Raw genomic sequence first — 60,742 nt, forward strand, 5'->3', positions numbered from 1 at the left:
CTGGGGTGTCCCTTAAATTGTTAGTATGGTCATGTACTTTAAATATAAGGAAAATTTTATTTATTAAAATAAGAAAGAAAAAATACTGTATTAGTAATATAGTATTTACCTGTATAAAACATAATTTTACAGAGTTTTAATTATCATTTTAAATAATGGTAAACCACTGTAAAAAATGTAGAGTATTTTGTCGTAAAAATAGGATATTTTTTAACATTGAAACTGATGCATATTCTTAATGAGTGTTCTGCATATGAAAGGGAGAGTTTCTAATTAATACAAGAATTAGGATGGATGGGAGTTGACAATATTTCTTTAAAAGTACTCTTAGCAAACGAGTGTAGGCAACCAAGATTACAATAATTATTATTATTTAAATACATGAAAAACAATAGATATAATCTAGGTTTTAATTTTATTATTATTATTTTATGTATTTCTTTCAAATCTGTTCATCCACACTCCAGACCAGTAGGTGGCGGTAATGCACCTTTCCGTTGGTTTGCCAAACCGCCATAAAATACCAGAAGAAGAAGAAGAAGAAGATACGCGTGCTCGCGCGCAAGAGGGTCTGGCTGCAGACCATGGGCGAGTGGAGCTACACTCTCAAACAGGAAACACGTGACCTCCACTAGCGGGCAAGCGGAAATACGTCACCTCCACTAGCGGGCAAGCGGAAATACGTCACCTCCACTTGAATTTATGAGATGAAGATGGCGTCACCGGGAGCTCTTATTTCGAACTTTAATTCAGGTAATTTACCTTTATACACTGAGAAACTGACGTTATTGTAACCTGCAATGTAAGCAGAACACAAACGAATGAATAAACAATTTATATATTTATTTTTTTCTGACGAACAATTTATGTCTCGCGAATGTTAACGTTTACTGATCATGACAACATATTCGTAACCTATGTTTGGTGGCTTATTGTGTTAAAACAAAGTAGTAATTGAAGTACATGATTGTTTTGTATATGTGTGTGTTGCGTTTGTTGTTTAACGTAAAAAGTAATACGAGGAGTCTGTTTTCACATTTAATTTCTCACTCCTTTATAGGTAACGTTATGTGGAAAGCATGATGCAGATATTTGACAGTTTTTGATGGTACCTACACTCCCAGCAAACGATGTTGCAGTGGCTACTGACATTTTGCAGGCATGTGTTTATAATCACTTTAATGTTGATGAAAATTGCTTGTAATGTCTCTATAATAAATCATGTTTTATATCTGCAGTTGCCAGATGATATTCTCCAGAGGATCCTTGTCTTTGTTGTTCTAGAAGACGGCTGCTCTGCAATCCGGCTGGCTTTAACAAGACAGAGATTCAGCAAACATTGACAGCCAGGAGCATTTTCAGCAGGAGGAACACTTCAGCTGGCCTTATAGTGAGTTCAATAAGTGTGGTTGCTCCATCTTGTTTTTTGTGGGTATAACAATTAGGTTATGTTAATCACACTTCCTTTCATTTCCATAACATGACATTTTTGACTGTTAAAGATGTGTTAATTCATTGTCTGAATTGTGTGACTTAATGTGCTGTTATGATTGTGTTTTGATACTAAACAGGTGTAGTGAATTGAAATAGACTGTCAAAGAGACACCGGAGAATGTACAGAAAACCGTAAATCATCTCTAGGTGCAGCCGCCTACAGTGCAGCAAGTTTTCAAAGACTATGGGGCTGGCTTCTGGGGAAATGAACAACGTGGAGTGCTTTTGGGGTTTTACTCCTCAGATGACCACCCTGGCTACTGGGATTGCTTCATAGACAGAATAGTTTGTGCAGGCACGATGTGTCTTTACTCTAACACTTGTGGTCACTTAAAGTTCATGTATGTTGTTAAAATAGCATAAGATGGTTTTTGTATTTACTCAAAAACAATTAAAATTGGTAAAATTGTGGAAATTGTGGATTCTTCATTATTTCACTTTAGCTGATTTGTATATGAGCAATTCCTTGCAAATGTTAAACTTATCACGAAAAGTAAAGTTTTTAATCACACTGGTTACTCATATGTCAATATATACATGGTTTAAATACCCATGCAATGTCTGTTAAAAGTTTTAAGCATTTTCCCCCATACTTTGATATTTTCAAAGAAAATGTCATAATTGTCACGTCTGTAAATCTTTTTATTCCTCATAAATGTGCATACAAAAATTTAAATAAATATAGTTTGTTCTTTGAAGATCCATCCCTTCTCCATTTTTGGGGTATTATTCCTCCTGAGTTATGCCTTATAATTTATAGAATTCCTACAGCGTATTGTCTCCCAAAACCAGTGTTCTTTTTTGTCACAACCAAAACGCATACATGTTTCCCTCATCTAAAATAGAAAATTTGAGTATAGACTGATAGCGGTTGTCTGGACTCTTAACATTTAGATGTTTAGAAAACTTTTAAAAAGGTTGTTAAATGTATTGATAATGACTGCATTCTATTGAGTTTTCACTGCAAATGTCACATCCATAACTCTGGGATGACTCATGTTGTTATTTAGCTTTAAATGCAAAATTCTGATTAAGTTCTAAATTATATTTGTTTATAGTTTTCATTTTAATATAAATTTATTTAATGTTTCATTTGATGTTCACATCTGAATATCACAACATAATGTTTACTTTATAAAATTTATGGAGTGTTACATTGGTAGTTGAACTGTATAGTTAAAAACATACATGAACAAAAGGCAGAGGCACTCAAAATATGGGTTTTAATTCCACTGCTATGTTTAAATGTCTAGTGCAAATTGCTGGGGGAAAAGCATTCAGCTCATTCGTGTCATAAAACCATAAAAGCTTAGTATACCGCTTCGGTATGATTATTTTAACTATCAAACACTGACATTTTGGTGTGACTTTGTGACTATATTAAATGTTATGTTTATCATAAATTTAAATGTACATACATAATACATAACATACATCATTTTTGGTTTTCATGAATGTGAAAGGAAAAATTTTATTTTGTAAACCTTATGTTTCTGTTAGCCAAATATCACATTCATAAATCTACATTTTCTAAGTGCAAACCCTTTTTTTAAAGATTTAAACATTAGATGTATTTTGACACTATTGAACTTTCTAAAACCCTGAAAGATATTAGAACAATGGCTGTATTTTAGGACTTGGCACTTAATCTGGACTTAAAGACTGTTGGCATATTGTTTTATTGTTATATGACAATGATGACAATTTGTGTTTGTTTCTTTTTCTGTTCTATCAAGCATTTAATAAAAAACCCGATTATTTTAACTACTTTTATTATGCGTTAAGATTAGGTGACGCATTTCCGCTCGCCCGCTAGTGGAGGTCACGTGTTTCCTGTGGAGCTCCACTCGCCCGTAGTCTGCAGCCAGACCCTTCTCCTCGCGCGTGCTTCATAATCCAGTCCAGTTGGTGGCGGTAAATGCCGCCATAAAAAGTCATTAGAAGAAGAAAAGAAAGTTATTCCTACATGTGCTCTATTAGTAGAAGCTGAAGAAACTCCACTTAAAATGAGATATGATCAATTGTCTTTAACATACTGGGTGAGACTTAAAGGGAGCATAAATAACCCCGCCATATCAGTTCTAAATGAATGTTGGGAATACCTATCAAAGGGGTCTGGTTTTGGATGGCATGTTAAAAATACAGCAGAAAAATATGGAATTCGACATTTTAATTTTAGTCCTGCACTTGTGATGAGTCCAGTTCCTCCATGGATGCTACCATCCATTGATATAGAATTGTTGAATGAAAAAGCAGATCAGCCTAATGTAAAAAGCCTTGTAGAATGCAGCCAAAGACATCTTATATCTAAATATTATGGTTTTGTTAAAATATTTACAGATGGGTCAAAAGATCTGAAAAATGGTCATTGTGGAATTGGGATATATATTCCTATGTTTAATAAAAAATATGGCTATAGATTGAACAATTTTTTATCAATTTATTCTATAGAATTAGTTGGAATAATAACTGCTTTGAGATGGATTGAAGAGATCAAACCTATTCGATCTGTCATTTGTACTGATTCCTTAGCAGTATTGATCAGTTTAGAAACTGCAAATTCAATTAGAGAGGATTTGATATTAGAGGCAAGACATATTTTACTGAGTATAAAGAACCTTGGAATTTTAGTTCAGTTTTGTTGGGTTCCAGCACATGTTGGGTTAAAAGGAAATGACATGGCTGACAAAATTGCGAAGAAAATGTTAGATAAAGAACATATAGGAATAAATATTTCAATTGGGAAAGGTGAAGCCAAAGCTAAAATAAAATCAGAAATGCTTCTGAAATGGCAAAATGAATGGAAGGTAGAATACAATGCAAGGCATTACCATACAATTCAGGAAAATGTGTGGAAGAAAAGAATAACATTAGGTCTTAACAGAAGGGAAGAAGTGGTTTATAGTAGACTAAGATTGGGTCATACAGGTCTTAATGGCACACTCAGGATAATAGGGAAGAATAACGGTCTATGTACTGAATGTCAAGTTATGGAAAATGTAGATCATGTTTTGTTTAATTGCAGGAAGTACACAGAATATAGACAACAATGGAAAGAGAGAGAGGCTGAAAGTGGCATAGAAAACACCCTTAAGGAAGAAGGAATGAAGAGTGATAAGATCAAATCCCTATTTATCTTTTTGAGTGAGTCAGGTTTAAATAAGAGGATCTAGGATCCCTAATTGGTTTTTTTTTTTTTTTTTTTTTTTTTTTGATAGTCTGATTATAGTCTGTTAAGTCCCTTTGCACACTCCTGTACAGTAGGTGGCGGTATGCACCAATGAGATGTGATTCGCCAATAAAGTAAAGAAGAAGAAGAAGAAGAAAAGAAAGTTATATAGTGATAGTCCGACCGCGTCTTTATCTTCTGCGTGATTTATGGAGTGTAGTCTTGTATCGTTGATAATGAGAGATAAGATGGATGTGCTGTGCTGTAAATCAGTAGGAACTGATCTGTCCATGCTGGATATTGATGATTTCATCACAGAAATCTCTCAGCTGAAGAAAGAGGTGGCGTTACTGGAGGCAAAGCTGAGGCCAAGAGGAGATTTAGGACTGAAACGAGAGGTTTGTACAGCTTAAACATACTTTACATGAATCACTCTGTCTGTTTGACGACTTCAAATCCTTTATAATCTTACACTGAGTGTATGTGTTGTGTTGTCAGGATGTGCATTGTTGTGAATCTTCATGGTGTGTGTCTGATGGATGTCTGGATTCAGTGTGGATGAGCAGAGATCAGAGCCGCACACCACAGCCACTGCTGGACTCACAGGACACCAAGCTCAGTCTGACTTTACTCGGTTATACTGAGTCAAAGCCCACAGACACTCAGGACACTACAGTGTGTGACAGTAAACAGAGCTTACAGGAGGATCAAACCTCCACAGAGTCTCTGGATTCTGTCTGTAATTCTGGAGAACCGCAGCAGATCCAGAAGATGTGTTCAGTTAAACTCATTGATTGCAGGAACCTCATGATGAAGTTTAAAACTGAACCCACAGTAGAGGAAGATCACACTGAGGAAGATGATGGTGTTATTACGTCTTATAATAATAATAGGTATGTCTTCTCAATTATTGTTGTATTTTGGCCATTTTTAACTGTCATGTGAGCACCTGTTTAGATTTCAGTCTAAACTATTAGGATATCTTGTTGAACAACAGAGAGTTAGAAGTATCACTATATAACACGTTGAAATAAATCTTGACGTGACATGAGGATAAACACTATATAATGCAACAAGGATTGTGAAGATCTCTGTACAAATAAAACATATTGGTTTGTTTGACTCCTTCTACAACCGGGGTCTTCAACTACTCCTCTTCGAGGGCCAGATTTTAAAATCTTATATGATGCGGGCCAAACTTTTACCCATATTTTTCTTTTTTATATTTTTTACTTTGACGTATTTTATATATACAAAATGTAAAAAAACAACATAAGTTATTTTTATTATAACTAGTGCTGGGCATAGATTAATCTAGATTAATCTCATACAAAATAAAAGTATTTTTACATAACATATGAGTTTGTGCTGTGTGTAATAATTATGTATATATAAATACACACACACACACATTCATGTATGTATTTAAGAAACATTAACATGTGTGTATATATTTTTTTATATTTTTATATATTCTAAATGATATATAAATAAAACATTTCTTAAATGTGTGTATATATTTATGTGTGTGTGGTTAAATATACATAATATTTACACACAACACAAACTCATATATTTAGCAAAAAATTACTTTTATTTTGTATGAGATTAATCTAGATTAATCTATGCCCAGACTTAATTATAGTTGTTTTTTGTTTCTTTTTGTTATAGGTCATAAATAAAAATTGCCTGACTACGTCCGACTTTGTACTTCCGCTAAATTTCATTACGGAGCATAGCAAATTAGCAGAGGATGGTATTACCAGGCTAAAATAAAAAACATCTTTTTAAAAAAAGATGCACACTTCTTGTATCTAGTATTTTGCCTTAAAAAACTCATTTTCTTTTTTACTATTTTAAAAAAATTGCAGTTTAATATTTCAAGTAGGGCTGTCACGGTTATTAAATTTGTCTGACGGTTAATTGACTAAGAAATTGTGAAGATAAATTGCCTGTTTTAGGGCTTTGACAATTATGACAGTTAATTGTCTGTTTTATTGCTTTGACTTTTAATTCTCATTACATTTTTTTTCTTTGTTTATTAAATAATTTTCACACATTGTTGTGATTATTTAAAATAAATATTTTGCAAGGTTTACCTGGCAGTAAATATTAATACATATAACACACATTTAAAAGTAATCTGATACTGTCTCGTTTTTCCTATTTAAACCGCCTTTCAATTGTCCATACATCCAGACACAACGGTCGTAGTTCACCCTCTAGTGGCACTTAATTAAATTTCAGTTTAATTGTAGATCCGTGTCAAAGCATGAGCATTTAATCTATGTACTGTATGTATTTATACTTATTAATTTATCAAATTAAAAACAAATAAAGGAAACCAGCTTATCCAGCAGTTTTTTTTTCAGCCCAGTATTCAATAATGTATGAAAGAAAACCAAATTATATTCGTCCACTTGTTCTGCTTATAAAACCTCATCTGGAAAATCTCAAAGTAGATTTAAACATCTTGGAACCCACTTTTGCTAGATTTCTCCATGGGATATCAAAAACCTTTCATTTTTTTGGATTTATCAAAGAATAAAAAATCGGAAACACATCCAAATGATTATCAGCAACTTTTTTAAATAAGACCTATTTATCCCCTGCTTAGTACAATATACACAGATGGATCCAAATCTGGTAACCAGGTAACGGCAGACTTTGCAATGAATTAATTTCATCAAGGAATACGTATTCCAGATCAAAGTTCAATATTTACAGCAGAAGCAAATGCTTTATTGACATAAATTTTTTTTTAAACGTCTTCACAGAAGAAATTCTTAATAATGACTGACTTAAAATCATGCCTGGATTCACTGGAAAGTATGAAAATTGATCTTCCAGCAATAGTCAAGATCTTTAAATTGTCAACTATCCTTAGAATGAGTAAAATGTCTTATAACTTTTACAGATTTAAAACAAACAATAAATGAATATGTTAGAAATAAATGGCAATCAGAATGGGATCAATAAAGAAAAGAAAGAAAATGGAATAAAATTAATTTTTATTGCCCATCCTCCCAAGATACCTGGGATTAGTGTAACAAGTACCCAAGGCACATAGTTTTACCATTTTGGTAGCATAAACACAATAAATTGATGTAAACTTCGGACCTTACAATGCTTTTCTATGGCGCTGAAACCTGCAATTGTCAGAGCTCCGGTCCTAGTGCAACTGATACTCAACTGCCATTGGCTCTTCTGCGTTCAATGAGCGGGGCTTAGCAATAGGTCAGTTCTTTATCCTTCATTGTGTAAATAAGAGTGTTTGATGTTTCTTTCAGGTGTAAATAGTGAATCATGTTTGGATGAAGAAATGACGTCCTCAACATCAAAAGAGTGTCAGACAGCACAAACTATTTCCTGCATCACCTTTGGAAAGACATTCAGGTCACAGAGACATTTAGAGAGACATGGGAGAAAACACACAGAACAGAAACTCTTCACCCGCACCAGGTCTGAGATCAGCTTTACTTCAGAAGAGCACATAGAGAAGAAGAAGAAGAAGCAGCAGCAGCAGCAGTTTCAACGTGAGCAGTGTGGGAGGACTTCCTCAAATCTAGATGTTCACATGAGGACACACAGTGGTGAAAAGCCTTTCTACTGCACTGAATGTGGAAAATACTTCAGCACCAAATACAGTCTTGATGGTCATAAGAGAATTCACACAGGAGAAAAACCATTCGAGTGTCCTCACTGCGAGAAGAAATTTAGTCGTAAACGTGTCCTGAAGAACCATGTGCTTTTACACACCAATGAGAGACCCCGTTACCTTAGGGATTCAGATTCAAAAAAATCACACCAGAATATTCACTCTAAAGAGAAACTCTTTAAATGTTTACACTGTGAAAACGTTTCCGTACAAAAACGGAGCAGAAAATCCATGAGAGAGTCCATACTGGAGAGAAACCTTATCACTGTAGCTTTTGTGGAAAGAGTTTTAGGCAACTGTCAAACCTTCTAATCCACCAGAGAATTCATACAGGTGAAAAACCTTACAAATGCTCTCAGTGTGACAAGACGTTTGCTCAGTCAACTCAATTAAAAACCCACCAAAGAGTTCATACTGGAGAGAAACCTTTTCACTGTACTGTCTGTGGAAAGAGCTTTAATCAATTGGCAAACTTTACATTGCACCAGAGAACTCATACAGGTGAAAAACCTTTCAAATGCTCTCAGTGTGTCAAGACGTTTGCTCATTCAGGTCACTTAAAAATCCATCAGAGAATTCATACTGGAGAGAAACCTTACCAATGTACTGTCTGTGGAAAGAGTTTTAGTCAACAGGCAAACTTTGTAAGGCATCAGACAACTCATACAGATGAAAAACCTTTCAAATGCTCTCAGTGTGACAAGAGGTTTGCTCATTCAGGTCACTTAAAATCCCATCAGAGAGTTCATACGAGAAAGTAACCTTATGTCCGCTTTATCCGTGGAGAGAGATTCTCTTATCCTGGAAATCTTCAGAGACATCAGAAAAAAAACACCCAAGTAGCCAAAATGCGTAAATGTTACTTAATGTCAATGTTACGTGATGACCAAACTTACGTCGCCACATTGAGTTACCAGAAAAGTAAAATATTCTGGATTTGTAACTTTATCCAAGCAAACACGGAACGTTCGCCTAAAGTTATCTTTTTGATTATCCTTTTGGCAACCAAATAGTAATATTCTGGGAATGTTTTTTTAAGGTTTTATTTTTGCAACCATAAAATAATTAAAGTGTTTTAATGAGTTATTTAAAAATTATACAGAACTTTCTCTAATTGTTATTTTTTTTGGTATTTTTTTTAGAACCATAAAATAAAGCACTTGTTGCAGGGTGGTTATTTTTAAAATAAACTAACAATAACTTATACAGAACATTCTCTAATGGTTGTTTTTTGGTAATTTTTGGAACCATAAAATAAAGTTCTGATAATTGCAGGGTGTTTTTTTTATGAAGTTCTTAAAGGGATAGTTCGGCCAAAAATTATATTAAACCCATGATTTACTCACCCCCAAGCTGTCAGAGTTGCATTTGTCCATCGTTTTTCAGACAAACACATTTTCGGATATTTTATAAAATGTTTTCGATCTTTCAGTTGATTAAATGTAATGTTACGGGGTCCACCCATAGTCCACGACCTTCAAGTCCAAAAAAAGTGCGTCCATCCATCACAAATTAAATCCAAACGGCTCCAGGATGATAAACAAAGGTCTTCTGAGGGTAATCCGTGCGGTGTTGTTGTAGAAATATCCATATTTAAAACTTTATTAACGAAAATAAATACCTTCCGGTAGCGCCGCCATGTTAGTCGCGTCCGCATTCAGGATGAGAGCTTACGCAGCCTACGGAGGCTACTCTGCTGCTCTGTGCCCCCACCCTCCGAATTTGTCATACGTCACTAAGATAAGTGCGTACACTACGCTAATACTCTCTCCTGAATGCGGACGCGACTAACATGGCGGCGCTACTGGAAGGTATTTATTTTCGTTAATAAAGTTTTAAATATGGATATTTCCAGTGGTGTAGTCTACGTGATACGCAGGTATACGCCGTATACCCACTAGAAATTGTCAAGGATTTCCGTATACCCACTAAAAATAGCGCGAGGATGCGTAACAGGATGGTTTTGTGACATTTTTAAAGTTTAGTCATAATATAGATGTGAAGCATTGACCATTAGCATGCTACACTTGCTACTTTAGCGGGTTGAAATACATATTAGGCTATATACTTCATGCCAAATTGCGCGATCCGATCGGCGTATGAATTTCTATGAAATCAGATTACTATAGTGACGCGAAAGTAACTGGGGAGCAGACTGGCGAGTGACAGCAAAGTACCGCGAGAGAGACTCCAGTTATCACATGGAGAAATCTGCTTTGACTCGCTCTCGCGGTACTTTGACATCACCAAGAGGTCTGCTTAGCGCCAAATGAAGTCGAACCTACAGTGTAGCTGCTCACGCGACACTGTAAACAAACAGTCCAGAGAAGTGAACGAGTGCTGCAACATAAAATCCATAGAGTTTACAACGCACATGTGAGTAAACAACATTTAAATCATCAGTCCAGTTTATTACTTTATCTAGAGGTAAGGCTCCAAATGCAATAAAATAAGCCCGTGATAATAGGTTTTTAGCTGCCTTCAGTTCCTCTGCATGTTTGCTTGTGCTTCACAGTGTTAAACTTCCCTTCTCTTTGTTCATATATCTACGTTCAAGATGTATATGATCTTAATCTTCTGTTTGGTTTGGGTGTCTAATATTAGGCTACATGATGGTCTTGTAATAATAATTATGTATAAGCCTATTTTCATTTTTAGACAATGCTTATATTATATGCAAAAATAAGCTATTATATCAATGACTATGCAAATTAGAGTTAATTCATGGTCCTCTTAAATGTGTATTAATTAAAAACATTTACACCATTAAATTACACATGGTAATGTTATCAATAGTTGTCATATAATAGCTATTGAAAGAATTTAATATTTTTTTTCCTTTAATGCATGTATTAGCCACAGATTGAAGATTTATTTAATTTTAATTAACAGTTAAATAACTTTTGTCCCTGAGTTAGATGTTGATTAACACTAAACCAGTCTAAAAATCAGTCCAGTTTCCCCAGCTGTAAACCCATTGGCTGTTTAAGTCTTTTTTTCTTATAATAAACTGACATGTTGATAACACGTTCAGTTTATGTGTTATGAGTACACTTTCAGAATGCTCTTAGTTACATGAATATCTATACTGTATGCATCTGTGAGTGTGGTGGTGCTTATGAGGTGTCGCGCTAGGACGAGTAAGCATAAGGGTGAGAGGGAAAAATCACAGTATACTCACTACAAAAATCTAGACTACACCACTGGATATTTCTACAACAACACCGGGCGGATTACCCTCAGAAGACCTTTGTTTATCATCCTGGAACCGTTTGGATTTAATTTGTGAAGGATGGACGCACTTTTTTGGACTTGAAGGTTGTGGACTATGGGTGGACCCCGTAACATTACATTTAATCAACTGAAAGTTGATTAAAACATTTGATTAAAACTAAAACATTTTATAAAATATCCGAAAATGTGTTTGTCTGAAAAACGATGGATATATGCAACTCGGACAGCTTGGGGGTGAGTAAATCATGGGTTTAATATAATTTTTGGCCGAACTATCCCTTTAACGTAGGTTGGGGAGGAGCCTAAACATTCAGTCCTTTTAATCATCCTGAGAGCCTATTTAAGTGAGTCAGTCTTCACGCCTACCAGTGACGATTCAACCGGCATTGGGCCCTGCCCTTTTCCGGAACAATGTCCTGCCAAGTTCAAGACGAACTTCTTCTCTTCACCTCCGATGAAGATTTTTCCTCCGATGCAGATTTGTCTTTGGTCGACCCATCTCCAGGACCCTCCAAGCCTAATGTCGAGGACGCCCTTCTCAACATCCTCCTGCGATTTCACCTAAACGCCGCTGTTTAAATCCCTCCTCTTCACCTCCGACGAGATGTCCTTGAACCTCTCCTTCTGTGACTCCACCCGGACCATCTTCAGCCCTTGCAATAACAAAATGGACTGTAAACTGGTTGCTGTACGCCACACAACCGCCAACATCGAATTCTCTAGAAGGATGTCAAAAGCCCAACTTTACAAGCTTTACCTCAGTGCTCAAACCGGCCAGAGCCCAGTAGATGCTCCCCTGACATATTCCAAAAAAGCTCCCGGCCCCCCTCGTAAGAATCCGCAGCACTTTCCGGCAAACCCAAGGCCTTCGCCAGCCTCATGCACCTCGAGGGCTTCCCCTCCGAGCCTGCAGCACTTGCCCCAGTTCAACCCCTATTAGGCCGTTCCCTTAGCAATGGCCGCTCACGCCGTCGCCATGGACCCTCCACCCATCTCCAACTCACTTCGCTCTCCAATCCTTTCAAGTACGGATGTGGACCTGGCCTTTCTCCTTTTCCAAAAAAAGACAGCCATCTTCGCGCTTTCTCCGTGGTCCTAAAAGATTCGCCTTCCAGCTCGAACCCTATCCTCTCCTTTGCCGAATTTGTCATAGCCTTTAATAAATATAGAACTTAATGAATACCTTTCCATAATTTCAGATTACTGATTGTCATTTGGCAGCAGTCATTTTTACTAGGGATGCACCGATCCGATATTCTGGTTCGGTATCGGGGCCGATCCGGCCTTTTTTGCTGGATCGGATATCGGACTAACAGGACCGATCCAATTCCGATACTGCACGTTACCCATGGTTGTCACTGACAAGTGATTAAAACGCCAAAGTATTATAAAAGCACAATAAACATTTTTATGCACTACAATCAAAGTAATCTTACACTCAATAGCTTCATGTGAAGGAACAAACGCACATTTAAGATATTAATGTTTACAGAAACACTGTAACTTACTTGCAAACTGAGTTAATCCACTGGTGAAGCGGACGGATAAAAACGCGTCATTCAACACACGCAGACACACAAGATAACTGTAACGTTAGGCTTTATTAAAGATCTGATTTTATAAAGTCTCAGGAAGCTGTTGGATGGATGCAATTCAGTATGTGCTGAGTTAATGCACAGGTGAAGCGGACGGATGAAACGCGTCATTCAACACACGAACACACTCAATAACTGTAGGCTGTTTTAAAGATCTGATTTTATAAAGTCTCCGCAAACTGTTGGATGGATGCAATTCAGGATGTGCTGAGCACACGATGAATCTAATCTCTTTGTGTTTTAATAGTTATGAACGTAACTTTCCATTGCGAAGCGAGGTTTCCCATGTGAGGATGCTTCTAGAGCATCAATGCTGCACCCAAGAAGCGCAGTATGATTTAGACGCACTCACTATGATTTAGGCGCATCAATTCTGCACCCAAAATGTGCATAAAAGGTCCGGTTAAGTGCATAATTTCCCAAAATAACCATCTGCACACTAAAGCTTTTTTACTGTGACTTTTTTAAATTTTCAAGAAAAATACAGTAGTATCGGATCGGCAGGTATCGGAATCGGCCGATACTCAGAATTCGGGTATCGGATCGGAGATGGATTAAGTGGTATCGGTGCATCCCTAATTTTTACACTAACCACAAGTTATTTTCTGCCAAATGCGCCATGACTGGAACCACACACTGGAACCAGTGCTCTTACTGGGGAGCACTGGTCTTCGAACTGTACAGTAGAGTTTTTCTCGGCTGCCGCAACATTTCATGTGCCATCTGTAGATCTCTCGATCACCAGTCTAACTCTTGTCCATCATTTCAAAATTCCACAAGCCCCCAGTTACCCCCTCACTTTGCCAAATCCACTTCATACGTGCCACAGTCCAGATTCGATCACCCAGGACCTGCAAATATTCCGAGCAGCTCCTCTGCATCCACCAGCCGCCAGGTCTGCAACTACATTAATGATTTTCACTGTTCCAGGCAAAAATGCCGCTATTTGCATGTGTGTAATTTTTGGGGCGGTGTGCACTCCCGCCCTGTTTGCCCAGTTTTCAAATCCTCTGCAAAAATCAATAAAGGTCTTAAAAGAAATATCTATCTTCTCCCATCAATGTCTTTGCTCTTGCACATAAACTACAATGTCATCCAAACAAACAATTCTCTAATTTCCTTCTTACAGGTTCACAGCAAGGTTCCGATCCCGGTCTCGAAAGCATATCCGACACAACCTTTAGCTGTAATAATTTGCAATCTGCCCGGTCAGACCCAGACTCCGTAGACTCCCTCCTGCAAAAAGAAGTTGATGCTAAATTTATGATTGGCCCTATCAATTCATTCCACACCTATCACAATAACCCCATCAGCATAGCAACAAGAAAATTCTCCAGTAAAAGGCGCATCAGTATCGACCTTTCAGCCCCTCCTGAATGCTTTGTCCTTAGCATGAACAGCTTAATTCCCCTATCTGAATTCTCAATTCATTACCATGATGTAGACCATGTGATCAGTTCAATTAAATCCGCCGGCCACGGCGCCTGGTTAGCAAAAATTGACATCATGTCAGCCTTCAAGGACATGCCAGTAAACCCTGATTTTTGCCATCTCTTTGGCGTACTCTGGCGAGATAAATATTACTTTGCCGTTTGCTTGACTTTTGTATGCAAAAGCAGCCCCAAAATATTTGACACCCTATCGGAAGTATTGTGTTCGATCCTAGCGAACAATTATAACATCCCTTATCTCATTCACCTACTAGACGATTTTCTTCTAGTCTCCCCAAAATCCACTCCCCCAGCTGCTTACATTTCCATCGCTCTCAAATTTAGGGGTCCCAGTCGCCTCCGAGAAAAACGAAGGCCCGGCACCTCACTGGAAATTCTCGGAATTTCTCTGGACTAAGTTACATGTCAGGCTTCCCTGCCTTAAAGGTATAGCGGAAGATTTTCGTTTTCTGGGTGGATCACCTCTATTATTGGTCATCCCAGATGTCAATCATTCTGATTATATGTTGACGTATAACCGTCGTACGTGCTCGCCTCTAGGTTCGCTTTCTGCACATGCGCACTTTCACGTGTATGTGTGTTGTGCTACGGTTTCAACCATTCATTGAAGGTTGCGTTCTCACTGTATTTTTTTCAAAATGTCTGAGGGTCACAAGAGAAAAAGTGTCTATGAATTGTATGACAAGAAGAGAAAGGACTATAAAGAAAGAAACAAGACCAGAGTGTTTATGGGAGACTATTTCACAAGCTGGCGGCTGGCGTGAGCTAAAAGGACAGGTTGGGCTTCCCACGCGAAGTTTCTACTGGAAAGGTACATTTTGTCATGCTATTTGGAAAAATCCATTTAATATCACTGCTAGTAAAAGTTGATGTAAGCTATGAGTAGCGATGCTAGCCCTGGCACGAGTCACAAACCGCACAGACACGGTAAACATGCCGACAGCAACTTGTAAACAGAGCGAAGAGAAGAACTGAGTTCCTGCATGCTCTCTGTCTCGTGCACGCGTTTAACAGGCGTTCCCTCTCCGGAGGAGGGAGAGGGTTGCGTGTGCATTTTTTTTTTTTAATTTTGTGGGGCGGTTCTTTTAAATAATTGGGGAAATTCTTCTGCTATACCTTTAAGACAAGATCGACTGAATCGTAAACATAATTCAAAATCTCACTCTTTTCCAAATTTCCAAACGCAACCTCCTTTCTTTACTCTGTTACCTCAACTTCGCTATGAGAATTGTGCCTCAAGGCTGCCCCTTACTATTCCAGAGAGCCGTGTACATCTCAAAGAATTGATAAAAGTATGATTGTTAAATTTAAAGGCACCACTGTTGAAAACCTTGCTGTAAAGTACTAACATTTTTATATACAGTGATAAATTAGTGTGTGTGTGTTTGATGTGCAGCGCATCCTGTTGATGTGAGAGCTCCGTGAGAGCAAAGGTACTCCGTATTCTTTCAAAAGGCTCTCCTGTAACACCAATCAGTCCTCGCAGCAAAGGGTGTAATTTTGATTTTTTTCATCAGTTGCATCACTTGTTATATATAAATAAAGCTCAAATGTTTGGTTGAAATTATTGCTAGGGACAATTCAGTGTTCCCCCGAATATTGGTAGGGACAATAGTCCCTAGTGTCCCTACCCAAAGCAACACCCTTGCTTGCAGCACTAAAAACAACCTCATGTCCATGGATCAAGCCCTGGCGCAGTGCTGGTGGTCTGACTGACTGATTTTAACACATTAATGATTAGTGAATGAATCGCATGCATGAACACTAACAGCCTACTTTAGTTTTAACATTAAATGAAGTTCTAAACAGGAGGACAGAACATTCAGTCCTTTCTCTGCTCTGTTCCAATGACAATTTTGATGAAATTCATCTCCTCCTTCACAGCTCTTTTTTCCTCTGTGCATTTCTGAACTTGGGGCTCGAATGACCTTCGGGTTTGAGCTCCTTTGAGGGTGGCAAGCCAAGTTTGTTTACTATTTAATGTTAAGACTGAATAAGCAGGCGAACTTGTGAATTTACATTTTATTTAGTGATTTCTCCACATACTAGTCTGGAGCTTGCATATCACACGTTGAGAACCACTGATCTATCGGATATTAAGACCTAAAACTTCACAGGCACATACTAGGGACATGTGAGACTAATATTACATCTTGAAAAAATTGCCATATTAGGTGACCTTTAAATCCAACATTTACCTCAGTGTTACACTGCACAAACTGTCCTCACTTTGTCGACTTCAGAGGACAATAAATTATAAAACTTTATCAAAATGTGAGTTTCAGTGACCCCAATACAATTGGCAAATGTCAATACGTTATTATTTACACACTATAAATCTAACATAACGTTTTAGTTGTGTTTGGGATGTGGAGATGTCGTAAAAATCACTTCGCATTACAGATGTATTGTGATTGTCAAAACATTGTTAGTAATTAACATTTGTGGAAAGTAATTGGTCTAAAGAAACTGGTAAAAATAAGAGTTTCCCTATTAGAATAATTAACTATTTTCAAAAAAGATTTTTGTGTTAATTGGCTTACCAACACGACATATAAGAAAACTTTCAAAGCCACACAGGTTATCGTTTTGGTGAAGGTCTGAGGATGATTTGAATGGAAAGTGTTTATATTTGAATAACATTACATTTTTTGACATGCACACAGTAACATGGGACAACATGTAGACTAGTACAACAGATTTTTTTGAAAATATGCTCATTTTCCAGCTCCCTTAGAGTTAAACAATAGATTTTTACCCTTTTGAAACCCATTCAGCTGATCTCCGGGTCTGGCGGTACGACTTTTAGCATAGCTTAGCATAATCCATTGAATCTGATTAGACCATTAGCATCGTGCTCAAAAATGACAAACGTTTTTATATTTTTCCTATTTAAAACTATACTCTTCTGCAGTTACATTGTGTACTAAGACCGGCATAAAATTAAAAGTTGCGCTTTTCTAGACCGATATGGCTAGGAACTATACTCTCATTCTGGCGTAATATTCAAGGACTTTGCTGCGCAATGATATTACGCAGTGCCCGAAAATAGTCCCCAGCTATTGAAACTTATCGAAGGGACTATTTTTGGAGGCTTAAAAATCATTGCCATGTTACGGCAGCAAAGTCTTTGATTATTGAGTAAAACTCACAAGTTTAACTCTGGGAGCTGAAAAAAAATGATGAACAGATACAGCTACACAAAACTGACAAGATGATATAGAGGAAGGGGAATATACAAACATGATGACAGGTGGGGGCAATGACAACTGAACACAGGTAAAAATGATAAAACTATGATAAAGAACACAATTATAACAATGAACATGACAAAGACTAAACTGTCACACACACATTTATTTCTAATCCTATACGTAATAAAACGCTGACAATGGCTCGATTACGGTTTCTTAAAAAAAAACATTGAGGAACGCTGTTGCGTTGTAAAATGTTTGCAGCATCAAAATACAGTTAGGTGTTTAGACAGAGTCAGTTACGTAAACCTCATGCTTAAATATATTAACAAAAATACATTTATAGAAAAATCAAGCTGTCATTTTACATGCTCTTGTGTCTGGTGTCCCCTAGCAGGGCTTTAGTTCGCCCGGCTCTATCATAGTGCACATAGTGTCCAAATCCTTTTGTGGCCTCTGTGGACAGATTGACACCCTACTGCTGTTGTGTTGCAAATCTTTCCTGGCTCCTCCTCCTCCATTCCTCCTCCTCCATGTTTTGGACCAAATCATTTCCTGGCATGAATACTGGTCTGTTCAGTTTGAAGACTCACTACAGCTGTGTGTAAATCTCTTTTACTATGGTTTTAGTGGAAACACTTCTCCTGAATGTCTCCAGCACAGGAGCTGTACTCACTGCTCTTCTGCTGCTTTTGGTTATTTACTTCTGCTTCAGGTCTCCAGAAGATGACCAAGAACCTCCAGGACCCAAACCACTGCCACTCGTGGGAAACCTGCACCTTCTGGACCTCAAACAACTTCATGTGAGCCTCTGTAATGTGAGTACGCTTTAAATTTTATAGATTTTCCAGATCTTTACCTAGTTTAATCCACAGTTACAGACCTAAGCGAATGTGTGCGTGTCTCAATGTTGTGTTCTTCCTTGAGGGTTTTTATTGAAACTAACTTGAAAATAGTTTTTTTTACATGCTTTCACTTAAGTCTTTGAGTTTTAACAATCGGAAGTGACATCCTTAGACCTCTGATTTAAAGTATAACATTGGGGGACCTTCCAGTCAATTAAAAAACAAGTCCATATAAATAATCCCTCTTAATCCCCAGTTGTAACTAACAAAATGATGCTTAATTTTGACAAAAAAATTATATTTAATTATATTGATCCAGATAAAAACTTTTGAACAAATGGGCCCTGGGTTGGGGGGCATGGATCAAGTTTGAAAGATTACAAAGAATTTTGCTACTTATTTGTCACAGGTACATGATTTTCAAACATTCCTAATGAATCACAAAGGCACATTTTGTACAGAAACAAAAATTAAACATTCATTAATACATGAAATAGCACACTTTAAATTTGGAGGTTTAAAGAATAGATGGATATATGTTAAAATTTAAACGGTTTTCCTTGCTCTTGTTTCAGTTATCCAAGAAATATGGGTCAGTGTTCAAAGTTCATCTTGGACCCAAAAAGATTGTGGTTTTGTCTGGATTCAAGACGGTTAAACAAGCACTGGTGAACCAGGCTGAAGAATTTGGGGAACGAGACATCATGCCCATATTCCAAGACATCAATAAAGGACATGGTAACACATCACTTTAACTGTCAGTTAAACACATTCTTTTTATTTATTTATATTAATTTGTTTGTCTTTTGTTGCATAACAACTGTATTATTCTATAAAATTAATGCCACAAATAAACAAGTCATTTATTAAAACTTAAATAAATAAACTATGCCGTTTCAGATGTAAATGTGATACCAATATGTCATTATTCCGATTGAATAGTATTTGAAATAAAAGTTAGTCAACACTTTTATTTTGGAGGTTTTTGCATGAAAGCAGGGGTGTTCAGATTGTTAGAAATGTAAGTGCCATGGAAAAGACTGAAAGCTCTTTAATATTTCGTTTGATGTCTGTGTATGCACAAATTTCTGTGAGCTGTGCACCCTGTGCCCCCTTAAAAAAATTGGTGCATGACGCCCCTGCATTTTAGTTTACCCAAAAATTAAAATTCTGTCATCATTTACTCACTCTCATGTTGTTACAAACCTGTATAAATTTCTTTGTTTTGATGAAGATATTTTGAGAAATGTTTGTAACCTAATCGTTCAAAATCGTAATATAATTTTTCCTAATATGAAAGTGAATGGGGCTCATGATCGGTTAGGTTACAAACATTCCTTAAAATATCTTCCTTCAACTGTGGGATCGTCAGGTTGCAACGGCAAGTGGTGTTGTGTCATCTGCATAGTAATGGTAGGAAAAGCCATTTTTCGAATGACAGAACTCAGGGATGTCATGTTGAAAAGAGCAGTGGTCCAAGCACTGAGCCTTGAGGTACCCCAGTATTGAGACATTGTGGTTCAGAGACATCACCTCCTCAGGATACCTTAAATGACCTACCTGACAGGTATGACTTCAAGACCTTTTCTACAATAGCAGCGCCAGAACAGAGGCACCCATAACCTTAAGGGTCAAAAGAAGGATGTGGTGAATGACAGTGTCAAAAGCTGCAGAGAGATTTAGTTAGTAGAGGCTTCCCTTGCTTGCCTTAGGGCTTCAATGACTGAAAGCAGTGCAGTCTCAGTTGAGTGACCACTCTTGAATCCAGACGGATTGCTGTCCAGGAGATTATTTTGTGTGAAGAAAAAGGAGAGCTGGTTAAAAAACTTCAAAACCCTGCGTCATCCCTACGGCACTCTATGAGTGTTTCGTTTCCAACACTCTGTATGTGGATAGACCAATCACAACAAACTGGGCCAGTTGACCAATAAGAGCAGAGTAGGCTTACAGAAAGGATGGGCTTAGACACACTGAATCATTGAACTGCTTTAAATGAACCTTTTCAGCATCCTGAGAAATGAGGTGATGTGTATTTTGAGAAAATAACTCCAAAAACAAACAAATTAACAACATTTTCCTGCAGGAATCCTCTTTGCAAATGGTGACAATTGGAAAACCATGAGAAGATTTGCTCTCTCAACTCTTCGAGACTTTGGAATGGGAAAGAAACTGAGCGAAGACAAAATTATTCAGGAGACCCGATATCTGCGGGAAGTTTTTGAGACTTACCAAGGTGTAAAAACTACAGCGTACAATTCATAATAACCTTTTTAAGTGCTGTTTGTATAACAAAACTTCTGTATCTCTTCCAGGAAAACCCTTTGATACAACACAGCCTTTAAATTATGCCGTTTCCAACATCATCTCAGCTATTGTTTATGGAAATCGGTTTGAATATGATGACCCACAGTTTAAAGAAATGGTTAACAAGGCAAACCAGAACGTCCTCAGGATCGGCTCTGCTGTCATACAGGTTTCCATTTTTAAATCTTCCTCTATGTGACACTTTTAGCCTTTATTGAAAATTCAGATACATTTGGTATTTATATGTGCGCTTCTTAGAAATACTGTATTTTCTTCCCTAATTGTATAATTTGCAATAATTTATTCATAAATCTCTGTATGTACCGATTATTTATTCGTATGTCTAGAGATGTAACAATTACCAGTTTAATGGTTAATCGTGATAAAAATGTCCGATGGTAAGTATTACTGCATCAATTTTTAATTACATATAACCGTGCCAGTGTCACGACTTGAAAACCTCTGTCCAGCATCAACCAATTTAACCAATAACGTGAGACAAACAACCCGCTAAAGTGTAGTTTGAGGAACATGCCTAGAAAAGATATACCTGTAGTTAAGGTAGCATGCTAAGAGACAAAGTTATTGGGAAACGCAGCCCTGATGTTTATGTCGTACTTTATTGACCTGCAGATCTACAACATGTTTCCAGTGATTGGGCCTTGGCTGAAGACCTGGAGACTGTTAATGGAAAGTGTGGAAAGCAACATTGCCGAAATGCAGGTCCTGGTGGATCGCTTACGGGAGACCTTTAACCCTCTCGACTGCAGAGGATTAGTTGATGCCTTCCTCATTCAAAAACAAAGCTTAGAGGTAGAATATCATTAATGTATTTATTTACTTATATTAACTTTAATTCTCAATCTAAATAATAATCAAGCATGATTTTTGTTCCTTTAACAGGAATCTGGGGAAAATGATTCGCAATTTAATGATCTGAACCTGCTCATGACTGTGGCCAACCTGTTTGTTGCCGGTACTGACACCACCGGCACAACGCTACGCTGGGGTTTACTGCTCATGGCCAAATATCCTTACATACAAGGTCATACTGTATTACATTCGTCTCTAATAAAATGTTCTAAAATGTCTCATTGATATGAAACGTTCTTTGTGTGATCTTCTGGGTTATAGATCGTGTTCATGAGGAAATTGACAGGGTGCTTGACGGACATGAACCGGTTACAGAGGACAGGAAGAATTTACCTTACACAGACGCTGTGATCCATGAAATCCAGAGACTGGCGAATATAGTGCCCTTGGATCTTCCACATAAAACCAGCTGTGATGTCAACTTCAATGGATATCTCATCAAGAAGGTTCGTCTTGCTCATATTGTATATTATTACACTTTACAGTGTATTGTTACAATGTATAGTATCTTCTCCTCTTAAAATATCCATCCCACCCCTCTCTCTCAGAATGGACAGAACAAAGCGCAAAGGTGGTGCTAAAATGCACCGTCCCCACACGCAGCTTTTAGATATGATTTCTTCTCTTCCTTAAACAGACCGGTGTACAACCATCATTCACGAACGTCTTTAAGTTTATAACAACAATAACAAAAACATTAAAATACCTTGCATACTTTAAAGCATGCAGCGTTTATTCGATTTCTTGATGAAGCATATTGTCCAGTGTTCCAAATGAGGGGGCGCTAGACCTCCTATTAGCATTGAGGGACCCCCTATAGAGCACAAAAATATAAATTAGGGGCATCCCCTGGTTTTTATTAAAATTAAAATAATACATGAATTTAAAATTCTTGGCTGTGCTACCACAAAGCGATGTGGTCCATTATTTGAAGAGTTTGGTTCCAAAACGCAATAAATCTATCAAGAAAGTGACAAGATGAAAACCTATTTTTTTCTGTTACAAACTTTCACATAGCATCTTGAGGTTATAATAACATTAAAAATTCAAATTGATTTTCAAATATGTCTATAAAAAATCGCCATATTTTTTTCTGCAAAATGCACGTTTTTTTCAAAATGCTATAAATCTATTGAATCAATATATAAATCTCCATTCATCTTTGCCATGTTGTATTCATTTAGTTGACTAGTGGTATACACTGATTAAAAAAAATAAACATTAAATGACATTAATCAAAACAATTACTTTGTCATATTAATAACACTGTCATGCTGCTGTCATTCTTGGGACGTCGTCACTGAACTTTTTTGACAGCAATCAGCTTTAAAATGTTTTGGTCCTGCTCGATTTTCATTGACTTCGCATAAAATAATGTAAAGTTTTTTATAAGGTCCTCTGAGATCAATGTGTTAACATGACAGAAGCTTGATGCTGTTGGGAGAATAAACAACAGCCGGCATTTTCCCTACGCCCGGGTGCCTAAAATTCTGTGTGTATTCAAAGTGCCGCTATTGTTGTTTACAATGCGTGGAATGGTGCGTTGTGATTGGTTAAGTGGATTTATTGCATTCTGCAGAGAAGGAGGACTGGCGTTTGCCGCGTTTTGGGGAAAACATGGGAGAAAAAATGACAGAATAACATGGCGGATATTAGATTTTGCGTAAAATAAAGAATTTACTTTTTATACTGACCAGATACAATATAAATTTTGGCGGTAACTTTAAAAAAAGGCGTTTATCACATTTTGGAACCAATCTCTTAATTTGTCCCACTAAACTCTCAAGTGCGCCTCACACTGTTTTTTGTCGGAATTGACAGATTGTTAGATTTAGAATTTGGTTAGAGGCTTTAAAAAAAATATTATCAAACAATTTTTCACACATCTGAGGGGTAAAAATGGTTAGGGTTTCAGTAAAAGGGACACAAGGCAGCATTTTTATGTTAATAAATCATCTTCGTAAGTTGGTATATGGTTAAATGACTCATTGCAGGATGAATGAAGACTCTCTCGCCCGCCCCTACCGCCTGTAGGAAGAATACCCCACTTCCAAGTTCGCTGTATCCGACCCGCCGTACTTCAGTCTCGCAAAGTCTCAGATATCACTAGAAGCAGGATCACTTTATGGCAAACAAGGCAGGCGAGCGAAACACGGCTAGCGATTGTTGCAAATGGCAGAGTCGGGGAAGCAGCAGCGAAAACCCTTGATGGAAGATTCCAAGAAAAGAAAAAGAGCTTCAGACCTAACCATACGTGACCATAGATGCCATTCTTCCCGGACGCGTCCTGGCCAGGATTTCGGGTGCGTCTTCCGGAAGTCATATTTGTCGATCGCATACGTCATAGAGGATTATTATTATTATTACAGAAAAGCAACCGTTACATTTTAAGGTAAGAATGAAAGTACGATTGCATGTCTTATGTTTTTAACTGAATGGCGTATTATATCAGACAGACAGACAGACAGACAGACAGACAGACAGACAGACAGACAGACAGACAGACAGGCAGATAATATTTAAATAATATTTGTCTAAAGTTATATTAGTAAGGTCTATAAGTTCATCTGGTCGAATGGCATTTTATCTTTGCTTGTCTATATATATATATATATATTTATTTATTTATAATTATATTATTCTCATGCCCACTCTCCCAAAAAACAAAACACGAAAGCAGTGGTTTGCCTCTTTCATTTCGGTCGTTCACGGGAAAAATACTATTATCCACAATAAAAAAAAAAAAATCAGTTGAAAAGGAAATATTACTTATCTAGAAATATTACTTATAGACATAAGTAGATTGGAAAACACCAGTTCCTCTGCGCAGATGGGTTGAGAGCTGATAAGCTTGGTTGTGAGGGGGGAGGGACAACAGTTCGTTTTTTTCGACAGTGTGTTTGAAAGCATTTAATTACTTCCAGACACTAGGGGGAGCTCGTAGAGAAATAATACTCAGACTTTCCTGGTGTCCCTTTAACTGTAGTTTGGGGTTTCTTTAAATAAAGTTGATCCAGGACCAACATAAAATGACGACCCTGTAATGACGGGGGGCTTGGGTTAGCTAGCGGACCACCATAATATTTGACATAATTCAAACACTGATCGTCACTTCAGCTTTCTTCTTCAATTAGATTTAGGTTTGTGTTGCTTCCGGAGGACCCTAAAAGATCGCGACACACACATTTCTTGGAAATAAATAATATCTCCCAGAAATCCTGTATAATTTAACCAATCAGAGGATGACTTTGAAATCTGCTCAAGTTTTTCCAGAAAAGTGCTCCCTATGCATCAGACATTCAGCCAGTGGTCCTTGAAGTCCACAACCTCTTCTATTAAGCACACTAATGTTATCTGTGTTTTCTTCTGAAATCTAGGGGACGTGTGTCCTGCCACTGCTGACGTCTGTTTTTCGAGATGAGAGCGAGTGGGAGACGCCCAACACTTTCAACCCTGAACACTTCCTCAATGAGAACGGTCAGCTGATCAAACGTGACGCCTTTATGCCCTTCTCTGCAGGTAATAAACTTACCAATTCTCATCCAATTCAATCTGACTTAAATGGGTTGGTGTTGTTTTAACAGTAGAGTTCTAGTGCAAATAGCGTAGTCATGTTATGTATGTCATTACAAATGCATTCCCTTCTTTTCTCTCAGGACGCAGGGCTTGTTTAGGAGAGAGTTTGGCCAGGATGGAGCTCTTTCTTTTCTTCACTTCTCTTCTTCAGTGTTTTCACTTCACTCCTCCACCTGGAGTCTCTGAAGATGAATTGGATCTCACTGCAGTTGGGGGTATCATCTTGAACCCCTCACCACACAAACTGTGTGCAGTCAGTAGGGCAGAAAAACACAACCATAATCCATAAGTCAAAAGTCATAATACCCAGCAAGCAACAACCGTCATTTCAGCTTCTGCAGGTCAGTGGTTCTCAAACTAGGGGGCGTGAGATGCCAGGCGCCAAAAATGTATCATAAATTTTGTGTAATTAAACCTTAAAAAATAAAGCTACTAACCAACAGCACTACATTGTGTAATTTAAAATGTTTTGTTTAATTCAAATTTAAAGATTGACATTGTTTTATGTCATCAATTTTCTTTGGAGGGGGGCACGGATAGATGCACCCTACCCGGGGAAAGGAGTGGGGGTTGAGGGGCATGCCGAAAAGTTGGAGAACCACTGGCCTAGCTTAATTGGGTGATTCTCATGAAATCCAGAAGGTGTCCAGCATCAGAATTATTAAAAAGCCCTTAAAGCCTTTTTTTTTTTGCACATATAAGATTAAGGTCTGTTTATTATCATTACCGCAACATGATATTACTTTAAATATATGCATTAACAAACTCATGTTTCGGTAATGAGAACTAAAAAGTTGTCTAGGTACTATGACAAACTAAATTTCAACTTTTATCTAAAGAAAAAAATAGGAACTGTTACCTGGTACATTAACTGTTAACATTAACGTTAACTATTACTGTTATCTTAAGTGAAATTTTTTTTTTAAATGTTAGTTCCTTGAGGGCTTAAACAATGATTGAAAATTGTTGCGGAGGATGAGAAAATTTTTCTTGGACACATTTATATTCCTTATTATTGTCTCTACATTTACCAATGATCACCAAATACCACATGTTTCTTTACTGTAAATGTTTATAGTATGACATGCATTGAAGCTTTTAATTTTTTAGATTTTTTAATTATAAATATTTCCATGTCAAAGAACACAAATCCAGTCATGGACACGTTGCGGTAATGAAAATGTTCCCCTTAAATGTGGAAAAAACAACAAAATTGGTTTGTATGATGTCATTTGAAATCTTGTGCAAAATAGTACATGAAGAGATGTTTGTAACTGTATGCTTCTTATTTTGATACTCTTACTTTGCATTTACTTTTATTATCAAAATGTTTCATGACACCTCATAAGTCTAATTTTGCGAGAATCACCCAATTATAGACCCAATATAGTCTAGCTATGAGTAACCCACTTTTAACCAAATTCAAGTTTATTTTGGCTAGATGTCGTTTTTGCCAAAATAGCTTGCAAGATTAAATAAACAAGGTGTTTGGTTTCATTTATTGATTTATTTCATTTTACTTATTTTTTGGCTATGGTTTATTAAATTATCTATTGTTTATACAATTTTAACTGACAGGCCAAATGTTTCCTTGTTTTATCTTAGATGACTGGTCTTTGTTTGAGCAGCTATTACGACATCTTTTAAATGCCGAATTGCTTGCTGGGTAACTATTGTAGTTTGTTTATGGTGCCAGGGTTGCCCCAGTTTAATGACATTTTATAAAATACATTAATTTATCATAAATTCTGTGTAATTAAACCTCAGAAGAATGGAGTACTAACCAACAGCACTACATAGTGTAATTTAATTTGTTTTGTTTAATTCAGATTTATAGTTTGAGATTATTTTATGTCATGAATTTTGGGGGGTAAAGCGAAATGTTTGAACCCCTGCTTTAATAAGAGCCTTCTGCCTCTTGCTGGTTAAGAGCCTGATGTTATTTATTTTAATCTTTAAAACAAATGATCAATTTATACTCACTGTTATGTTCAGTGATGTAAAGGCTTACAGACTTGATTCTGAACTCAGGTATTGATTTATGTTAAGTGCATCACCCATATTAAGTTCAAAGTGTATCCCTGGACCACAAAACCACTCATAAGGGTCAAATTGATATTAATAATAATAATAATAATAAAAACAAATAAGCTTTCCAGTTATGTATATGATTTGTTAGGATAGGACAATATTTGGCCAAGATGCAACTATTTGAAAATCTGAAATCTAAAGGGTGCAAAAATGTCAAAATATTAAGAAAATCACATTAATAGTTGTCCAAATGAAGTCTTTAGCAACACATAAATAATGATAAATCCATTTTGCTGTAAATATCTTCATGGAACATAATATTTACTTAAAGGTGCCAAAAGAATGCCTTGAAATATGTTAAATCGTTCTTTGATATCTACATACAGTTTCACATGTCCATTTACATCCCTAGGATTTACCTTTAGAATGAAATTGGTCTATTATTACCCTATTTAGAAGAGTCTTGAATAATAATGTTGAGCTCTGTTCTGATTGGCTGTTTCTCAGAGCAGCTCCTTCAGTAGCTCTGTGTGTGTGTAAACAGATCTTATGTTTGAGCCTGTAGCAGACGATAATACAGATTCTGAGGAACAAATAATTGTTTGATTGTTAATGGACGTTTCTGAGTGATACGTTTTTTTTTCAATATGAACCTGCAAAGCGTAACTGTAACGTCAATAGTAGAACTTTAGCATAAACGCTAGCATATAGCATTAACTAGCATATAGTGCTAACTCTGCAGTCACAACTTTGTTTGTTTTTAGCATTTTAACAACTTTGTAATTAATTTAATGTGTGATTTAATGTTGGGGCGCACATCTCGACTGTAACGTCACAGTTGGTGTTATGTTGAGATTGTTCTGTTTTCCTGTCTTTTGCGTGCACAAGGTTTACACAAAAATGTGGAAACAAACACGTTTAAGGCTCACAATATGTCATTATTACCATGTACAGAGGTCTTATTATTCATCCATGCCTAGGTAAATATAGTTTTATATTCTATGGCACCTTTAATATTCTTAATGTTTTTTGGCATAAATGAAAAATCGATCATTTTGACCCATTAAATTGTATTGTAAGCCATTGCTACAAATATACCCGTGCGACTTATGTCTGGTTTTGTTGTCCAAGGTCACATATGTGATTCTGGTCAAATGTTTGAAAATGTGTTTAATGTACAGTACCATCAATACCACACACTTGTACTATGGTCATTGTTGTTTCATGTTGCACTTCTTCAATAAACAGACTTTCACAAAAAACAAAATCATATTTCACTAAAACTACTGATATTTATTTTCATATGAAAAGTCAAAAACAGGTTTTAAATAAGAAAACTCTTCTCTTGGACAGTTTTTTGCTGGTCTTGAAATTTTGGACAGTTAACATGTAATAATGTACAATAATATAAACCAATGTCTCTTAGTAACGATGCTACAATAACGCTAAACTTCTATCATTTAACTTAAAATTTACTTAAGAGCAAACACGAACTTTTAGCTACTATAACGCCGAACTGTCATATACACTGAAAAAAATGATTCATTCAATTTACTTAATTTTTTTTTAAGGTAAGTGGTTGCAATCAATTTATTTAAGCTACATTTAAACAAAAACGATTAGTAAAATATAATAAAATAAAAAACTTTTGTTTAAATGTAGCTTAAATAAATTGATTGCAACCACTTACCTTAAAAAATTGAGTAAATTGAATGAATAATTTTTTCCAGTGTACCCATTTCAGATTTTCTGCAGGATTTGCTCACATGGCCCATCATTTCAAATTTCGAGGACTTCTGTTTTTACTCTTTGTAGTAGTGTTACGATTTTAAGTTATTTTGACAAATTTCAAAAGTGAGATTGGGAATTGCAACCAATGGCTCAGTCCACAGCTACGATAGAGCAGTTTGTCTGTTTAGGGCTACTGAAGAAACATGGCGACAACTTCCATGTAAGGGGACCCGGGGTGTATTTAGATAAAACAAAACATTTTAAGTTAATAAAAGCAATACAGTTCGTTATGTAAGGTCTTACTACAACACTGAATATATATAGATATGTATTTGTGAAATACTGGTGAGTGATAAAGTCGTCTGTGAATTTACCCTGTGAGAAACAGCTCTCAGAGAAAATACATCTACTTCATTACAGCCCGAAACAGAGGCGATGCAATTCGTAAGAATAAACACTTTTAGCTACGCCAGCTTGGCCACATCACTGCAAGAGCGCTACAAGGGGTTATAATGTGAATTGTCGTCTATAAAATTCAGACATTGTGCTGAAAGTTTTCGACATATGTTTCGTTGCTGGATTTTCAGACATTCTCCACCTTAATAATGTTCAGCTCTGTCTCGTGTGGAGACACTGGAAGACTGGTGGACTGGTTAGGTGGACTACAACTCTGGAAAGTCCCATTCGAACTGGTTGAGGGCATATCTACCGATTTATTATTCATGCCTGTGTATGAGTCTGTGTGCGACTGCGTATAGGGTGAATGGGAAAACGTTTGTGCATGGGTGAACGAGGGCACGCCGGTGGTTGGGCACTGCTGAAATCCGTTCATGGTGGCTGGGCTAAGCTGGTCCAGAGAGAACCCCTCAATGCCCTCGAGTCCCGAGTCGTGGATCTCGTTGTATCGTGTCTGTGCTTGACTGCACTGAGCGTAGATGCCCTGGCTGGGGGCGGCCTGGCTGAAGGGTTCAGCAGAGGCCAGGGAACAGGACGCTGGTAACGTTGAGGCAGACGGTGACTGCAGTACGTTGCAGGGTTCTAGTCTGGTCGCCACTTCTTGAAGGGTGCTGAGGATCTGCTTCTGGACCTGAGTCTGCTGGGCTTGCTCTCTTTCCAACCGGCCTTGTTGTTCTGCCATCATCCTCAGCGCTACGCCCAGATTTCTCAGTTCGGAGCTCAAGGACTGAATCTGCTCTTGCAGGCCGCTCACAGCTCCAGGGTCAAGGATGTTCCTCTGGGGAGGAGGGGAAGATTGGCTGGTCACGTTTTGGACTCGTGCAGAAGGACCTGCGTTTTGGGATGTATTCCCAGCTGCGGCCGGGTCCGGGGGGCGGATGGCTATGCGAGGAGGATGTTGAAGGGTGCGAATGGGAGTGCCTGTCCTTTGCATCCATCTCTTGGGAGGAAAGGGTCCTTGGGAGCCCCTCTGAGGAATAAAGATTTAAATAAAGATCCCAATTTTTGTGATTTACTGCATAAAATCTTCCTACATAATGTAAAGAACAGTCAGTGCAAATATAATCTTGATATCTTTAATATTGTCTGAGTAAGAATATGTCAAAGATTAAAATCAATGTGAATGTTCAGACTTTGATGTTCAAAATCTCATCATTAGATTATGAGACTTTAGCCTAGATTTCACAGACAGGATCACATATTATGGTTACATATAGAGGATTTGATGTTATAAAAATCATAAATATATCTTGCTAAACATAGAAAAGTGATTTTGTTAAGAGCAGTAAGAGATGTTTTTCTCAATGCTGTTTGATTAACATTAAACAGGAGCAAAATTAGGTAACTTCCCCTTTAAGACCAAAGTCTGGATCCAATATACTGTAATGGTACGTTCACACCAAACACGTATAAAGCATTAAGAGCAAGTGATTTACATGTTAAGTATGCAAAGACGCGTTAGACATCCTGCGGTGCGATTCGTGCGAATTACGCGGTTCTTGCGAATTTAGTGTTTCGTGCAAATTGCGCAAGTTGAAAAAAAAGAACTTTGGCAGATATTTACGCCGCTTTAACCAATCAGGAGCTTGCTCCAATAGTGACGAGATTACGACGTGGCGAGCTGAGGCAGAAATACGAAACAACAATGGAGGACAAAATCATCATCGTTGCATGTGGACACCCGGAGCAGTACGACACATCTTCGTACTTTTATAGAAACGGGAATAAAAAGGATCTTGCTTGAAAGAAAGTGAGTGAGGAGGTCGGACAATCTGTTAAGTTGTTAAAAACGCGCTTTACTCAATTTGAGCTATATATGAAGAGTTTGGTTCCAAAACGCAATGAACCGATGTTACTCGGGCGAAGGAAAAATGCCGTTGCTTGTTCTCACACGACAGCATCAAGCTTTAACATTATTTTTCTTGAAGTCAACAAAAATAAAATTTTAAAAAAATTACAGCTGATCGTTGTCAAAAAAGTTCAGCGACGATGTCCCAAATAATTTTTCGAACCTTAAGATGCTATGTGAAAGTTTGTAACAAAAATAGTGATTTTCATCTTGTCACTTTCTTTGTATAGAAAACACATTTTTATACAAATTAGTCAAAAATAGATTTTTTGCGTTTTGGAACCAAACTCATATAAAGACACATAAAGACTATAGACTACAAGCTAGCTAAAGCCGGAAAATTGAGCATATTTGCGTCTGAATTTTACACGCGAATAAAGCGAGTTAACTCAAAATGTTCAAGGGACCAACTATGCTTGAATAGTGCAATTTATTCGCTTCATTCGCCTTTGATGTAAATGCAGTTACACATGCGTTTTCTTTTTCAGCCGTTCACTTTCTCTTAAGATCTTAATGGTTCACTCATTTATTTATTTATTTAGATGGGACAATGCACATTAATGAACTTACAATAAAAATTGACGTAAATACGCCAGATTTAGCACAATGCTAATTTCCATCCATAGTGGTTGGGTTTATGAGGATATTTGCAAAGACGGAAATGTTGATGCATATGTGTATTTAAGGCCAATAAAGCGGCAAAAATGCTCACAAGCTCAAGGAGCAGCAGATGCGTGGTTTGCATGCCCCCTCACACAGAAACAGCATGTGCTTATAGCTCTGTTGTTTGTGTTTCAACTGCTTAAAATCACTTGTTTTAAAACTGCTGTGCTTAAATACATGTACAAACTTTTGTACCATGTTCACAGCAACCCTGATAGAGATAATATTCCAAAATCCCTTATCGGTGGAAAAATTTCTATCGGTTTATCATAGTGATGCACTGATGTATCAGCCGCCGATATTTATCGGCCGATTTTTGATGAATTTGAAACCATCGGCATATCGGCAATAGCACAAGAAAGGCAGATACCGATTGTTTATTAATTAAATGCATAAAGAAATCCATTATATGTAAAAAAAAAAAAAAATGAGTTAATGTTGTTAATAAAATAAATGCTGAATAGCAAAAACCACCTTTGAAGGTTGTCATGCTGTCTTATTATATTTGTTTTAGCTTAATTTGTGCCTCTCTTATTATGTTGGTCAGTTGAATGTTAATTAGATCAAATCCATGTTCAGTAAAAATAATTTGATGCAGAAATAAACTAGCTTATAGACCAACTGTATAGTATTGTATACAAGTGTTTAATATCGGTATCGGCATCGGCCAGAAGTTGTCTGTTTAAATCGGTATCGGCCCAAAAAAATCCTATCGGTGCATCCCTAGTTAATCATACCTAACGGTTTATCTCCACACCTTATAAATAGTACATGATTTTTTTATGATACTTTCAAACTTACCAAGTTTGGAGCTCTGGTAAGGTCATATGAAGCTGTCTGGGGTAACCCAACTTTTCTCCCATCAGGACCAGTGAAACAGGACTGATCTCGTCTTACTGACAGCGGCATCTGCTGGCCGGTCTGTGGTCCACCTTCCCTTACCTTTACAGAACACATGAAAATTTACTATGATACACAAAACTACAACAAAACAAGAAAAACTGTTATAGGATGAATCTCACTAAAACATTTTACCCCAAAAGTTTTGCCTAAAGTAAATGAGGTCTGTTGTTCATGTGTGTATAATATTTTTACAACTTTAGAATTTGTTAAAGGTGCCAAAGAATGCATTGAATGTTAAATCTGTTCTCTGATATCCACATAGAAGGTCTGTGGCTTTATTAAGTGCAAAAATGATGGTTTTACATGTTCATTTATGACCGTAGGATTTGCATTTAGAATGAAATGGTCTATTATTACCTTATTTAAGAGGGTCATGAATAATAATGTTGAACTCTGCTCTGATTGGCTGCTTCACATTATTATTCATCTATGCCTTGATACAGTTTTACATTCTACCTTATCACAAATTATTGCTATAAAAAAGTTAAATATACTACTACTAAATAAATAATACGGCATTTGGTATTTTTGTGTTACAGTAATAAGAATTGGATGGAAATATAATTTATGCAGTGTCAAAATGCCTAAAAGACAGCAAATTTTCTTTAAATTATACATAATTTATTTTGGGGTAAAAGATGATGCAGATGTGTTCTTGAAACAATCAAACACACCCTTGCTCGATGAAGCAAAGCTTTATCCAGCAGTCTCCTACGAGCCACCAGCACAGGATTGGCAGGCGATGGTGTGTGTCGTCGTCTTGCAAAATTAACGGCACTCATCGCCCCTGTGCCGCCGCCTGAACGTGGCACCTGGACGCCAGCGTGCTGTGTGCCCTGGGCCAAACTCGTTACGCTGACAATCCGAATATCCTCATCTTTATCCTTCTCCTGTGCTTCTCCTCTGCTTGCCGTCCCAGAAGACTGTCCCACCGAGGAAGACGTGGCCTGCTGAGAGGCTGCGACTCGTGAAGCTTCTCTGAGGAGGTTTCTCAGCTGCTGGTCGCTCCAGCCAACCTGTCGAGTCTCGCTGCTGCCCACCTCCCTGACTGACGTCGGCACCGCATGGCCGCTCCTCCCCGCTGCTCCGTCTTCCCTCCGAGCTCTCCCTTGAAATTCCTTTAGGAAGAGGTAGATGGCCTGCGCAGACACCTTAATGTTCTCCAGCTCCAGCACAGCCTTGATCTTGCGGAAGCTCAAGCCTGCTTCTCGCAGCTCCACAACTTTGCGCTTGGCAGCATCATCTAGTCTGCCCATGGTGGAGGATCGCAGTATTGACACTCAACAGTAGGCTGGATCAAACAGATCCTAAAAAAAATACAAAGACAGAAGTGATGTTATCTACACAATCACATTCAGAATGAAAACTGTATTCCAAGCAGTGTGCACTTGTATACTGCATACTTTAGTAAATGTATTACATTAGTATTAAATGTATCTACTTTGCATCTGAATTATACTACACTAAACGGAATATGGTTTAAAAATGAATTGGACTGTACTGCATGAATCTGGTCTGAATCTGAATTACACTGCACTGAATTAAATCGGTTTAAATCTGAATTGCACTACACTGAATTTTATCTGGTTTAAATCTGAATTGTCCTGCAATGGAGTAAATCAACTTTGCATTTGAATTGCACTACACTAAACCGAATATGGTTTGAATCTGAATTGTATTGTACTGCATGAATCTGGTCTGAATCTGAATTGCACTGCACTGAATTGAGTCTGGTTTGTTGTTGGTCCAAGATGATCTGCTAGTTTTGACCAACTTCCAACTGAAAAGTATCTCTATAATATTATTGAAGCATAGCCTACCTTCCAAGAAGGTAAACAAGCAATCGTGCTGTAAAACACAGCTAAAAACACAGTCCAAACTGGATTTTCCAGCAGGGAACAAATTCAAATTTATGCATCTACCCCAATGGTAGCGCATACAGGTTTAGTGCACTAAGAATACAATAGAAATAATTTCTTACCTACTGCGACATCACAGCGCTGTATTAAATATTCACACCGACGCTACGCGGTCACATTACGATGTTTACGCGCGCTTTTCTATCATTAAATATCACGAACAGAACAGTATACGCACAAAGATTCGTGTTTTTACTGCAAGAAGTCCATTGCGTGAGCACAGCCCCGCCCTCTCGCACTAGTCGCGGATGTATGACGTCAGATTTGGTTACTCGGAGGCGTGATATCATTAAGACGCGACGGTGCTCGAGCTCGTCGTTGAGTGTGAAGCGCGCTGTTCATTCATCATGTAAGTTTGATGTTTTGTGGGGCAAGTTTTGTGTTAGTGTTGATGATTTAATGCAAATATTGATATTAATCGAATGTATGGAGTGTTTAAGCGACAATTTTGATATTTAATGTTTTATATTTTGCGTTTTAGTAACGGTGGCGTTCGTGTGTTAGCATTAGCCGCTTAGCGCTACATGAAATTAATGTTGCTGATATGAAAACACAATGCAGTCAAAACAATAAATTATGATTATTTAAATTATTATATCATACATATGTATTATTTATTACTTTTGACAATGTTGATGGTTTTATTGTTATATTCCCGATATTTTTTAACTGCGTTTATATGCAAAACATAATTTGTATTAATAACGTAATTAGTAAGTTAGTGATTTAGTACCACGTTATTGCCTTTATGATATCGTGCTTGTACCATGTTATCGTCGCAGAACCTTTTACGAAGTGGATATACGTGGTTTTAAAATGAGATTTTGTTGGCTGTTATAAAATGGCACATATATTAAATGAATAAACATGTGCATTTGTTGTATTTACCATTTAAATAGAGCAGCCCATTCACACTCATGTATTCTCATTATTTATGTGTCATTAGAGTTTTATTGTATCAACAGTGTAGGGCTAAAGACATCTAAAGTATATGTGAAATATTTATGTAAAGTGTATGTATAGTTAAATTACTTATGTCATATATAAGTTAAAATGTTAATATTTTGTCCCTTCATATTGCATCTTTTTTATCTATAAATGTCACTTGAACATGATTTACAGTTCAAGTGTTTCTAAATCATATATTTTATATAATATCATGAGCAGTTGATGGTATGATATAGACATAAAACACATTGAGGCTGTAAACGGAGTAAAACCAGACGCATTTTCCTAACCATCAATGTTTTTGTTGTTTCTTCACAAAGGGCACCTTCACCGACCAAGCGTAGGGAACGCTCAGAGGATAAACCCAGAGAGAGAGCGAAGGAGAAACCAGCAGGAAAAGAGGGAGCAGAGAAAGAGAGAGGTCGAGATAAGATCCGTAAACGTCGCAGTAACTCCACCGGCAGCAGCAGCAGCAGGTCTGATCATGGGATGCAGTTCAACCTTAACTGAACTTCCTGTCAATCATTATAATCTTCCTTCACCTAACTATATGAACCAACAATAATTTGGTTGGATAACTTTATGTAGACAACTTTGTCGTAATGCTTTAAATAATTTTGTGTCTACCCCACTTTCATTTAAAAAATCCAGACAATTTACTCACCCTCATGTCATCCAAGATCTTTGTCTTTTTTTTGATCAGTCCAGGATTTTTCTCCATATGGTGGACTTAAGTGACCTGAACCCTGAGTGAATTATCAGTTTTTTTTTAAATAAAAGTAAAGTATTCCTTTAAGTATGCAAGCTTGTTTTATCATAGTATATAGTATTTAGTGACATTGCATCAGATAGCAGATCCATTAACTGACCCACAGATCTCTTAAACTGACCTAATGTCGTCTTTATTGTTTATGTCTGGCATCCTCGAACAGTCTACTCTCTTTCTTTGTATTAAAGTTTTTGCATGTCTTCTACAGATCCAGTTCTAGCTCCAGCAGCAGTTCTGGTTCCAGCTCGGGCTCATCCAGTGGATCCAGCTCTTCCTCTGGCACCAGCCGTTCTGGGTCATCCAGCTCCTCCCGTTCCTCCAGCTCGTCTGGATCCTCCGGGTCCCCCAGTCCGAGCCGCCGTCGCCACGACAACCGACGCCGTTCACGATCAAAGTAGGTTACACGCTTGAGCCAGATAACTAACCCATTCACACACGTTTTAAGATTTTAAGCCTGATCTTTGTCCAGTTTGCATGTCCACTGTTCAGGAATGTGTGACTTGGTGTCCTAAACAATATTTCCAAATTGTGTGAAGTCATAATGAATATTGTACTGCTCCTGATCACTTCAGAGCCTCCACGGTCCCAAATCATAAATATCAAACATGTTTGACTTGATCGGAATGCCCCCTATGGGATACCAATGAAAGTGAGCAAGCTGTAACTGGATGTTGTGTGTTTTTGTAGCTGAAATATGACAGCCACAAACGTGTCACCAAATCATAGTATTGAGTAAGAAGACTTACGTGTACAACTATGGCAATTGTTTATTTTTACCAAGTCATGGTAGGGATGCATAACGATTAATCTATAGCAGAATAAAAGTTTTTGTTTACATCATATATGTGTGTGAACTGTGTATAATAATTATGTATATATAAATACACACACATACATGTATAATTTTAAGAAAAATATATATTTATATATTAAGTATTTATATTTATATATAATATAAATTATACATTAATATAGAAATGTATATACACATGTAAACATTTCTTAAATGTATACATGCATGTGTGTGCATTTATCTATACAAAGTTATTATACACAGTTCACACACATATATGATGTAAACAAAATTTTTTATTCTGCTATAGATTCATCGCGATTAATCGTTATGCATCCATAAGTCATGGAATATCAGGGATTTTGTTTGTTGCTTTAAATGTTTGTTTCCACTTTTTAAAAACGTAATCCGCTTGTGACGTAAGGAATACCATTTCCGGGTCCAAGCCTCATCTGACTACAATTTAAACAGCTGTTTATTGGCACTGTTTATTCATTTCACACATTTAAGCATCATTTTCGTCTGTGAAATCAGGGAATAGTCGCAATAATAAGAGAAGGAATTCTGCATAATGTGTTGCGCAAAACTATTGCAAATCCTTTTTTCTCAATCACATTTTGTTGCAGTCAGCACGTGTGTGTGTGGTCAAATATATTTAATATTAACAAGATGCTTCACTGGTATTGCTATAAATGGGGAAAATCGCTGTGGTCAATATGGCCGCTCTTGTCCCGCCTTCCAGTAAAAAAGAGCCAATCGTCAACCGTTAAAGAATGACATCCTCTGGGGTCGAGGTACTTTGTGTATGCGCAGTTTCTGCCAGGTTTTGCAAACATGGCGGCGCAGTGACGGGACTTCCTTAAAGTTACTTTGATGTGATCTCACGGTCTGCCCGAATCCTCCGTTCAGAGGACTGTAAGGTCAAAATGCTTAAATCTGTCTTTGTCATTCCATAGATTTATAATTGATTAAAGTTTGAAAATCGCATAGTGTATCCCTAGGAAAAAATAAACGCGGTTTGTTTTTCATGGGACTGAACTTGTGATTGTGCTGTAATCAGATCCAAATCACAAAAACGTACCGATGAGAAAGAGAGGAAGAGGAGGAGCCCCAGTCCCAAACCAACCAAACTTCATCTGGGAAGACTCACCAGGAATGTAACCAAGGTAAGAAATAATAAAACTGTCAGTCAACGTTTGCTTGACTTTATTTAAATATTTGGCAAATGACTATTAGTTTGACTTGTCTATTTTGGACTTTCCACTATAAAAAATGGCTTTGTTGATCAGTTTTGCATGTGATTTCTTGTAGGACCACATTCAAGAGATCTTCTCAACTTACGGAAAGATCAAGATGGTTGAAATGCCCCCAGACCGCTTGCATCCTAATTTATCAAAGGGCTATGCTTATGTAGAATACGAGTCTCCAGAAGATGCCCAGAAGGCCCTAAAACACATGGATGGAGGTACGTGTGAGGGATGAAAGAAACTATATTGTAACAACTGAATGCAGATCAGAAATTTCTTACACCATTACCCTGTCCTCAGGTCAGATTGATGGTCAGGAAATCACAGCCAGCGCTGTTCTGCCACAAAGGATACGACCTGTCCCGCGAAGAATGACACCACCACGCAGAATGCCCCCTCCACCTCCTATGTGGCGCCGTACGCCACCTCGCATGAGGAGAAGGTTCGGATTTTAATGCAGTTTCTTTTTCATCCCGCTTACATGTGTGTATTGTACATGTTTGTTGTGTGTATCATGTGTGAATTGGACCTAACCCAATACTCACAGGCTTAAATTCAGTTAACACAGTTTTCTGCGGTTCGCACCTGTTTGCAAACATACAACCGATGTCCTTTGACCTGATTGTCTGTTTCTTCTCTCTCTTCTTTGAATAGTCTCTCTGACAGCTCTTCTTTCTTATCAGATAATTGCTGTGTGTCTGCGATTTATCTCGGCCAAAGCTGACAATATGTATTTTTAACAGATCTCGGTCTCCACGGCGACGTTCCCCGGTGAGGAGGCGCTCTCGCTCCAGGTCTCCGGGTCGCAGACGTCATCGCTCCCGCTCCAGTTCCAACTCATCCCGTTAGATTCTTCATTCAGGCAGCAGCGTACTTCAGATTCACCTCCATGATATTTCTCCCATGTGAGCCCGTTGCTTTAGATTAATTTGGAGATGAAGTATCGGGAGGGTTTTACTTTCACTAGTACCTCGGAGTTGTACGTAAATGTAAACGCCCTTTATAACATCTTTTTGAGTTGGTGTGAATGTGATTTGGATATTTTTTGCATGTGTGCTTCTACTAGTGGTAGATTTCTTTTTGTCATGTGTTTTTTGATAAATACAGCTTTATTGCTGGTTTGTTTTAAGATTCATTACTTCATTTCTTTCCCAAAAACAGAAATGTTTGTCGTTTTGTTGGTTGCATTGTTGGCCTATATTCCAACCTGCAGAAATCAAAATGCGTGATTTCTGATCCTGTAAACGTGTTGATCTATAAGATTTACAACAAATCAATAAACAAGTTTAACATCCTAGCAGCTGGAGTTCAGAATTTTGCATTTTCAGTTTTGTTTCGGAATATCGGGAAAAATTAGATTATGAATCTTAATTTCACTGTTCAGATGAGAAAGCATTATTTTCCATTGGCAGCCATAACTACCAAGTGGCTGTTTGAAGCTCAATTACAAAATCATCAATAGGGTGCCGCATGGCAAAACCCGAAAGCAAGGTAGCATTTTAGCACTTCTAGTACCGTCATCCTAAAGTCAATGGGGTTTTGGTTTAACTACATTTACATTCAGGCCTTGTCCACACGGACACAGGTATTTTTATATCCGTGACTTCTTATGTGGTTCGGCCGTTTGTCCATACGGAAACACAGTATGACGTCCCTTTTTTTTTTACAGCAGGAGGAAAAACTCTGGTTATAAAAATACCTTTGTCCGTTTGGACTTGGCCCAGACGCCTTTGTCCAAAGCGACTTACAAATGAGGTAAACAATAGAAGACTTTGTCAGAGACTTGAAACGTCTTCACGCATGAAGATCTGAAAAACAACGCAACATGGGCACAATTCCCAACAAACATTCATCCTCAAAAGTGTTTCTTTATCAGGAAACTTTGTTTTTAAACACATTTAATGAAGTACATGAGCTGTTGGAAGCTTGGTGATGACGTTTATGTCGACAGATCATGGTGTAGTGTGCTTGTACCCCAAGTTTAGCTTTTCATTTTTAGTAAACGCATTTAAATTTTTTAATTCATAAAAGTTGTGTTCATCTCTCAAGACAAAACGCGCACGTGTCATAAACTTATGTTAAACGCAGCTTTTTTTTCCTATAATCCAAGTGTCTATGTAAAAAAAAATAGTGGGCTTTTTAGCGGGGAATCAGTGTGCTGCAAACTTCCGGGTTTGCCTACAAAAATACATCATCCCTGTGGCACTCTATTGGAGTTTTGCAGTAGCAGTGCAAAGGTCATGGGTTGGATTCCCAAGGAATACTGATGGGTCAATGACATGACGTTTATTGTTTTGTGTCCGTATGGTTCAATTAAATGTAAAAGAGTTACAATTTAAAAATAAATGGCAGATTTCTTGCATACGTTCTATTTTTTTGAGGACTAAGTCTAAAATTTCTGATTTTAATTTTTTATAATTGCAAAAATGTCAATGTGGTGTAACCAGACTGTCTTATTTAGTGTCTTAACTAGTTTTTTTTTTTTATATATAAAAATATAAATATATTCAAAACAATGTGGCATAAAATATAATCATCTAGTTTTTTACATACATTTTTACATTATTTGTCAAAAATTATTTAGAAAACAGAGCTGTTTTCAGCATATGTCAGGACAAAAACGCATTTAAATGTACATTTTATAAATAACGAATAAAATAGTTTTTTAAAATGACTTTTATGATTACGCTTACATGCCATCAGGTTGATAAAATATTTAATATTTCTCATTCTTTGGCACAATTGGTGGTTACACCATTTGACATTTTCATGCATTCAGTCTTAACTTTTATAAAAATGGTGCAAATGTAATTTTGTATTGCCTAAAATCAACATAAATACACTATGTGCATTGAAATAAACCTGATGCGTGCTTTTAAAACAAGTTTTTAAAAAAACATTTTTGAATTTCTCATCTTGCCAAAACGTTTTTTTGTCACTAACCCTGCTACAGATATATGTGTATAATGCATCTGTGTGTTGCTTTGTATAAAAGAATCTGCCAAATGCACAAATTTCAAAATTGGTTGTGATGAAACCGTTCCACAATGTATATAACACGTTTTATTATAGCGCAGTTGTCTGATCTAGCTCTTGGATGTCCTGCAGAGATCAGCTGCAACCCTATTTAAACCCTTATTTTTCCTGTAATATTTCTGAAGAGGTTCATTAGCTGGATCAGGTGTTTTTCATGAGGATTATGGTTAAAATATGCAGGACAGTTAGCAGGAAATTTGATAACCTCGTGTTACATAATTGCTTTTAGTTAGGAAACGTGACTTTGTTTACAGTCACATTTTCCAGCTGCTGTGCTTTAGCACCACTTCATTTTGTTCAGCCTTTAACATTAACGTTGAATGAGGACTTTTTTGGCGGCTGATCCCTGGGGCTGACAAGCCCAGACGTTCTCCTTAAAAATGAGCTTTTGGATCTGTGGCCTTGTGGAGATTGACTGGAATGTGTCAAGGGTGATGAAGCACGCTCTGTGACAAGCTTGTGGCCGTCAAACTCAATAAAGAGCGAGTAGTCACGAAAATTCTTTCTGGGCGAAAATAAGACTTCAAGAAGAATGAGAAAAATATGGGATTGTTAATCAAAATGTTGTATTGACTTTGCTTGGCCTATTTGTGCACTAATTACTTGGAGGCACCGAAATGAAACTGATCTGAAGTTACACCCTCAACTTTATATTTTTTCCCAAAATAAAAAAAGATTTTTGTAGAGCAAATGTCTTAAAACCATTCGAATGGTTTGCAGTTTGACATTATTTCATGCCTCTTTATGATGTAATTTATGATGAAAAACATTTAAATTAAATACATTAAAAGTATACATCATGGTCTTAGTGAATATATATTTCATTTTATTTGCAAGACAGTCAAGTATATAAATGAGCCAAATTAATTTTTTAAACATTAGGTAAAGTAGCATACATGTTCAAGAATAATGTGCATGCCATCTTCCACCACATTCACTAAAATACACAAATACATACACATGATGCACACATAAAAAGATGAAATCAGTGATCATACGTTCTTAAAGAAAATAAATATCAATTTCTGTAGATTGGAAATTAGGACTCACAAACGATTAATCGCGATTAATCAAAATAAAAAATACAAAAAGAAGTCTGTATTATGGTATTATGTATAATGTGTGTGTACTGTGTGTAATTATAAATGCACACACATTTATGTATGTATTTAAGAAACATATATAATGCAAACTTATATTTTGAATGCGATTAATCGCTTGACAGCACTATATTAAATATGTTTCACAGTTGGACACAGACATTTTCATACACATATCAAAGATGTATCTTCAACATTGTTTTTCAGGTATATGTAAAACATTTTTAAGTCCCCCTAAACCACACAAGTGGATAATAGCACACAGGTTTAAGGGTTCAGTACCCTTATTTAATTTTTCATACCTTGTAATATTTTCATGCAAGGTTAATTTTTTGCAGGAAGGCGAGCCGTGGCTTAAAATTATTTCTAGAAATCTTTCACGGCCAGACGCTCATCAGAAAAAGCCCTATGGTGCTTCAAAGATGAAGAAATGCTGGTCATATAGCACATATAGTAATTTTTAATGGCCCTTTACGTTCAATTCAATAATCTGGATTTTTTTGCAGGAATCTATATAAGCCCAGGTTCATCTTTAATAAATGCAAAGCTATATTAAGGCTGATGGAAATACTATGCACCTAAAACATACTGGACAGAACCGACCATAACCTATACTGGGTTGTTTTAATTCAAGAAGTTATAACAACCCAGCATAGGTTTATTATAACCCAACAGTTGGTTTTCTCCAATATTTACCCAACCATAGATGAAACCAACACAATTTTTATAAAGCATGTGCATGGGAGAAATATGAACACTTTCTTTATTAAAATACAATCTTGAATGTCAAACAGAGATAAATTAGATGATACAAATCTGTCTGTAGACACATTAACAGCAGCTGTCCAATCTAGTTTATAGTTTTGCTTAATACTGTATTCGGTACATATCTAAAATAGCATTTAACACATAATATTATATAATTTTTGTCAGTTTCACTAACATACCCAGACAGCAGACGACTCCATGCCGGATCCAGCCCAAAGTCAGCGGATCCAGTGTGGCTATAACTCAGATCCATATCACTTTGATATAACCAATCACAATACCAATAATAATTAATTTGTGTTAATACAGACTGCTTCACCAAATAATTGCATATTAAAACACTTTTCATTACACAGACTCTATGAAATTTGACCTTGCTTGTGAAAACCTGGCTAAAGTTTCCTAAATAAACACGTCTTTAAAGGGGTCATGGCACAAGACTTTTTTAAGATGTAAAATAAATCTTTGGTGTCCCCAGACCACATATGTGAAGATTTAGCTCAAAAAAACATATAAATAATTTATTATAGCATGTTAAATTTGCCACTTTGTAGTTGTGTGCAAAAATGTGCCGTTTTGGGTGTGTCCTTTTAAATGCAAATGAGCGGTTTGTTGCAATTGAAACTCAATTGTGCTGTGAATTATTTTCTCTCTTACTCTCTCTAAATGGCAGTGCTGTGATTGGATAGTGCAGATTAAGGGGTGGTATTATTATAATAAGATCTCCTTATGACATCATAAGGAGAGCCAAATTCCAACGACCTATTTTTTCACATGCTTGCAGAGAATGGTTTACCAAAACTAAGTTACTGGGTTGATCTTTTTCACATTTTCTAGGTTGATAGAAGCACTGGGGACCCAATCATAGCACTTAAACATGGAAAAAGTCAGATTTTTATGCCATGGCCCCTTTAAATATTGACTGAGTAGATTAAAATCAAATTTGCTCCTAATCTCATCATTAGATTATGAGACTTTAACCTGGATTTCACAGAAAGGCTCATAAATTGTTTATTAAATCTTTTCAGTTATGACATTTGCTAAAACTGAAGGGTTTTTGTCCTCATTTCAGTCAACATTTCGTGAGTTTACATTAAGCCCAGCAAAGCCATGTTTTTGCTATTTGCTACTGTAAGAGGCATTTGATCTAACAAACATTTGTATGAGCACCTATGAACAAGATCAATTTTTGGTTTACAGTACTAACAGTAAAGACACCCTATGAATACACCTGTAGATGGTCTCAAACCTAACAGACATGGATTAAAAGCTACAACACTTTGATATTGATTTAAATGAAAATGCGTCCATTTCTTATTCCTCTTTTGCTTTTAAAGTAAACACATTTATCGCATTTATATTAGATCACCAAAGCAGCAACCTGTGCTTAGTTTTCCTTGTTGAACAAAGAACACAACCTTACCCAGCAAGCAATAGCCGTCATTTCACTAATCTAGGTTATCTAGACCTGATAGTCCGGCTATGAGTAACCCACATCTAACCAAAATAAACTTGAATGTGGTTACATGTCGTTTTTGCTAAAATATGTGGATTTTGCTAAAATAACTTGCGATATGTATGATATAGGGACAGTTTCCCGGACAAGGCTTATCCTAGTCCCAGACTAAAATGCATGTTTGAGCTACTTTAATTTCAAAACACCCTGTACTAACACATTTGAATATATATCAGTGCCATTGTTTTGTCTCAAGATGCACACCAGTTTAGTTTTTTGTAAGGTTTGTTTGTAAAATGTCCTAAAATAATTAAGGCCTAGTCTTGTATTAATCTAAACCCTGTCTGGGAAACTGCCCCATAAACTCAACAGTGATTACAAGGGGTTTGGTTTCATTTATTTATTTAATTTTATTTATTTTTGGGCTATGATTCGATATCTATTAAAGGGATAGTTCGCCCAAAAATGATATTAAACCCATGATTTACTCACCCCCAAGCTGTCCGAGTTGCATATGTCCATCGTTTTTCAGACAAACACATTTTCGGATATTTTAGAAAATGTTTTAGATCTTTTAGTTAATTAAATGTAATGTTATGGGGTATATTTAAAACTTTATAAACTAAAATTACTACCTTCCGGTAGCGCCGCCATCTTAGTCGCGTCGGCATTCAGGATGAGAGCTTACGTCAGCCTACGGAGGCTACTCTGCTGCTGCTCTGTGACCCCGCCCTCCGAATTTGTCATACGTCACTAAGAAAAGTGCGTACACTACGCTAATACTCTCTCCTGAATACAGAGGAGTCTAAGATGGTGGCGCTAACAGAAGGTAGTTATTTTCATTAATAAAGTTTTAAATATAGATATTTCTACAACAACACCGCGCGAATTACTTTCAGAAGACCTTTGTTTATCCTCCTGGAGCCGTTTGGATTTATTTTGTGAAGGATGGACGCACTTTTTTTGGACTTGAAGTTCGTGGACCCCGTAACATTACATTTAATCAACTGAAAGATCTAAAACATTTTCTAAAATATCCGAAAATGTGTTTGTCTGAAAACCGATGGACATGTGGAACTCGGACAGCTTGGGGGTGAGTAAATCATGGGTTTAATATCATCTTTGGCCGAACTATCCCTTTAAAGGGGACATTTCACAAGACGTTTTTAAGATGTCAAATAAATCTTTGGTGCCCCCAGATGGTGCCGTGGTTGGATAGTGCAGATTAAGGGACGGCATTATCCCCTTCTGACATCACAAGGGGAGCCAAATTTCAATGACCTAATTTTCACATGCTTGCAGAGAATGGTTTACCAAAACGAAGTTACTGGGTTGATCTTTTTCACATGTTCTAGGTTGATAGAAGCACTGGGGACCCAATTATAGCACTTAAACATGAAAAAAGTCAGATTTTTCATGAAATGTCCCCTTTAAATGTTCACTGACAGCCCAAATTTTGCCTTGTTGTAGCCTAGACATCTGTGTAGTGCTTGGACGTCTTTTAAATGCATAATTGCTTGCTGGGTATTCCTTGTGTGTGCACATTTGATAAATGAATCTTGTTCTGATTCTGACCTTGTCTAAGCAGAGACCACACATTTAAGTTATCGACCTTATCTATGCACACGTAGTGTATAGTTTAAATATGTCTCTGATATGACCCGCTGTTAAAGCGCTCCGGATGGCAGGCTCTGCGAAGATAAATGAAGGTGGTTTTCCCCAGTAGTTCACTCCAGAGAAAGGGATTGATTTATTTGGAAAGTGCTTTCAATCCCATTTCTCTTTTCTTGGGGCTGCAAAGGACAAAGAAGTGTGTTGATGTGTTTGTGTGGTAGGAGTAACAAAGTCTTGATTATTTTTCGAAAGAAAATCCTTCCGTGTACTGAGTAATGAAAGTCTATATTGGCTGAAAAGATCATGAACGCAATGCATTTTTTGCCTTTATTCTAACATTTAACAGTCAGTTGCACCAGAAGCCTTTTAATGCAGAGTCTGTGTATTTATGTTGTGTCATCATTTTTCATCAGGCAGCGATATCAAAGCAGTATCTGAGCATATATAAAGGGACAATTCTTTAATAAAAGCTTGTGCTGTTTGCAATCGGCCCTTGGAGACCTGCATTGTTTTTTTATGTCACAAAGGGCGGGATATGCTTTCTGTGTCTTGAAAGGTGAGAGTCTAAAGATGGTTCACATACAGTAACATGTCATTGAGGACATGTCCATTTTCTTTCTCCATTAGTGAATGTTGCTTTGGTGTGCATTTAACTAAAAACAGCATGCTGGAGACTCCAAAATCTTCAAATGTATTGATGGGTATACTGGGCTTCACCTAGAGCACAAGTCACAAGTTGATTTTGACGTCAAGACCATTTTTTGCATTAATATCCTGAAAGGCATCGCCATCGCTTACTGGCCGGTTTGTTTTTGCCTAAGAAGACTCTGAACCACATTCTTGGCCTTTAAACCCCCTCAGATATCTCTGAACCTGGATTTCTTATTGAGGCACTTTCAAAAACCCAGTTGGTGCCATCTGCTCACCATCACTAACCTTCCTCCCAAGGTTGGGCAAGACTTCTCCTCGAGCTTGCCAGAAGACTCACTAGCCAGTGTTCATTATGGCGTTCAAGAAGATATGCAGACGGGCTTGCCGTTCTTATCGTACTGGTACACTAGCATCTTGATGCAGTGGGAATTTGCTGGTGAGATCCACGGGCTGCTGGTGATGGAGAAATTGTGACTTGCGTAAAAATGTGGTGGCTGTTTCCGACATCGGAACAAAGCCTTTAGCACCGTGGCGGCCATCCTGCGAAAGCGCTTGCTGATGAAACAGTACAAGAAGAAGTTGACGCCCGTGTTTAGCAATGCGAGCATGTTTGCCACATCTGTGACTAGGTGCAGGAGTTGGGCGTTTGCGGGCATCGTCGGCTGTGCCGTGTACAGGTGATAGAGGATCATGAGAGTGCGTGGCGCCCACAAGACTGCGAACACAGAGGTGATCGCCAGCAGGATTGCCGTGGTCTTTCCGGTGGAGTAGCCACGCAGGCGGAAGCAGCTACGCCGGCAACGAAGCTTCCGTACGATGATGGCGTTGAGTGAGAAGAATACAGAGCAGGGGAGCAGATAGACCGTGGCGCAGTGGACCCACACAAGCACATGTTGCCCGGCGCTGCTCCGACTGCCGCCGCTGGCTCCTGGCAACCCGTGCCACAGCTCTGGCCACCAGTAGTATGGAGTGCTGCTGATCAGACAGCCAACGTACACGGCCAGAATGACTTTGCGAGTTCGGGCCGGGTACGAGACGGTGTGGTAGCGTAGCGGATGGCATACAGCGATGTATCGGTCTATGGTCAGGGGCACCGTGATCCAGATGGAAGTGTGGATGGAGGAGAACTCCAGGACCTGCACAGCCTTGTTAAGTGAGTGAGGCAGAGGAGCACCTAAAATGAAGTCCTCCAACAGAAAGTCCACAAACACGATAAGTATCAGGACCAGTATGTCAGCTATAGCCAGGGCCAGTAGGTAGTTGTAGGATGATTTCTGTCGTCGCAGCACCAGTTGGGAAAGGATGATCACCGTCAGGATGTTTGCTGTGGATTGTGAGAAGAAATGAAGAGAGCAGAAGTTAAAAGCTGCAAGATTTAATGCAGAGACGTTATGGATGCGAGTGCTGCAGATAGGTCACACACACGCCATGACATTCACACACATGCTCACATTCACATGCTTCTCACATTCACTCACATTCACTGACATTCACACATATACACCTATGCTCACACACATGCTATGACATGCAAACACACGCACACATGGACTCACATTTAAACAAACCTTCAATTCACATGCATGTATGCGCTGACAATCACATGAATTAACACACGCTTGCAATGGCATGCACATGCATGCAACCGCAATCACACGCAAGCAGTCACATTCACACGAATGCATTAACATTCACACATGCAGCCGCATTCACACGCACACAGTATCACAACCACATGCATGCAACCGCAATCACACACATGCAATTGCATTCACATGCCTGCAGTCCCATTCATACATATGTAATCGCATTCACGCACATTCATTTACATGCATGCAGTAACGCTCATGCACATGCATGCACAAGCATGCAGTCGCATTCACACACATACAATATCTCAACCACATGCATGCAATCGCATTTACACGCATGCAGTCACATTCATACGCATGTAATCGCATTCACGCACATTTATTCACATGCATGCAATAACGCTCACGCACATGCAGTCACATTCACATGCATGCATTCACATTTACATGCAAGCACTCGCAATCACACGCATGCAGTTGCATACACACACGTATGCTCTGAAAATCACATAAAATTCACATTCATGTGCATACAGTCGCATTCGCACACATGCGCATGCTCAAGATAACACACATGTTTGAAACCAAACGTGAGCACTTGACCCTGTGAGACCCTTCCTGTCTGTCTGTGACCTTAAATATGGAAAGACTGAAGAAGCAGTGGCAACAAGTGCACAATTACATCCAATCTCTGGTGCTTATACAGCACTTAACAAACATGTCACAATGACCTGCACTTAAGGAACCAAGGATGCCCAGACCCTCTCATCCACCCATTCTTACTCTTTCAACCAAACCTGTATTGTTCCACAGGCCACGCACAGGCAACGTGAGATCTAAAGGTAGATGAAATGACCAGAGATTGTCGAGACCTTTCAATGTGATAAAAAGAGTGCACGCACAAAAGTGCTGCCATTATTTAAGCCAAACGATTTAACACAGCGGTAGAGGACACATGGAGGGCAAAGCCTCATTACAAAAGACCCCAGGAAACATTTTGAGGTGAGTATGTTGACCTGAAAAGTGCATGTTTGATAAAAAGCACACATCTTTGTGATTCCTCCCCTAACCCAGATTCATCCTGATATCCTGTGATGTTGTGAACTATATTTGCTTTGGGAAATGTTTGTTAATTCAAGATCACACTAATGAGACTCATTCATTAATTCATGCATTTGGCAGATGATTTTATCCAGTGCGACTACAGTGATTTACAATGTGTAATTTTTTATCAGTATGTGTATTCCTTGGGTTCAAACCTATGACCTTTTGCGCAGCTAATGCTCTACTGAACTATACAGAAGCACAGACCCAAAATTTTTATGATTTGCAGTCTAATTTAGCTTCAGTAAATCTACTACCATCACCTGAGTCTTACGTCACCTTTGTGTTTTAACACACCTGTCAGACAGCCCATCATGCTGCTAACAGAGATTTGGATCACATATGCCAGTCTGGAGTTTGGGAATTTGCACCTTTCAGTTCAGAACATCATCTGATTACAAATTGCACTCAAGTTTTACATTTTCACATTTGCATAAATGCTGGCAGACACACAAGCAGCAGAAACAACTTTGCACATTCTGCGTAATTACGTTTTAAGATGCAAGTCATGTTTTACCTTTCCTGAAGTTCACACGGACACAAAAAGCATGAAATTCTTTCACAGTGTAATTTCTTATCGTATCCAATCCACCAAGCTTCGCTCCCAGAGGAACATGGTTGCTCTCTTACATAGCTCAGGAGATTTAGTGGAGTTTCATTAAAATGTTTCAACCTTTGATGTTTTGTACAAACGGCTCCAGGGGAAATAAAAACAGATGAGCCATTTCATACATACAGTGGACATACAGCTTTATTATTAAAGAGGATAGAAAAGCTCATATAAGTCAGTTCTGGAAGGATCTTTGAAAGCTTGGTGTCTCTGTCAGTCTGAGCCCAAATTGAGACATCGAAATTCTGTTTCTGGATCAGTTTTACATTATTAAAGTGGAGTATCCTCTTCATTATGCTATTGATTGTCTAAGGAGAATTTTCATGTATTTTGTGTACTACTTGTGCATATTTCCTTGTACTTTTAGCCTTGAAAATATAATTCTCATATTTTGTCTTTTCTTAAAGAGCACCTATTGTCCGATTCAGGTTTTTTACATTTCCTTTGGTTTGTAAGTGCGTATTAGTACATGTTAACGATATGCAAAAGGTACAACCCCCAAAGTAAACGATGACGCGAGTTATCGTCTCCAACGTAAATCTCTTTTCTTGGACTACAACAAACACACGGATTGTAGGCAACAGTATACTTCCTGGGATTGGTGATGTAGACTAGCGACATTATCATAACTCCTGTTAGCATTGCATTGTGACCAAATCTTTCAAGCATCACATTTCCGGCTGACGTCAGAGGTATTTAGAGCAATTACAAGGTACAGATTAACTGGCCAATCAGGGACACAGAGCTTTTCAAATCGATGAGTTTTGTACAAAATCACAGCGTTTGAGAAAGGCAGGGATATCTGGAGCTACAAAAATGTACGGTATGTGAAAAATAATGTGTTTTTTTAACCATAAACAACGCAAACACATTGCATTATACCAAATACACAAAATAACGTTGTTTTTTTAGCAGTAAAATAGGTGATCTTTAACCTAAAAAACTTGTGAAACTTGCCAAATTTATAAAATAAAAAATAACCAAACCCTATGCCAGAACTAATAACTAGGTTGCAAGTAACAGCATTATAGATTTATTCGAGCTGTCACTCAGTTGATGACATTGATGTATGTTTGTAATTGATGGACAGTCAAGAAAGAAGATGAAGATCTCTGAAGTAAAGGGTAGTTTGTATTACCCGAGACCGGTATCAAGACATTTTTTAAGGTCTTTGGTCTGAGTCTTGTCTTGGTCTCAGACTTAATGTTCTCTGGATTTTATTTCAAGACTGGTCAAGACCACAACGGCGGAAATTCAGCCCCGTCTCACAAAATTTCGTAATATAGTCACATAACTTTTTGATTCTTTTTTTCGTGATATTATCACGAAATTCTGCGTTTTTCATGACCGTTTAACGAATAAATCAGACAATGCACCAGCAATTTAGTGTAATTCCTCTTTACCCAGTCGCACCGGGGTTTCGTGATATAGTCACGTAAATATTTTATTCTTTTTTCGTGATATTATCACGAATTTCCGCATATTTTCTTGACCGTGTAAAGAATTCCTGTTTTCGTGTGATTATCACTTATTGGTTACTCAACTGTTTTGTCCTATTTTCTTAACATTGTCGCTTCGGTTTAGGGTTATATTTACATAAAATGACATCCCTACCCAAACCTAACTCTAACGTCAGGCAACATATAAAAAAATATCAGAAAAATAGATTAAACCAATACATAAAGTGACATTTTAAAGCAAGCACCAAATCTAACCCTAAACCGAAGCGACAATGGTAAAAAAATAGGACAAAACAGTTGAGCAACCAACCTAAACCGAAGTGACAATCACACGAAAACAGGAATTCGTTATACGGTCACGAAAAAACGCATAAATTTGTGATATCACGAAAAAAGAATCAAAAATTTACGTGACTATATCACGAAACCTTGTGCGACTGGGTAGAGGAATTACTCTAAATTGCTGGTGCATTGTCTGATTTATGTGTTTTATAACATCATTAATAGATGTAAAATGTCTGGCTTTAAAAGCAATCATTGAATTATTTCCTATTTGATTTCTTTTGTTACTTTTGTGCCTGTAAGAGATTAATGGAAGATTGTCCAAAAAGAAATCTGTCAACAAATAATACAAAGTCCTACAATATCCATCCACAATAATTCCATAAATTCTTTGATGGTCTTGTATCGGTCTCGACTGTCTTTGGTCTTTGTCTTGTCTTGGTCTCAGCCCCTCAAAGTCTTGATCTCGACACCCTCTGGGCTTTGTCTCGGTTTAGTTGGCCTTAACTACAACACTGATAAATGGTCTGGTACAAAGATACAGTGCACTTAAATCAATGCTAGACTAATTTTATGTTACCTAAGACTTTATCTAACACATTTATCAGTAACAGAATTCATTAATTGTGCTGTAATGTAAAGCTATCAGTGAAAAGTGCCCCATTTCGTTCATTTACTTTGCCGATTCTTTTAAGTGAGTGTTAAAGTTGAGTGTTTGTTCAGACTGTGTGCTACACATCAGTGATGTGTGTGTCTGTCCATAGTCTCTGTGTTTCAGACTTTTATGTCTACAGTATGTCTAGCAGTGTGTCACCAGTCAAACATTAAATCAAGCTTTATAAACAGTTGGCTGTACTCTCAAATCTCTCTTTTATTCTTTCATCCGTGCTGTTCTGCTGTTACTTTTCTGCCTTTGTACAGTTGTCTCAGGATTTCTCTTTGACTGAATTAAACTTCCCTGCTGAGAACGCAGCATGTTTAGGCAAACAAAACTGAATCTACTGCGGCTGAAGGTTGGGCATTTCCTGACATTTCCATTAAGCTGTGGTCAACTCTGTAAACGTATTGATTTCACCTGACTCCTGTCTCTGGGGACGTAAACAGGAGCAACCCATTTTAACCGCACAGTCTGCTTTGTTTCTATTTAGGCAATGAGTGTGTGAGTCGTTTTTCATAATACTACTTTATGCATACTGTATACAGTTCACTATGCATTACATAGCATTTAAAAAAAATGTGGATGACATCAAAATACCGCAAGAGCAACTTGAACGCAAACTTTCAACTTCAGAAATGTTTGTGCTTGTCGGTTGTTGTGTAGCATTGTGTTGCTGTTCAGGTGACCTGACTTGCATAACAGTCACATGATCATTCTTTAAATATGGCGCGGTATGTTTGATTGGGGGACAAGACTTTATGTGGTGTCACAAGAACGGATGACATCAAAATATAGCGAGAGTGATTCGGGAGTCGACTGCTCATGCTTTTGAGTCACTCTCGTAGTATTTTGATGTCACCAATCGCCATGGTTTTTAAGACCACAAAATTAGGTTTTAGTTGTATAACATCGGTTAATGAAAATGGCGTCATTTCACAAACGTTTTTTGACGAAATTTAGAAAATAACACTATAGTTTTATGCAATCTTTAGTAGCGATTGTCCTATTTTTTCCCATTGTGACGTATATCGAGTAAAACCACTTGATAAAAGGTATAGGCTGGACTTGAATCCGTCCATCAAGAACTGATTGGATCATTTGAAGTTGGCTCATGTTGCTATTTGCTACCCGTTGCAATCTTTTCCCAGACCCCGCAAACCTGCCATACCATATGACCGGAAGTAAAGAGAGATTGTTTCAAGGAGGGGAGGAGATTTGCGTTTTTGATTTAAGATTATGAGGGCACATGATTTTGTAAAAAAGCTCACTGATAAATAATTTGTAAAAAAAAAAAATATTCCAAAACAAATGACAACAAATGAGTTTTTCCTTTTAATTTCATTGCGACTTTAATGGTAATTCACCTAGTGTCATCTCTCTTTTTAAAACTTACTGTGGATTTTTATTTTTTATTTTATTCAATCTTATATTATTTTATAGATTGTAATCTGCTGATTAAAATGCCTTTGTACAGCACTTTGGTTGTTTTTAAAAGCTTTATATAACAAACATTGACCTACTAACTATGGTAAAATCATCATCTGTACTGGAGATAAAAACTGCACACTAGGACAAACTCAACAGCTGGGTTTAAGTTAACTCCAACCCAAAATGCCATGTTATTTCATCTCCGATTTGGTCAAATATATATTTATTTAAACCAACAGTTGGGTTTCTGGTAATCATATTTGTCGAGTGTACTGTATTTCTGTAATGGAAAAACATACTTAATTATTTATCTGGCTTTATATAAAAAATTGAGCTGACTATAGCAGCATGTGAACGGAGAAGGTTAACAGTTTATTCTAAAGACCCCAATATTCTCACGTGTCTCCCCTCACCTCTTCAGATGAATAAAATGTGCAATGAATAACTGAAATCTTAATAAGAAATCAAATCAAACACATGCATTCAAAATGTATCGCTCTATTCTTTTCTGTATGACAACAAGAGGATCATATGTATTTCTTTTAAGGAATGTAGAAACATGGTACTTGAAATGAGATTTCCAATAAGTCTCTCAAACTGTGAAAGTGCAAACCTCTTAAAATAGATTCACTCACACGTTCTCAACATCCATGACACAAATGCGAATACTCTCGAAAAACACTTTTCTCATTCAGACAGGAAGCGCTCAGATCGTTTTCCTAAATTGAAAATCATTGGCTGAACCTCTTAACTGAGGAACAGTGGCGACCGGTGACTTATTTTTTGAGGGTAAAGCTCATCAAAACATTTATTTAGTCCGTTATGTGTGTGGCTAATCATGTCATAATGTGTTCAGCACGTCAAGTGAACCTATGTGCATCACGCGTCATTTCAAAATACGTGCCTGCTGCAGACACTTCAAAGGGGTTTATGATAAAAGAGACGCTTGTGTAATCAGAGTTTAGTGTTGAGTGAGTGCCTTGTGAGGATTTTGTTAACGTGAGCATCTCTTTAATCATAAACCCTTTCGACACGCGTGCAGAAAGCACGTATTTTGACATCACGCATGGTTCACATGATGCACCAAACATATATTTTGAATTCCTGCCCCTTGGAAGAGAAGTCAGACGCTACTGCTAAGAAATAACAGCAGGCAAGTAATGTGGAGCTGGTGAATGATCGTTAGTGATATTATAGAGATTAATTCTAGATAAACACCCTCCATCTACAATAGAAATCACTAGAGGGCACAAATCAAATAGTCTCCACTTTAAGGGCTGTACTTTACAGAATGAAATGAAATAAGATCAACCTTCTCCAATTAGTGACCTTAATGTGCTTAACCTCTAACAATCAATTCCCAGCGGCCGGTGAGTTCATCTCTAACACACACTGCTACATCACACATCGTGTCTGTTTTATCAATGAACATTTGGGCTCTTGAATGTAACTTGCTGTCCAATTGCTTTGTGATTTTGTTGTCAATCAAACTACAATCTACATTTCTATTTGTTGCCAGATTTATTTATTTTTTGGGCACATAAGCATCTACCTCTTTTGACTACTAACTGACAGCTGGATCTGTGGCGAAAATTGTGTGTTTAGCTGCAAAAGCTTTGAGAAATCTATGTGAAATATTTCAAATGTTAAAGGGGTCCTCTATAATCATTTAACATTTTTAACTTCAGTTAAGGGCATTTAGCATTTACACTGGTGGCCAGCGTATGTTTTCAATTGTTTCCAGTGGAAGCGCCACGCTTTTCAAAAACACCAGCAGCTGGCATTTATTTTTCCGTGCTGACCACCAGCACTCAGCACTTTTTCTGCGTTTAGCGCCGGGTGCCAATAGTTGAAAGATATTCAACTTTGAGTGAAACGCTCAGCTCTTCAATGTCACTTTTCACTCAGCCGTCCAATCACAGTGGAGAAGGGGCGGGACAAATACCACACCACCAACTAGCGCAGTGTATAACAACTGGTAAACAAAACAGAATTATCACAGCAACCAAAGTGCTTAGCTGAAAAACACTGGCAAGCGCCCACGGTCGGCATCCTGCCGGTGTTTAACCCTGGAGAACCAATGGGGTCAAATTTGGCCAATGTTAATTGCTGCTATCCAAAATCTTCTTGGGTTCTCCAGGGTTAAAAGCTTTGGTGCATTGTTGTTGTTTGAGAATAAACAAAATCTGCAAAGTTACAAAGTTCAATGCAAAGGGAGAAAAATTTTTTAATAGAAATCTCTTCTCATAAACTATAAATGAACAGCTGGATAGACTACAAGTGAGCTACATCCTGGGTTAGTGACATCACAAACCCAAATCTGCTTAATCCCGGCCTCAATCCATTGAAAAATGCCGGTTTCTTTGCAGAAGCTGTTAAACTACGTTTTTCAGCAAAGTCCTCTAAGTGCACGGAAGAAGAATTGAACAAATGACGGTGAACGTACATGAAGGTGCAAGAGTTTCCTACCCAGTTAAAGGAGGTTTATCAAATATATTACGTATGTTTTTCTTTTATTTAGAAAGTGAAGACTGGAGACTTTCTTTAGAATTTTGCGTATACTTATATGGTGACATATGTGAACATAAGGCATATCACTGACTAATAACATTTTTATTGCAATTAAAACGAAGTGACTGAACCTAATCATAAGAGCCTGATTAAAAAATGCTAATTTACAAGAAAACATGCCAGACGCACTTAGAGGGCTTATTTGTCCTTTGCTTTAAAACCCTTCAATCACAGCTGTTTTAATTCAACCTGTCCTTCCTTTTCATCTTTCCACACCATCCCTTCTCCACGCTTTTTTTGTCACGTCCTATGCATGATTCCTCTGAGACTCGTCCATCTCCCACCTGCTCTCCATTTCTGCCTCTTCTATCGCCTCCATCTACCCGAATCACTGGCAGGTGTGATGACTCGAATCTGATCACCGTGCCTCTATTCGACTCCCGATCTGCGTCCAACTCGAAATTCTAACTGTCGTGCAACAGGAACACAGATTGCCTGTGATGGCAAATAAAAATATTTGTGTAAACCTCTCAAGCTAAGTGCGTCGCTCAAGGGCGCCGTGATTTATCTCATCCTGACAAACGAATCTTTCTCCACAGCTTGTGGTTGAAACTGTGCCATAGAGAGAGAAGATTTGATTTAATTGTTCAGAAGACGTCACACCTGCAGATAATACCATTAGATGCAAATGAGCAATCAACCTCCAATTCTGCCAGGACAAAATGCAATTTAAGTGTCCGGCAGGTTGCATATTTAACACCGGAGGCCAATTCATACGATGGCGTACTCAAAGCGTACCATTATTCATATAAGTGGCTCCTCAGGTCATTGCAGTCAAAGCCACATCTAATTTCCCCATCTGTGGAGTAAAACTGAGGCATTATACCGATCTACAATGCAATTAGCAGCCCGTGGACATGATGCGAGACAGACGAGTCGCAACAGATTGTCACTGGTGACCTTTAAAATCCACAGTTCTGGTGCCAAACAGTTGCGCCTCACAAGGTTACAGAGCACTTTGTCAAGGATGTCATCAAACAAGATTACAGCGACTAAAGTTCAACTTGTCAACTTGCAATGTGAAAAAAAACATAAAACATAAAAGCATGCATAATCACAACTGTCTGATAATAAATGTAAATGACATGTCATGTACCGGTCTTACCAGGCAGGCCAAGGCAGAGCAGTGAACTGTAGTAGATGACAGGCAACTGTCCGAGAGGACAACCCAGAGGACTATGGGAAGTGGAGTTAGGAGACAGAACGGTGAAGATGTGACTGTGCTCCATCCCCTTCCTCCAGATGAACCACAGCCGGACGATGAGAAACAGCTCTGTCCTCGGGGGGCTGGATGATGAGAGCTGGAGAACGGCTGCGAGCGAGGCTGAATGATACGGAGACACGGACAGAGGTGATGAAGCCGGCGATGTGATGGGAAGTGAGACAGGGATGTGAGGAAGACTGTGTGTGTGGAGATGCGAGTGAGGGAGGGGAGGAGGGGTTGCAAGCTGCTGGGAATGAAATCTAGGGAGGCATGAACGCAAAAAGGGTGAAAATGAATGTGGGGGGGGGGTGTTGGAGGAAAGAGAGAGAGAGGAGAGAGAGAAAGAGGTGTTAAGTGAAGTAGAGACAGACGATTCGTGTTGACACCGCTGAGAGGTGATTTCGGTGGTGACATACTCGTGCAGCGACTCATGCAAATGAGAGTCGTAGCATGACTTGACTTTTACACGACACATAAATATGACCACAGTGGACGTTCAAAGATTTTGGAAATAATTGTTTGTATCACAAAATAGGAAATGTAAAAACTGCATTATTTATATCAAAAGTTTAGTTTAATTTTTGGGTCACTTAAATAATTTATTTCTCATATTCCTTAAGGAGAATATACACCAAAGCATTTAAACGCTGCTGAAAACGCTTGCCAGCTTTTTTTAGCGTGATACTTCTATGATACTTCTGCTTTGTTTATCAGTCATTAAACGATGCGTCGTTGTGATATTTGTCCCGCCCCTCCTCAGCTGTGATTGGATGGCAGAGTGAGAAGTGACATTCACCAAAGTTGAAAATTTTGCAGGCCTTATGGTGCATTCACACCAGCCGCGGTAGAGGCGGCAAAAACGCGTTATTCACACGTAGTTGGACGCTTGAACATTTTAGTTTACTCGCTTCATTTGCGCGTGAAAATCTAGTCATTTGAGACATTCACGTGGAAATTCGCGTCATGGGAGGGGCTTCTGCGACTCCGCTGAGACTCCGCTCGCTTCCTGTAATCACGTCACTACTACAGCAAGGTCCTGATTGGTTAACGTGGCGCAGAAATCAGCCGAAGTTCAGATTTTTCAACTTGCGCGTTTCCTGCGTCAACGCTCAAATCGTACGGAACACGCCATCCGCACCGCAGGATGCCTAATCACGCCTTTGCAAGTCTTAGTCTTGCCTTAGTCGTTTAATCTAATGTTGCATGCTTAAATGTTTGAAAAAAAATTTGTAGACCAAAATATAATTCTACTAACATATTAATTGATTTTATTATAAAACTAGCATTTTAATAAATGCATGACTTGGACTGAAAATGTAAAAAGAATAAGCAGATAACTATCAAAAAGACTGCTTATTATAGAAACCTGTGTTTACATGCCAATCAATAAAACTGCATTTACATGGGATTTGGAGATTTGTCAGGTTTCTCGCATGAACAGAACTGCAAGAAAGCCTTTTAAGGTGTGCTTTTAAAATGACTTAAATATCTTAATTTAACTAGTCCTGGTTTAAGCGAATCCTTGTCTGGGAAACCGCCCCTAAGAGTACTGCATTGAACTTATATTAAAGCTGCCATTCTTAGTGTTTTCGAAGCTTTAATTGTGTGCAATAATACGGTGTGCAATATAAAGTGTTCATTTTTCCTGTAGTATTTTTTAGCTAAGTATTTTTCATACAATTTACTCATCTGTAAAGCGCTGTTTTCACTGTTCTAAAAACAGGCTGATGTCTTCCTTGTTCTAAGTCCCTCCTTCAGAAATACGTAACAAATTCTGATCGGGCTGCGGGCTGCGCAGCCGGTCGACTGGAGTGGAGAGCTCCTCCCCCACTGATCCGTCTCACCACGATGATTGTTACCGGGGGCCGCAAAGACAGCCCTCACCTGTATTTTTCTTTCCCGAGGTTCATGATGGTTGACGCGGTCATGGAAAACCAGTTTTCCTCCCAGAACTGACCGTTCAAGCATCTCCTCTCACCTCTCTTGATGGTGAAGCCGCTAAAGGGTTACATTGGCATCCCAAGGGACCAGCCACCCTTCCCTCACGGCCACGAGCCTTGCACCCATGGCGTTTCTGCAGGTTCACCAGGCTAAAGCGGCTTTCACATAGGATGTGGTGTGCGCTGCGCTCGCCGCTGGGTTCCGCGCAGCCAAGCGATTTGTGCTCTGATGGTCAGACCAAAGTAGGCGGGGTTTTCAATAAATTACTACAGTGTTTATATTTTCGTTAAATAGTCGATGAGGAATACAGAGACTGATGTTGCTCGTCTCCATTTCACGTAACTTTAAGCATATCTGCTTGACTGAAAACACCACTAACATGCCAACATGAATTGCTACATGTTTCCATAACACGGCTTTCCTTCCGATGTCTCTGTAGGAGCATAAACTTGTATTATGAAGCTCTGAGAATTCCCGAGTATAAGCTTTCATCCATTTTGCTTGTTTGGATGCCCAATTTCTATTGGCCGCGCGGGTAATCATCACAGAGCGCAGCGCAAAAGTT

The 60,742-nt window shown here is 37.9% G+C and overlaps 4 protein-coding genes and 1 long non-coding RNA gene across 8 annotated transcripts; 3 read left to right on the forward strand and 2 right to left on the reverse strand.

The window, feature by feature from the left end:
• The first annotated feature begins 592 nt into the window (after window positions 1–592).
• LOC135733845 (uncharacterized) lies at window positions 593–2,192 on the forward strand. Its single transcript, XR_010527039.2, has 4 exons — window positions 593–753; window positions 1,061–1,159; window positions 1,239–1,390; window positions 1,572–2,192. It is a non-coding gene; the product is annotated as an uncharacterized lncRNA (long non-coding RNA).
• Window positions 2,193–18,196: 16,004 nt separating this feature from the next.
• Window positions 18,197–28,411, forward strand: LOC135734226 (cytochrome P450 2K1-like). 4 transcript variants are annotated; one of them, XM_073813803.1, is made up of 10 exons: window positions 18,197–18,395; window positions 18,511–18,613; window positions 19,216–19,378; window positions 20,724–20,873; window positions 20,953–21,113; window positions 21,578–21,757; window positions 21,848–21,989; window positions 22,079–22,263; window positions 25,195–25,336; window positions 25,474–28,411. In XM_073813803.1, exons 3-10 carry the CDS (start codon window positions 19,345–19,347, stop codon window positions 25,680–25,682), a joined length of 1,203 nt encoding a protein of 400 aa, XP_073669904.1. In that variant the 5' UTR covers window positions 18,197–18,395; window positions 18,511–18,613; window positions 19,216–19,344; the 3' UTR covers window positions 25,683–28,411. The 4 variants fall into 4 exon arrangements, 3 of the variants coding, with proteins under 3 accessions (XP_073669904.1, XP_065109219.1, XP_065109217.1); XR_010527207.2 differs by having other exon boundaries at window positions 18,339–18,613; window positions 25,474–25,734; window positions 25,920–28,411; XM_065253147.2 differs by having other exon boundaries at window positions 18,336–18,613; window positions 25,481–25,651.
• A 147-nt stretch (window positions 28,412–28,558) lies between these two features.
• LOC135734222 (uncharacterized) lies at window positions 28,559–35,179 on the reverse strand. Its single transcript, XM_065253143.2, has 4 exons — window positions 35,008–35,179; window positions 33,701–34,333; window positions 32,925–33,065; window positions 28,559–30,581 (listed from the first exon to the last, which is right to left on the reverse strand). The coding sequence occupies exons 2-4, from the start codon at window positions 34,280–34,282 to the stop codon at window positions 29,739–29,741; spliced, it is 1,566 nt and encodes a 521-aa protein (XP_065109215.1). The 5' UTR covers window positions 34,283–34,333; window positions 35,008–35,179; the 3' UTR covers window positions 28,559–29,738.
• Window positions 35,180–35,216: 37 nt separating this feature from the next.
• Window positions 35,217–39,999, forward strand: LOC135734251 (RNA-binding protein with serine-rich domain 1). The gene is made up of 7 exons (XM_065253185.2): window positions 35,217–35,294; window positions 36,214–36,369; window positions 36,871–37,056; window positions 38,516–38,621; window positions 38,767–38,920; window positions 39,003–39,144; window positions 39,446–39,999. Coding segments are annotated over exons 1-7 (852 nt in total). The 5' UTR covers window positions 35,217–35,292; the 3' UTR covers window positions 39,552–39,999.
• Window positions 40,000–46,176: 6,177 nt separating this feature from the next.
• Window positions 46,177–58,458, reverse strand: gpr139 (G protein-coupled receptor 139). Its single transcript, XM_065277635.2, has 2 exons — window positions 58,138–58,458; window positions 46,177–48,651 (listed from the first exon to the last, which is right to left on the reverse strand). The coding sequence occupies exons 1-2, from the start codon at window positions 58,259–58,261 to the stop codon at window positions 47,687–47,689; spliced, it is 1,089 nt and encodes a 362-aa protein (XP_065133707.2). The 5' UTR covers window positions 58,262–58,458; the 3' UTR covers window positions 46,177–47,686.
• Between the last annotated feature and the right edge of the window lie 2,284 nt (window positions 58,459–60,742).

This window comes from Paramisgurnus dabryanus, chromosome 3, assembly GCF_030506205.2.
Source record: "Paramisgurnus dabryanus chromosome 3, PD_genome_1.1, whole genome shotgun sequence".
NCBI lineage: Eukaryota > Metazoa > Chordata > Actinopteri > Cypriniformes > Cobitidae > Paramisgurnus > Paramisgurnus dabryanus.

Excerpts from the sequence above, each read along its gene's own strand:
- LOC135734226 (XM_065253145.2), top strand. The coding sequence starts at position 18,416 with ATGGTTTTAGTGGAAACACTTCTCCTGAATGTCTCCAGCACAGGAGCT. Across the intron at positions 18,614-19,215 it reads TTCATGTGAGCCTCTGTAAT|TTATCCAAGAAATATGGGTC; the intron begins GTGAGTACGCTT and ends CTCTTGTTTCAG. Across the intron at positions 21,990-22,078 it reads CAAATATCCTTACATACAAG|ATCGTGTTCATGAGGAAATT; the intron begins GTCATACTGTAT and ends TCTGGGTTATAG.
- LOC135734222 (XM_065253143.2), bottom strand. The coding sequence starts at position 34,282 with ATGGGCAGACTAGATGATGCTGCCAAGCGCAAAGTTGTGGAGCTGCGA. Across the intron at positions 33,066-33,700 it reads CTTTGCTTCATCGAGCAAGG|GTAAGGGAAGGTGGACCACA; the intron begins GTGTGTTTGATT and ends TGTTCTGTAAAG. Across the intron at positions 30,582-32,924 it reads TTACCAGAGCTCCAAACTTG|AGGGGCTCCCAAGGACCCTT; the intron begins GTAAGTTTGAAA and ends TTTATTCCTCAG.
- LOC135734251 (XM_065253185.2), top strand. Across the intron at positions 38,921-39,002 it reads CCTAAAACACATGGATGGAG|GTCAGATTGATGGTCAGGAA; the intron begins GTACGTGTGAGG and ends CCCTGTCCTCAG. Across the intron at positions 39,145-39,445 it reads CCACCTCGCATGAGGAGAAG|ATCTCGGTCTCCACGGCGAC; the intron begins GTTCGGATTTTA and ends TATTTTTAACAG.
- gpr139 (XM_065277635.2), bottom strand. The coding sequence starts at position 58,261 with ATGGAGCACAGTCACATCTTCACCGTTCTGTCTCCTAACTCCACTTCC. Across the intron at positions 48,652-58,137 it reads GCTCTGCCTTGGCCTGCCTG|CAAACATCCTGACGGTGATC; the intron begins GTAAGACCGGTA and ends CACAATCCACAG.